General features: G+C 46.6%; 5 pseudogenes; 3 read left to right on the top strand and 2 right to left on the bottom strand.

Moving 5' to 3' along the window:
• The first annotated feature begins 15,930 nt into the window (after window positions 1–15,930).
• Window positions 15,931–18,082, top strand: LOC149333899 (uncharacterized; annotated as a pseudogene).
• Window positions 18,083–38,985: 20,903 nt separating this feature from the next.
• LOC149333898 (uncharacterized) lies at window positions 38,986–43,877 on the top strand (annotated as a pseudogene).
• Window positions 43,878–43,925: 48 nt separating this feature from the next.
• LOC149333897 (uncharacterized) lies at window positions 43,926–44,815 on the bottom strand (annotated as a pseudogene).
• Window positions 44,816–52,443: 7,628 nt separating this feature from the next.
• LOC149333896 (uncharacterized) lies at window positions 52,444–53,852 on the top strand (annotated as a pseudogene).
• A 48-nt stretch (window positions 53,853–53,900) lies between these two features.
• On the bottom strand, window positions 53,901–54,791 carry LOC149333895 (uncharacterized; annotated as a pseudogene).
• Between the last annotated feature and the right edge of the window lie 17,298 nt (window positions 54,792–72,089).

Here is a 72,089-nt window from a genome sequence, read left to right as displayed (position 1 = left end):
TCAATTCTTCGGAAACAGGCTTCTCACACAGCGCTCGTTGCAGCACTGTAAAACAGAACGCAAACGCCACACACCTGTACTTTGTCGCTTCATTCAAACAATGCAATACTTGCAAAAGCATAATTGTGGAGCAGACAGCACTTATCAACATTGCAACGGGCGGAATAGGCCATTTATTTTAAGCTTCAGAAAGTTGCGACTTTAGGGCGCGGTTGAGTGTGTTACGACATGTGGGAAGAGTTAAAGTTTTCTCACCCGTTTTATTCCTACTACCATGTTTGCGGTTGATATTTTTTGTTTTCTGTACACAGTTCGCTTCATTCGCTTCACATGCAGAGAAAGTTTTTTTCTGCAAGTAATCAGAGAGGTTTAATACGAGAGGAAATGACGTACCTTAGCGGATTCAACACGTGTATAGCTGGCAGTCGGTACGTAATGGAAAATGGCTCGCTTGGTAGCCGGTTCCGGCTTAATGCTGCAGAGATATCTTCATCTGTGCAGGTCGAAGGCGCAAAGTGCGTTTCTTGGCGTGCTTTTTCGTAACACTCGAATACATCTTTGGCAAGCAGTAGTTGCCGTCCGCATTTAGGATGTACCTTTTCGTACAGGTGCAAAAATGAGTCAGGCAAGTATTTGTCCTGATCGCGATCGAAAAATTCCAACCATTCTGCGCCTATGCAGGGGCAGAGGGAAGCATCCTCTATCTGCTGGAGGAGCTCGGAGAACGATTTTCTGGTGATTTGAATGGCTGTAATACTGCTTTGGATGTAATTACCGAGAGCGAGCATGCCTACTGCCCAGAAAGCAGTGGCGAGATTGCGAAAAGCGAGACAGTTTGCCGCAGAACTCGGCGGACTCCTGCCAATAACGGCACACAAAAGTAGCATGAGCAGGTTTGATGGAGAAACGGCATTTTGTGTGCCACAATGAAGGCGCGACTGAATAATTGTGAATGCAAATACAGAACATAATGAAGTTAATAGCGCGGATGCTGGACCTATAAAAGAAAACGGAGAGTCGATCATGGAAACACTAGTGGCTACTTTTCGATGGTTGAAAAAACACACCGGCTCTGGAGAGTACTGGGCATATGGGAACACGCCTGCCATTTCTAACAATTTGGTTCCAGGAGTGAGAACGATCATATGTACATCCCTGTTGCTCAAATCGTCCCAAGATCCCGCCTTCTGAATATGTATGGTGTTGTTCAGGGTTCTGTAAGCATCAACTAATGCCAACGCTTCAGGCTTTCCTGTCAGGTCTTTGAGGAAGTAATCACGGAGAACTGCAGCAGCGGATAAGTTGTGGCCCTTGGGAAAGTGTGCAAGTGAACTGTCCTGCTTGGAAAAAAATTCATGGGACGAAACACTCACACGAGCCTCGCAACGCCGAAAGAAGTTATCGGGTACTGTGATGGCTGTGGAATTAACCAAAACCGATGGACACATTGGTAGAGAATAGGAATTTGAAAGGCATTTGAGTGACTCGCACCAAATTACCGAATGGCAGTGCGCCTTAAGGTTCATAATGCCGGCTATAATAAATTTCAATTTTTCTGGAAAATCGGGCACAAATGGAACAAATACAATCCTCTCCAGGCGCTCGAACAGTTCACTGCCGTGTCGATGAATGTACTGTGTACTGCTGAGTGTTTTCACATAACTGTAGAACTCACTGTACAGCTGGCTTCGGTCAGTGCTCACAAATTTTAGGGGAACTGGCATTATCTTTGCCAGCGGGTAGAGGCGTTCTATGTCTGAAGGGTCATAGAGAACAACAGATCGAGCATGGGAAGCTTTAGAAGCGGCCATGATGCTTACTACTGACGTGTCCACTTGAGGTGACGTCGAAGCATTCGGTGGGAAGCAGCAAACGAGACTCACTAAAAGAGGAATTGCCAAGGCATAGTGGTCTGCAAACATCATGTAAAATGTCCAGCTATTCGCAGGAATGCACTGTCGTAAAACACGATAAAATTGCAGTGTACCCAACTTCCACACTTCCAGGACGATAATTTAGAGTGGAATTTTGTTTGCCCCTGAGAAAAAAATCTGTTGTGACTGAACATTAACACTGCGGCTTCCTTTTACAATATTCCGACCAACTTGTGCTATGAAATATGCAGCGCGATGGAATATGTTTTTCCGGCTTCAAAGCACGGACATTTGTGTATAGTTAAAGTGCCCGTAAGTCGACCATCACTAGGCAACAGCGCGTCTACAAGCTTCACGCAGCCGCTTCTGCTGATACCTCAACAGAAGAGATCATCTATGCAAATATTCGGGATATCACACTTTGCGTGTTTATAGTCGCCCTGTCGTGTCAGCAATTCGATCCAAAGTAAAACGCCGGTCACGCCAACTGCAAATTTCGCTGTCCCTCTCCTCTCCTGTCTGCCGCCACAGCTTTCGAACGATTCACCTCTGCGAGATTCCTTAATGGTGTTGTACACTGCAAAAAATTTGTGCCTAAAATAAGAGAAAAAGCGGCCCTCTTACACAAAGAAATTATCTGTGATTATCTGTGTTCCGTTCTAGGGCGTTTCTGTCATTTCACAGAAACCTGTTTTCTCATTGTAGAGAAAGCTTCTGTGTTTTTCTGTTTTCTGTTTTTGTGAGTGATTTCCCCAAAAAATGTGTTCTCACCGCACAGAAAGTTTCCGTGAATGTTGTTTCTGTTCTCAAAACATTTCTGTGATTTAAAACAAATATCTTTCCACTGCTAGAAAGCTTGCCCAGAATGCAGAAAATATAAAATTTTCTGTATCGTTGCAATTATTTTTTTGCTGTGTCTTAGTCATATTCAGTAAAAAAGCAGGAAATATCAGTTGCTGTTTTTCTACACCTTCTGTATTGTCCCCAAGACTGTTTTACTGATCACATATTTTCTGCAGAAAAAAATAAATTGAATATTCTAAGTTTACTTAGTTCTCGTAGCGAGCCCACAATTGATCTTGGACCTTGCTAGTTCAATATTAAGGCCGAAAACCTATAGCCGACGAATAAACGTCACACAATAGACATGTCACGAGGCTGCGTACCAAGTTTGCATCGTGAATGACCGAAAAGCTCAAAACCAGATCCTTCTATAGGTCATTACGTTCTTTTAGAAGTCAAATGTTGTTTATACCGTCTGACCAGGGATGACCGGTTACCTACTGTTTGGCGCTCATTTGCCAAAGGTGGCCTTGTGGCATAGCAATGTATTAAAATTATTATTAAAAGTTTTTTTCTGGTGAACACATCTTACAGTGCCATAGTTAACTTGTTTCAAGAAAAAAAAACATGTTATTTCTTTAGGTAACTAAAACACACATCTATAATACTTTTTCTAATAATGGGCAATAAGGGCTAATTGGAATTGCTTGTCCGAGGTGTCATAGCATTCATTAACTGCTCTTGATGTTCCGCTTCATTGACGAACGGTATGACACGACTGTAAACAATGATTCGTAAATAGAACCATGGAGAATGATTAACACTCATCAAACAAAACTACAAATATTAAAACCTTTATTTCCATTTGTGATTTATTAATATGCCGCTAAACGTCTTATTCAGCAAGCGATTTAATAAAATGCTATTAAAAGTCATACTCGGCAATTTCCCTAATAGGTGCGGCGACCTTTTGGCGGGAGAGAGTGCTGTTTTTTCTCTTTGTTCGTTTTCGTGCCCCTTGCTGGATTTATTCCAGCAATGACCCTGGAAAACAAATCGGTTTTGGCTCAATTTACAAGACCACAGTTATAAAACTTCAATTTCGAGACAAGCTGTCTGCTACACGCCGCGGCCTTCACTGCCACGCCTCTATGAAACACTATATCCACAGCTGGAAGAGGTGGAAAGACAAGGTTGCTAAAGAGGCAAAATGGGCAGGGGTCAGTAACGAGTTTCCATAGCGCACAAAATTCAAGGGACACAACAACACGAGTGCTAAACTTCCACTGAACGATCTTTATTTGGCGCTGACAGCCTTATAAAGATCCCGTATGGTACAGTTATAGGTGACTAACAATGATTATCTGTGTCAAGGTCATGATAAGTCAAGAAATGAGGACAAAAAGCACAATAAAACCACCAATCAGCACGTTTCACACTATCGCCCGCTGTTTTGAATCTAAGAAAGATATGTCTTTTCTTGATAATGACACTGAAGGATCACTGACACAATTTTCCAATCCCTCTTTTTCCATCACGGCAGCTTCAATTATGGTTCAATTATCTCCCTAGTTTTCTGATCGCTATTTTTTCCTAACACTGAACACTCCCCGAACTTACGCGCGCACTTGTAACTACGGATGTGGCGAGCCAAATTACCCGGCCCCTAATTTCGAACATTTCTGTAGTGCTCGCTGAGTCGCTTATTCATGCACCGGCGTGTCTATCCAACGTATAACTTGCTACATGAAAGCGGCAACCTGCATACAGCGTTATCGATGCAAGTTACAAAGGGGCTCTACTGCCGTACAAAGCAGGGCCTTCTATCCTGCTCGTCCGGAGATGTGTCCTTACACGTGCGGGACAATTTTTGCTCGGCTTAAATGCAAATTTTAACTCCAGTTTTCTCTGTCATCTTTTTGAGGCTGTGGGAAATCCTGTGATTATAAGGAATTGCTTCTATATTGTTGGAACCTGCTTCTAGGCGGGCGGCTAGAGTTTCGATGGAGGCTAAATTCTAGGGACCGTATACTCTGCGATCTGAGTTCACGGTAAAGAACCCCAGGTGGTCGAATTTTCCGGAGCTCTTCTCAACGGCAACGCTCATAACCTGAGTCGCTTTGGGACGTTAAACTGGCGCAGTGTAGTTCTTGCTACAAAAGCTGCTTTCCAACAGTTAGCAGGCTTCTGTCAAAAGCGCCTCAGATAATAAAGCCAAGCTGAACGTAGATTTGAGAATGCAGGTGCCGCTCTTCAAACAGAAATGGTCAGTTTTGTTTGATATCCTTTGCGCTTTTTGATTTGTTGCTCAGCAGTCACTGTGAAACGTAGGTTTCTGACATCAGCCCTGTCAGCACCGAATGGCGCTTGGAGGCCTTTGAAAATTAGTGATCGTGCAGCCTATGGAGGGAGATTATAGCCGATGTAATATTTTGATGGTCTGCAGGGTGCATGCGAAAGCAGCTGGTGGTTGTGCCACCTTTATGTTTTGCTCTTGGTTACCTGCAATAATTAGTTCTTTTTATGTGCAACAAGTTCTGGGAACACCTTTATTTCATCGCGTCAACAATTAGGGCAAATGATCCAGGCCGAAACAAACTTTTTTATCGTCGATCGTCCTTGCATCTAAGCTCGACCGACGGGCAGGACGGCACCCTGCACCAAGTGACACTTCATTTAAGCGCGATCATGTGACCACTCCGTTCACTAGCCATTTCGTCGCGTTACGGCTTCCAAGGGGAAGGAGCAATCTTCAGACGTTCAAGCGTGACTTAGAAACCAATTTAAACAGCTCAAGGAGGAGTAGATAGCACTAAGCGTCCGCATAAGCACGGCTCTTATCAGAATGAAACTTTTGTGGTTGTGAACAGATGGCCATTGCGGGTTGCACTTTCCAGGTGGAAGAGGAGGAGAAAATTTCATAAAGTATAGCGTACTTATTTGTATTCCTGAGTGGAGCCCTCAGTCCAGACCTGTATGTGCCGCCGCGATTCTGCAGACCGTCACAGCAACTGTCGCTGGCGTTGCGAGTTCGTACTGGTCAGAGCGGTCTCGGGAAGTAGGGCCTCATTCCATTTCTCCGTTGCCCACCGCTATCCTTATGGCACGCTCTAACAGTCGGCTATGGTCAGTCGGCTCGGTGCTGGATAGGGCATCGTCCCAAGAGGAAAAGGTGGGAAGGGTTACGGATGGGACGCCGCGGGGTGGCACTGTGCAGGCACAAACGGAATGGCAGAGTGTAGGTCGTTGTTCGCAGCTGGGCCAGCGGAGAGAGGGTGGAGAACAAAATGTGTTAGTGACACAGGTTAGGATACGTGTGAGTGTGAACTCGATGCCGGGCCAAACCTTCGGCCTTGGCCTGTGTTGGGTGCGCTGTTGGCGTCGTTCTTTTTACGGCACATTTCGCCCTTCCGCTCTCAGTCCTGTCCACCCATCATTCATCTTCGCATCGATTTCCCTGTGCGGCATTGCCTGTGGGAATCCTACTAATAACAAGGGGAATAAGTAGGGCTATAGATGCCCATTGTTATTGCAAATATGTACATTTTTTATGTTCACGAAAAAAAATGCATAGTTGACCGAATTTTGGTTTTGTAAACAACCGATTTTTCGACTCGACTAGATAAGTATTTTTTTGGCCACAGCGAATATTCTTTTATTGCTGCTAAAATATGGCTTTAACTATCCAGCCACTAGATGCTAATTCGTTCAGATGGTGCCGAAAGAGCCTCTGAATTTGGGTTTTCATAGGAATAAACGTCTTTTGCAACAACATCTTCTTGAGCTCCGCAGTTCCCTTGCTGTAATGAATAGACGTGGCGATACATGGGCTGCATTTGTCTGCATTATCTGTTTAGTATAAACTTCGTTTTAAGTGTAACTTGAGGTCATTCTTCATCGAACATGGTTTTCTATGGCCTGAAGAATGCTTAAAATTATACTGTGTAGGCGTAATTGAATTGATTCATTGTCCGAGTTTGTTTTTAATGTAAGCATGGAGTGATTACGGCAGTGGCTGCATAACGAACTCTCGCACAGGTGATTACATCCGGGTATTAGGCTTAAAATAGTGCCCAGAGCACAAGGTGATCTGGAAACATGGGCGATAAAGTGCGGAGCAGCTTTGCTAATGTACAAATGTCAAAGGCACTACGGTATCTCGGTCGGCATTCGATATCCTAGAATTTTGAATATGCTTAATCTAGAACAATATACGTATTTTTTCGGTAGAGTGAATTGTCATGCTTATCGGATGATTTTTGTTAGAGTGGAATATCATTCCTCGTTATAAAAATATCTTTTTCATAGAGTCTAAACACTGTGACTTCACTTTTACCTTATCCAGCCGTATAAGGAATCGAGCTATTTACCCGTGATGGATCAGTTGGGAAAGTCGTTTTGTCGGATGGTTCGAGTACCTGGAATCTAACGGCACTAGTCAATGAGTGCAAAGCCAACATAAATCAGCGCGCCTTCTAAAACAGCCGCATAAGCGGCTAAGGAAATTGAATTTTTCTGACCACATACAGCAGACGCTATATTGAGCGGCAACCACCCATGTGACTGGCTTTTACGGTTTTTATTTCTTTCTTATCGCTCAGAGGCTTCACCTGTTGGTGAAGAAAACAACCTCTCTCACAGACTGCTAGCAATGCAGTTAGCTCGTTTCACTGTGCGGCCAAATCTTGTAAGAACCTATGCAGCGAGGTTAACGCGGATTTGATTTTCTGCTTGAAGCAGAGGTCTTCTCGTATAGTTGAACACCTAGCAGTTGAACGTCGCTAGGCGACGAGCGCTGCGCAAGACATGCTAACAGGCTTACTTTAAAAACACGGCTTAAGTTTTTTCAAAAAAAACAAGGTTCTCCTAGCCGCACGCAACCGTCGCAATATTGAACGTCAGTCTACCGGCATGCCGACAACTGGCAGTGTTCTAGGATGATTGCGATCAGCTAGAAGCTTCACGTGCGCAAAAAAATCAATCCTTTCTCGCAGTCGGCTAGCACTGTAGCTTTCCCTGCATTCTGTGCGACCATTTTGTGCAAGGAACTTTGGAGCCAAGTAGGGTCGGACTTGATATTTTGCTTGAAGTAAATGTCTTTGGGAACAGTTCGAGCGCATCGATGCAGAACATCGCTTAACAACTAGACCCACGCGAATTTCACTTATGCACGTCTTCAAACATAGTAACAGACTCTTTAGGAAAAGAAAAGATTGTAGGGATTGCATATCTTTTATTGTCCACGAGTTCTCCAATACCACTACTAAAAACTTTGGACACCGGACATGCGAACTGCAAATTTAACGCTTCAGTTTGGCGCCCTCAACGTCAGTCATGTTTCTATCGATTCCGGTCTGAGATCTTGGTTGTGGAAGTCAGACTCATCACACAGTGGCACACAGTACAGCGCGAGAAAAGCCTAACGATAACAAAGACTGTTGAAAAATTTCTGTTGAAGCAATGTAGTTTTGCACTACTGTGAACTTCCAGGCATATCAGATGGCTGTTGTGGAAGTGCAGCGTCTAAGCCTTGTAAGAAACCTAGCTTTTTCCCTAACTCTTACGCTCCATATTCCCATCCACCGTGCACAGGCATATAAAGAAATGAGGTATACAGTTATATAGGACCGGCTGTATTTCGTCCTTCGAACAGTGATATTCTTGGATGGGTCGAGTACATATCATCAAAAGTCATTAGGCCAATGAGCTTGGGACAATCTTAGAGCTTGCCTCGTCTTCTAAAAGCACAACATAACGGTTTATAAAAATAAGATTGGGTTGGCAGCACACAATAACTACTTCAAGCATGAAACGCAAGAGATGGGGGTTTCCTACTCTGCATTTACTTTTCATTACTTGAATGTCCGTAATTCTGTCAGTTTTCCTGTTTGCCCATCTTTGTTGGAATCAACCGGAGCGCAAAGCAAAACCTGAGGTGCTGCTCTCCGCTGCTGGTTATGCCTTCAAAATAACTTTTCTAAGTTTTTAACTCTGCTTGACTGATTTTATACATCACAGAAGCCAACAGCCATCGAACCACAGTAGCATAAGGGATGTCTTTCTTTAATAAACAGTTTTTCATACATGGGATATTAATGAATAATAAAAGGAGAAGAAAAACCAACCACATGCCACCGGTGGGATCCGAATCCACGACCTTCGTATTTCGCGTCAGGTGCTCTAACAACTGAGCTATGGCGACGGCTGTCCAGTCTGCTGCTTTTGGGCTTTTGGGTCTATTTATGTGTGGTGTAAGCGAACCTTGAGAGTAGGGAGCCTACATGTCGCGCCCCCTCCCGGCTTAGGGTGGTGACTTCCTTTGACACAGCACATGCCGCCTCCCGCTAAGACCCATGTTGCCAGCGCGCGTGTTGTCATGGTTACGGGAAAACGCCGCGCCATCTTGTTCCCCGCCGTACATAGGCGCGCATTAGCTGCTGCAGCAGTAGCGTCTTCATCGCCGTTCATCGTTGAGTGGGACAGTCATAAGTTGTCGGTTGTTGCACGAAGTGCGCCAGAAAGCTTACGCAGCAGCAATGCCCGGGTGTTGCGTTCCGCAGTGCTCGAACCACTGCAGGAACGGCACACGGATGTTTCGTTCCCCTGCTGACCCCAACCGAAGAAAACGTTGGCTGGCACAAGTAAAGCGAGACTGCTGGGAACCCACTGCTGCTTCTCGCATATGTTCTGTGAGTACCGTACCTTTTTCTCTTTTGTTACCTGCTCGCTTGCCATGTTTGGTGTACTGCGCTTCACGTTTACGATGCGGCCGCCTCGAACGGCGTGCGCGGCGTGGGTTTGATAACAGGCTACGCATTGCGGGCCCAAACCAACTCAACCCAACTATTCTGCCGCCTTAGGGTCATGGTATAATGCAAGATGTGTATACTATAGGCGGGCTCAATTGAGTAGGCGGATTGGGAGCGAGTACTGCAGTTGAGGCAATAATTCGTGGCTGTATTGCTGTTTCTGAAATCAGGCAGTTGTGAGCTCGGCAGCTTAAGAAATCTCGACATCGTGATGTTGAGGGTGGGTGCAATCTTCTCGTTAGTTTCTAGATGAGCTGGCGGCGTTTCTCGAGCACCAAGGGCGAGAAGCAACGGTTCGCATTCGCCCTCGCTGACCGTAATTCTCACGCGAGTGCACTCACGATATATTGGCGCCCGCTTCCTTGTTTGCGCTGTAATACATGCGCCAAGACTCATGTCAGAGAACATGACTGAGGTAGTGAAAATAAATTGCTGCATCTCTCTGACATTGTACGCGTTCGCTGTTTCGTGAGCGCTGTGATCGAAGGAACTTATTTTCAGTCAGGTCTGGTTATCTAGGCACCGTTCTGCTGTACGACGCGATTCGGTAGAAAAATATTGGAAAACCAAGATCAGACTAAAAGAACACATTTTGTATATGCCCGGTTTACAGGCATGCATATGAAGCCTTTAGGAAGCGCTTACCCAGTTTTTTTAGCTTGACACTATAGCCTGGTAAAAGACTGCATGTGAAAACATTACAGCAGGTAGAAACAGCCCTTAGCGAAAAAGAGGATGTGCTAAAAATGCATTTCAACCGTACTGTATTAATTTCATATTTATTTCGCATTTTTTTGTCCCTAGGCTTAAACTGCAATACGAATGCTTTCTAAGTAAACTAGGAATAATATTTTAAACGTTCTTAAAAATACGTGAAAAGTACATTTTTGCCCGCTTAGCATATTTATAATGCATTAAAATATAATAAAAATATACATTAGAAATATACTAAAAATATACATTTAATACATTAAAAATGTGTTTACTCGGGCTTAAAAAAGTCTACTCGGCGGCTCCATGGAATGACACGGGTTTATTCTTCAACTGGAGAACAAATCGTACACGGGTATTTATCATTAATCAACAGGAGTCTGATATTATAAGGTCATGTGATTGAATGGGAACGGCAGATACCTACACACAGCATACCAAGACGACAGTGACACAGCACACAACAAATCCTACAAAAAGCGCTATGCTTGGCTTGCGGTATATATACCCAGCGAAAGCGACGCACAATTTTGCACGGTGAGGCCTTTTTTTGCGCAAATACTGTGGGCTGCCAAATTATCGCAGAAGTACCCTACTAGTCGCGTTCGAATCTGGGGTTAATTGAGAACCGAATTGCTAGTTGAAACTTGCGTCAGGCCCAGGTCAGGAGTCGAACTGTCAACCAACAGATACATGGGCGTGTAAGGGAGCCGGTCTGCCCTGCCAGACGGGGTCCTTTCCGCTGGCTTATTCGGACCCAGAAGTACCCAAGGCGGTTTTGCTGGTATAATGCTATAACGTTCTCACACGGAAATGTTCGAATGACATTGAGTCGAATAACATTCGAGAATAGGAATGACATTCGGACTCGACGGACTGCCGCGGTGCTGCACGACACTTTCGAAACGCATTCGAAAGCCTCAGCTCGTTTTAAGTGTACAGCGACGACGACGACGGCGGTCACACTCGTCCGACAACGACAGTATATATCACGCTGAACAACAGCATGTAATTATAGTGAAATATCTAGTTTACTATAATATGATTCTACAGGGACACGTTTTTCAGGCCAACGACACCGACGAATCCGGTCGGCGGACTGTCAAGGTCAGCCTTGTCGGCGGCTGAGCGAGAGCACGGTGATGAGGCGGCGGTGTGTATATGCTCGCCCTTCTAAATGAGCGAAACGAACGGCTATATTTCACGTGTGCACACCTGAACACTCACCAGCGATAAGCGCTTGCCAAATCAATTTCAATCGACGACGGCTCTGTTCCCTTCCGCGACGGCTAGGCCCAGCGACTTCGCAGGGTTGGATCTGTGATTTCGGCGGTTGTGAAGAGCGAATCACAAGCTTTAGGGTATGCAAATGGTCACCAGGTGTAGTTTTGGCAACAGTGACCTGAAATCAACTATTGCTTACATCGCAGGGCATGCGTACGATGGACGGGAATCGCCGGTGTGACCCAGACTGCCGAGCCGTGCTTTACGGCCAGCAGCAGTCGTCGCCGTCGCTAGCTTGTGGATAACAAGTTAGGCCGTTTCAGATAAAGCGAATAGTTGCCAGACATACTTCTGGATAAAGTAGTTTAAAAAAAAGTACTGGTCACGTCGGATAAAGCCGGGAGAAGAAGTGACAAGCGCCAGTCCTGCGCGATGCCAACAACCCGGCTTTCTCAGGCGTGCTATCGCATCATCGCTTCCAACACATTGTCGCACTGCGTAAACAAGCACGAGTACAACCAGTAAAAAAGAAAACAGATTGTTTAATAGACCGAAAGCGCAGATTGCGTTTTATGTTATGTAAACAAGCGATGTAAACAACAGTATGTGTGCAGTCGTCCTCATCGGCGCACTCCCGGGGAAATTTCATGCTGACGCGGTTAATATTCATTGGCGTAATATTATCTTCAAGCACGCCCTTAGACAGAACACGTGTAGCATCGTTAGATGACATTCAGCTGGAAGGCATTCGAAGCGCCCGTGTAGCAGGGGTATAAGTGGTGATCACCTTCCTGCTAGAAGTTTCCATAAACGAAAGGATGACAAGAAAGGGAAAGTTTTCACTCTTCGCTGAAACGTCATTTCGAGCCCTAGATTGTTCCACGGTAGCTTGAAGTGTAATGCAAATATGTTTACGCGGGCAACCCATTTGTTAGAATTTAAATATACTTCAGACGGATTAATAGCGTATTTACGAAAGTACAATGGCCAGCACCAAAATGCGATGTCCCGAAACTCGATTTTGAGCATTAGATTGTTCAACGACAGCTTGTAGTGCGCTGCAAACATGCTAATGCGGACTGCCAATTTCAGTGTTCTTTGGACGAATTAATTGCGTATTTACGGAAGTACACTTCAAATACATTGACGACACGCAAATGTCATTTCCCGAAACGCCATTTCGAGCACTCGACTGTTCAACGGCAGCTAGAAGTTTGCAAAGACGTTTAAAAGGACTGCCCGTTTGTTAGAATTGAAGTATATTTCGGATGAATTAATTTCATATTTACGAAAGTTCATTTTTAATACATTGACAAGATGCTAAAACTGCATACATATACGTTTACAAGGGCTGCCCGTTTTCTAGAATTGAAGTATACTTTCGGTGAATTAATTTCATATTTCCGAAAATACACTTTTAATACACTGGCAAGATGGTAAAACTGCACACATATTTTTTCACGTATTTGAAAAGTGCTCGAAGTAATATTTTAAGTGAGGTATCTTTGGCACATTTTAAAAATATATTTCGAGTACCAATCATGAAATTTCAGAAACGTATTTCCGACATATTTTTAGTGCATTCATGAATACAAAATATGTTTAAAATACATTTTAAATAGTCCACCGTATATTCCAAACGTATTAGTTTTTGCTCAGGGAGCTCTGTAGTTGCAACGCTAGTCACGTTCCGGTTTGCATTTGTCACGGTTATGTGCAGGTATGAATATACTTCTTGATGCTTATGAAGTACTTGATGCCATTCATTTCAGGCACATTTTGAAGAAACAAGTTTCGAGCAAAACAGACAGGATGGCTTGAAGAAGCTAAGGCCAGATGCGGTTCCCACACTTTTTACTTATCGAGGTAAGCTTCTAATTTTGATCCATCTCTTAATACAGCTCTGCCTCATTCATATGAAATGTTTACCAAGAAATTTGTCTTCACGTATACGGTAGTGCTGTGGTTGCTTTGTGCAAGCTCTAAAATGTGCGCTCATCTGCTTTTAGAAGGCTGCAAAGAAAGGTTCATCACCATCAGCATTTCAAGGTCCATAGCAGGACGAAGCCTATCCTACTGACTTCCCTTTAACCGGTTCCTGTTCCATCTGTGGCCACATTATCCACACAAACTTCTTGGTCTATTGATATGGCTTTTATATCCAAGCATTCCTACAGCGCCTGTTTGCATCAGCATCTAGATCCCTGGCTAGAAATTTGTTGGGATCCATGCAATTCATTTCTTGTAAAACTAAATCACGGGCATAAAAAAAATAAGTATATTGCACGTTATTGTAGAATCATGCATTCGAACAGCACCTTCAAAGAGAAAATCATCTTAAGCCGTGTTTTAACGGCTTCTGCATTACGTCTGGCTCATTTTTCACTGTAGATTGAAAAAAAAAATGAATGAATGACAATTGAAATCTTCCGTGTAAGGCATAAAGGTATAAAGTATGGCACTAAACAAAACTTTTGCCACCTAACTCTCTGCCTACCCCTACTATATTTGCTTTTCTTGAACACCCACTGCTTCTCTAAGGGACTACTGTTTATCTCCTCTACACATTACATGCACTCATATATATGATACTAAGATCCAAAACGTAAAACACAGATATAGCCTTGTATTCAAAAAGCACAAGGCCACCTATAGTGTATTTATACTTTGTATAGTATCGTTTTTTTCTTTATAATTCACCCGACGCCTGTGAGAAAGGGCTCGTCTAGAATCAAACAAATATCCTGTAGCAGACTGCATTGTGTGCTGTCTCATGTTTTCTATCTCACCTGGCATAAAAGCTAAAATTGCAAAATTCAGGACGATTAGTAATTCTAGTTGCATCAATGGTACCTCAGCTGCTAACACAACCTGCTGTAGAGCACAATTTTGCACGACTGAATCATTGCCAGTCGTAGCATGCTTTCTGACGCTGTTAAATATGCACTGGCGGTAAGAAATCTAAAGCCCCCCAGTACAGCTTTGGGATCTTAAAACCCAATCTATATTACTACTCCTGAAGTTTATTTGGAAGTTTTATGCAGGTAGTAGGTTGCTCTTCTGTAAATGCAGAATTTCTGCAGTTCTTGAGTGTAGTGCTACCCTATTGACTGAATTTTTTATTTCAGCCATCCCGAAACACCGGAAGCCTCCGAAGAAGCGGTCTTGCTTTCGTCCGGCCACGCCAACGCAAAGCCCAGTACTTGACCCCACTGGAAGTGAACCATGTGGTAGTTCTGCTCTCGAGCCTGTCTTCGCATCAACAGCCGAACAAACACAAGACTCGGCTGTGTGTGACAGCATGAGTTCCCAGGACACTGTCAGTCCACTACAATGTGCTCAGATACCAGGGTATGATCTACCTTTAGCAGCCACCTTGCTGCCGCCCAACGCTGTCGACACTGTTATCTATGCAGACAGCGTTGCCCATTCCTTTCTGAGAACAGATAAAGCCAGTGGGGAAGATTCCACTGATGCAAGCCGACTTCCTCTGCCCGCAGCTTCACCCATGGAGGCCTAATCCTCAAGCGCTGAAAGGTCACAGCATAGTAATGAGCGATCAAGTAAAGAAATACCTCAAGCTGCATACACTCTTGGTTCAAGTACGGCTTCAACTGACTTGTCTCTTCAAAGACAGAATGCTGAGCTGAGAAAGAGGAATAAGGACTTGGCCCAAAAGTACAGAAACCTACAGAGGCTTCACGAGCAAACAAAGAGAAAACTGCGCAGTCTTGTAAAATAGTCACAGTCGCCACAACAAAAAATGATAACCTTGGAACAATTACCGTTCCTCAAACATTACCAGAGAAGGGCTTTGACGGTGAAAACTACGAAGGGCCTTAAGTGGTCTGAGAAGACTATTAGAGAGGCCCTTCAAATAAAGCACGCATGTGGAACAGCAGTCTATGAATTATTAAGATCATTTTCATATCCACTGCCATGCAATAGGACACTAATACGAAGGCTTCAAAATATTAAATTTTTGCCTGGAGTTCTTCATGAAGTTTTTAATGTCCTGAAATCCAAAGTAGCCACAATGCAAGACATAGAAAAAGACTGTGTGCTCTTCATGAATGAGATGGAAATCTCCCAATGATTTGACCACGATCGCTCGCTTGATTGCTTTTTTGAGAGCACTACATTGCCGGAGTCCGCTACAGATGTTGCCAACCATGCTCTTGTGTTCATGGTTGGTGGCGTGAACACGAGATGGAAACAGGTTATCGCCTATCACTTCACAGTAAGGTCGATAGATGGCACTATTTTGAAGGACATTGTGTTCCACTTGACTGAGCTTTGTTTTCAAATCTCGCTTAGAGTGCTTGTTGTCACAAGTGAGATGGGAGCTGCCAACCGTGCAGTTTGGCGCCTGCTTGGCTTGTCCAACCACAGAAATTCACAGACTGTCTGCTGTATTCCGCACCCGCACCTCCGTGGCAGGCAACTATTCTTTATGGCTGACCCCGCCCATGTCTTGAAGAACATCCGTGCCCAACTACTCCGAGTGGGAGAATTCACTCTGGGTGAAGAAACAAAGCCTCCCTTCTGGCACTGTCAAGGTGGAGCATGTTGAAGCAGTGTTGAAGTACGACTGTCAAAGTGAGCTGAAGATTGCGAATAGGCTGTCGGAAATCCACATCAGCAGTGGACATTTCACTACCATGAAAATGAACATTGCTGTGCAATTGTTCCGTGAGGCTCCTGCTGCTATCCGATATTTAATCCAACAAAACATTTTGCCACCCGAAGCAGATGCTACAGCGTGGTTCTTTAACATCGTGAGCAGGTGGTACACCCTTATGTCGGCCAGACATCCGGTTGTTGCTCTGAGCAATATAGATACTTCAAAGCATACAGAGGCCACTGCGCTTTTGGAACTGACGTGCAGCACTTTCCGTCAAATGAAAATGGGAGCAACGGCACATTGGAAGCCTTCACAAGCTGGCCTTCTGGCATCGACCACTGTTGCCCTCAGCCTGTCGCAAGACCTCTTGGACAACCAAAGCAACAAGTATGTGCTTCTTGGTCGGCTCGTACAAGATTGTCTCGAAAACATATTCTCTGTGTTGAGACTCAAGAAGCCGGTCCCTAGTGCATACGACGTTAAGTGTGCACTGAAGCTGATTTGTGTTGGACAGTTCATGCACACACCTACAAATTCTAGCTACGAGGTTGATGACAGCTTGCATCTAGCTGACCTCCTTGACCCAACTATGCAGAGAGATGAAGGACAAAACCAAGAGCCTGAAGAGCTAGAAAACCTGTTTGTGTGTGCTCTCACAGAAGCAGAATGTGACATTCTTGCTTATCTAGGAGGATTCCTAGTCAAGTCTGTCATGAAGTCCATTCGTAACTGTAGGGACTGCAAAAATGCCCTTGTTGGAGATGCTACAAATCAGTATAGCAATCTTATTAAGCTTAAAGAGTACGTGAAAAATTCTGAGAACCTCATTTATCCAACGCAAGCAGTGATTAATGTCCTTATAGAATGTGAAGAGCAGTTTAAGACTTTTGCAGATATGAAGGAAATCATGGTGCTCAAAACCCCATTTGCTAGCATTCTGAATGCTCTGTGCAAGGCTGTAAAGTTGAACTTAGGTTGCTGTGAAACACATCATGCTCAGGCAGGGAAGGTCCTCCTGACATAATATGCGAGGACAAGACTGAGGATCCATCTGCGACAGCAGCATGCACAGAGGGTGGATGGAATGTCTAGCAAAACATGTGCCGCAACAAACCTGGTCTGAACTCTGAGCAGGATGGTAACATCATATGCTTAGATGCTTGCAGTCAGCTAGTTAATGATTTGGCCTTGCTTTCGTTGTTTTTCTATAGTTTGACACAACTCAAGAAAATAGGGGAGATGTCCTCAAAGAATTCTATCCAGCCAATGGCGCCAACCGATTCTCATGACACCATGGTTAAAGCTGGGAAGTTGCATCGCTGGGAGTGGCAGATGAATGGCAGTTAACCGTGGCTTAATCGGATTGACCGCGTTGTCATGAAAATCGGTCACCGCTATTGGCTGGAGGGCAACGCTCGGGAGGCATCTGCCACTACTTCCTTGGGTTGTACCCGAATATAGCACTCTGACACTTTCACTGTGTATGTTGTGTGTACTTTGCTCGCCTGTAAATTGTTCACGTCTTTCAGTATATTTTTATGTCACTTCTCTGTAGCACGCTGTTGCTTGCAAATTGTGTGCACTAAGCAATGAAGCTGCTTTGCATCAGACAGCATTTGGAAATAACAAACTGATTTACAGTGCGTGCCACTAGTGTGTTCATCAAAGGTGAAGTTTTCAGGAGCAAGTGTTGGAACTAGATGCAAATGTGTAAACCACTGTTTGAAGTCTTTTGTGAAGTGCGTAACCGTCTTATTTGTGTGGCTAGAGCATCACTACCATGCCTTGCATTATTTAGGGGCTGTAAAGCATACGCTCCCGCAGAGTTGCCGTGGTGTTTTTCATTATCATTTTGGTTGTTTGCGTTACTAGTCCTGCTAATTTAGCCCATTTATTGTGTCCTCTGTACTGCACTCATGCAATTTGTTCATGGCTATCAGTATATTTTGTTTTATGTAGAAGTGTTCATTGAGCAACGAAGCTGCTTTACTTCGGTCAATGTTTAAAAATAATAAGCCTGTTTGCAATTACACCATTAGTGTGCGCACCAGATATGTTTTACAGGAGTGACTGATATGTGTACAAAAGTTTCACTGGTTTCATAGATGCTAATGATGGAAGAATGTTATTTCAGATGCAATTTAGCTGGCTGCAGATGCTTATATATTCGTTCAGTTTGCTTGAGAAAGAAAATGAGCGCCTCCCCTTTAATTGACAGTTTCCAGAAGTGTGTCGGCAATAAAAGAAGCTTCCTGAATGTTTACACGAAGGCGTCTGAAAATGTCATTTGGTTTCATTATTTTAGGTTTTCTCACTTGTCCCATTGTTTGTATTGCTCCTCTTTCTCTGATTCCATTCCAGCAAGTCTCATGTTACACTCTGAACATTTGAGCCTCCTACTGAACAGCCTGTGTAAGTTAGTTTCTCAGCACACGTGGAAAAACGGTAGGCAATATGAAATGAAGCACTGCTTTAATGTTAGCTCAATGGCAACCTGTACAAAACTAAGACGCTTACAACACTCGATCTTAATTTGTTAACATACGCCTCAAGATTCCCTAAAGTTTTTAAGTATGTTTATACCTTTTGCTGAAGCTACGGTGTGCTCGTATGGGGTTGCATAGCTCATTGCGTGGAGCATGCGTAATTGCTCACAGAAGAGCAAAATGCACAAACTAATGGTACATTGCACACGCAAATGCCATTGTGATGTCGGTAATAGAACTACTGGGGAACTTAGGTCTCTTCACGTGCTGTGAATGCATAAGCATTAGGTGCTACTGTTTTGCTTCTCTTGCGTGGTTTTATTTTGAACCTACATAGACCAGCGTTAGCTCGGTTTTACGTGGTTCTTGCAAGGTTTACCGTTCCATTTTCGATTCTACTCATCGAGACCTTTCAACGACATATGACGATGCTATAGCATTAGGTTCAATTTTAAATCGAATAACTAATTAATGGTAATTAAGACCTGCGATTAGTCCAGTGGAATTATGCTCGACATAAGTATCCAACGATATATAGCTTGATGATGGAGCATAACGTTTGATTTTTAATCACGGTTATCTAATTAATGGTCATTAAGACAAGATTAGTTCAGTGCAATTGTACTCAACGTAAGCTATCCAACGATTTACGACTTAGTGATGTAGCCTAAAATCCAAATACATGACATTTAACTAATTATCGGTAATTTAGACCTACAATTAGTCCGGTGCATTAAGATTAATTCAGTGCAATTGTACTCAACATAAGCTATCCAACGATATACGACAGTGATGGAGCGTAAAATCTATTAGATGACAATTAACTAATTACCGGTAATTAATTGAGAGCTACAATTAGTCCGGTGCATTAAGATTAACTCAGTGCAGTTGTACTCAACATAAGCTATCCAGCGATATACGACTTAGTGATGTAGCGTAAATTTCAATTACACTACAATTAACTAATTACTGGTAATTAATTGAGACCTACAATTAGTCCGGTGCAATTATACTCGACATAAGCTATCCAACGATAGAACACTTGCGGCGATTATGGCCGACATAAGCTACACAGCCACTACGGCCACATTCTGTAGGCCGCGCATGAACCAAGTAATTGATAAGCATTAAAAAGTGGGCCTGCGGAATCTTTTGATTACCGTCATAACATTAAATTCTGAACGCCCAACACCTAAGCTCGGTTAGTGCTCATCGTGACGAGGAACCCTTTTTACGTAATTGATAAGCGCTGCCTTTTGGCGTGATGACGCGCGCAGAGGAGAGACCCGTTCAGAGTGTAATGCACCGTCGCTGAGAACTGCTCTATGTCGTCGGAACGGCGTCATCTGTTGGTACTAACTTCGGAAGAAACGCCGATAAACTAGACTATAAACTAATGTTGTATATCGCCCCAGCGGCCCCGCCACTGAAAGCCGGGGAGGCCCTCTTCAAGGGGAACAACATGGCTGCCCGTCATGTTTAGTGGCCGTTTTCGGCAACACTGGGAGAGATGTCACCACCCTAAGCCAAGCGACATGTAGGCTCCCTACTTGAGAGCGTTCGCCAGCGCCACCCTCGTCCATAGCGGTGGACCCAGCGCATCCTTTATAAGCGCGTGTGTGCCACGTTGGAACGTGGTCGAACGGCGAGGGCAGAACCTGTGTGATAACCCTGTTATGCAGCCTATGGCATCAAGGCTGCCATATTCGAGGCCCTCGATAAACTATCAAGAATACAAGTGAGGAAGTGAAGGGAAAGAGGTACTAGTTATGGTATACGTGACGGAAACCGATAGCTAGCAAAACCAAGAAGCTTTGGGGAGGTCTTTTTAATTCGTATTTTTTTCGTTCGTGGGAGAATAATAAGAGCAAAATAAAAAAGAACTAAATATTTACGGTGGAACCCGAACACATGACTTCCGAATTTTTCGTCCTATGCTCGTTTCGTACCTTAAGTTTGTCCCCTATGCTCATTGATTTCGGTGGCTGTTGCTTTCCGTCACGTAAGCCACGACGAGTACCTCTTTTCCCTTCACTTGCATGCTTAATAGTTTAACGAAGCCCTCGAATCATGTAGTCTTGATGCCATAGTTAGCAAAGAGGGTTCTCGCACAGCTGCCGCCCTCACCGTGCGACCACGTTCCTGCGTTGCAGTCGCGGTAATGCAGGACGTACTAGGTCTGCCGCAATAGACAAGGGTGGCGCTGGTGAACACACTAAAGGTTCGGTTACGCTACGCATAGAATACCTCGAAAGAAGAAGATTGGGCCGCTCTCAACGGACCACACTTTGCAGAGCACCGGACGCAAATATATATAGGAGGTCATGGGTGCTACCGGATACATGTGGATGTTTTTCTTCTGCTTTTATTAATCCCCGATGGATAAAGAAATACAAATGAAAAAAAGACAACCCCTATACTGTTTGGTTTCGGTGGCTTGGCTTCCATAATATATGCCATAACGAACACCTCTTTTCCCTCCCTGAATGTATTTATTTTTGGAAATGATTAGTTTTTCCTTAAAATAAGGACAACTTCCGCATTTTTAGAGGGATGGCTGCTATAGGGAAACGCTGCCCAAGATATTTCCACCTACAAGAACAGAAAGCTGGGCAAGTCGGTTTATGTTATCCATTTTGAACAGTGCTTAAAAGGCGAAGACTGAACAAGAGCGGCAATACGAGGGTTGACTTTCAAATGGTGATTTATTAGGCACACGCCAAATTATCCCTTTTCAGGCCAAAAAAAAAAAACGAGAAAAACCCAAACAAAAACAACCCCGAAACAACACTGCCTCGTCAATAATTCTAATCTTGCTTTTCAGAAAATGCCTTCTGAAGAAATGCAGTTTCGCGGATAACGAGGGAAAAAAGGTTTACTAACGCATGCACCTTCGTTATCTTTTGTCAGCCGCGAAACTGACTTCCTAGAGAGGGCATTTTCTGAAAAGGAATATATGAATCAGTGACGAGGCGTTGCTGCTATCTAGATTTTTTTGGGGTGGGAGTTGAAAGGTGTAAGTGTTCGTGTGCAAAATAAATCACCAGTTGAAAATCAGCGCTCGTGATCGGCTTGTTCGGTCTTCTTGTTTGCGTTTTTTACCGTGGATAAGTATCCATCGTGGGAGGGAACAGCGCGAACAAAACGACAGACGAAGCAAGAGGACACAAAGACGAGCACCCAGCTATCCATCCTTCTTCAATGTATAAGTATCCACAGTTTTCGTCTTTAGCGTTCTTACACGTGTGTCTAAAAAACGCGGTTTTAGACTATAAGTTTTAGCCGCCTAATTAAGTGGCATCCATTGATGGCCACCGGTACTTCCTTTCGGGAGGAGGCTGGAAATACAAAGTTTAATTCCTACTAGGAAAAAAAAAATGTACCAATGCCATGTAAACCAGAGAAGGGCTCGAATTTACTGTGCAGTTGTTTCACCTTGGTATTTTACTATTTTGCACGGCTTTCTATTCCAAGGAAAGTGTAGTTGACCGTACTGCCTGAGTTTATTGAGATGAATCATAATATACTCCTCTCCGCGAAGAACAGGCTGCGTTTAGTAGAGAAAAGGAGAAGTAGCGTTAAGTGGACTGGATGGCAAGGTTAACATTTTTAAATTCCAATCCAAACTGGACGCGACTCTCGGAAAATGAGAAAAGCGTAAAAATAGAGGAGCTGAACAGTGAGAACGACATACCTGTATTTTCTATTTTTCAATCAAGGCTCCAGTGGAGACTAATACCCTTTCCTTGCTCGTCCTGAGTATTAGCAACTATGGTAATATATCGGCTCACACAGTTGTGGCTGTCCACCTGTTCGCTGGGGTTGGTAGAAGAAAGGGAAGGCCAATAAAAGTGGCCTTCTGGCATCTGTTTTATTCTCTTCTGCTTGCGCATGGCAGATATGGTGACCCAGTTGGAGCAACGCGATAGACCCGCGCACTTTCTTCTAGCTCTCACGGTCCCGGCAGCTCCCTGTGGACGCGACGGCGCAAATTTCCTTAGCACGTTCCGTTGCGATGCCCATGCTGTCACCTAAACGAACGGGTTCTTATCCCACTCGATCTCGTGCCTTTGTACATGGTGTGGACAGACGGACGAACAAAAATCTGCTGACAAAGAGAGTGTGATTGTGGCTGTTCACCGTATTCCAACAATAAAAGCTCAAGAAACGGCGATTTTGGTCACGGCATTGAGGGGACGTTAAACGGCGTGCAGTAATACAGATAATAGTGGTGCATCAATTGCGTCCGCATTCTCGCCATACTTTAGATAATTGCGTGCTTACGAATATGTAGGGCGAAAGAAGGTAGCATCCGGGGCAATGCAAATCAAAGAGACACTGGTGTACTGAGAAAAAGTGCAAGCTTTTGTGGAAAAGTACTACACGATAAAATTTATAGAGGTAGGGTTACCGGCTTAGCCCAGCGGTCAGCAGAATTTGTACTAGCTATTACTTAGCCATATTGGCCTGCATTCTACCGCTGAACCACTCTGAGGTTTTATATTCCTCCGCTGGCGTCGCACGCTCCCAAATCCAATAGGTTATTCGTCGCCTTCCACTCCCTCCTTTTCCCTCTATCGATTTCCTTCGGTGTCCTGCCTCTTAAAAGGTGGGAGGGGTATTTCCCTTCATCACTTCCCCATTTTGGTTGGGAAAAATTGAACTGACACGAGGTATATTTAATTGCACTGGCTATTTTAAATGCAAATGAAATTGATTAGGGTCTATTACAATTACCAAGTAATTGAGGTGGACCTCTGACGCTATATACTCGATGGCAGAATACAGGGCTAGACTGCTAAAACAAAGCTCTAATGCCTTATTGCTGTAAAAACTGGCAGGGCGGCAACAGTTGTCTAACGCGAGACTGAGCAAGAGGATTGGAGGTATTTTTATTTCGAGATATATGCGGTAAATATTTTGAGAGCGACATAAATATACCACTAAAGACGATTGCTTTTATTCATCCGCTTATACTCCATCGCAGAGTATTATTCGTCTTCACTACACCGCAATCAGCTACCACTAACATCAATAGGTGACATTGATGCCATAGAACAGGCCGCTCACCGAATGATTTTTGTTTGATGAAATGCCTTGCGCTTTTGTTTTGTACTTTTGTATTTTGCTTATTGTGCCCTCCTTCCAGGGTCCTTCACCGATCCTGCAGTATGCTCCAATAAAAATAAAATAAATAGGTACAAGGCGCGCTGCCGTAGGGCCTTTTCAAAGCAGCCCCCGCAGATAGAGCTGCACGTTAAGGGTGGATCGCCGGCGAATCACCCCTGGTTAAAGCAGGCTGCTCCTCGGAATTCAATCGGAGAAAATGGGCCTTGAAGAGGTGCGCTCACGTAATCGGGATTCTGCTCGAGGAGCAGAGGAGAGGTACATTTCACGCCATCCGTGCGGATAACCTTGATATATTCGCTGGCTGCGCAAACTATTTACGCCGTGGGTAGCTGCTTGCTGTAGAATGTGACGGCCGGAAGAAGCCAGAAACCGGTCACTACAGAAGCCAAGAATGCGCGGGAAATCAGGCCGGGTGCTTACGCTTTGGCCACCAATCACTACACCCCTGGTAATCTTAACCGACGCGGCGTAAAGATAAAAAACTTTGCAGTTTAAGCTGCAATCGATTTCGCGCTTGCCACGCAAAATATTCCAGTGGAATTGGACCTATGACCATCTCTCTATAATTTTCATTTATCTGTACAAGAATAAGATATCAATAATGTTTCCTACATTCAAACTTTTCAATTGGAAAAGATTCGTGGAGCACTGCTATTCATTCCTAAATGTATTTTCGCCCGTACATGTAAATAGGGTAAATAGCCCGCTTACGTAAAGCAGAAATTTTCTTTAGATTTTTAATTCCCAGGTAGCATTTCTTTTGTGTACGGGAGATTTTACACTCTGCTATTTGATTCTCCCGTGCTGTGCTCAATTATTTCAGTCGTTACTCTGAAAGTTTTTCTTTTGGCTTGAAACTCTGAAGCGTCCCTTTGGCCCATCTCGTTCCACACGTTGCCAACAGACTGAGGCCTCTATCCCGAACTTCGTCGAAAAATCCCTGAACCTTGGGGAGAGTGCAAAGCTTACGTTAGAAACAGAGGTCTCATGAAAAATTAACCACCAAAATTCAAATTTTTGCACCGAAAACTTGATTTACAACTATCGTGGCAGGTTTTGTAAAGAAGAATTTCCAAGGTTTTAGCTCCATTTCCTCGTCGCCTTGAAGCGTGCGCTGAAGACAACTGAAGTGCAGCCCCTGTAATCGGCAGTGACTCTATGAACGTTATAAATGCCCAGCAATATCGCATTCAGGAACAAGGCAAGAACGTTCGAGTTGACGCCAGATTTCTCAGCGGTGCTCCTGCTACCGAAGGAATGTGATTTAGCCTTAAAAAATTGGTTATTTTAGTTTTGGGCTGGAATAGAACCCAGATGGCCACGCTACCAATAGATAACCAAGGTGCTTATTTTATTCATAGTTTTTCTAACACACAAAATTATCTTCTATTAATATAACCCTACAGCGCTCACCTACGCCGCACCGTAGAGGCGCTGAGATCAGCGCTCAAAGCCGGCGCCAGGGCGCCTACTGTGATAAGGAAAAAGATAAAAATTATGGAGTGGCTTAGCTCGTTTTAAGTCTGGATATACAAGCGAAAAGCTGCAGTTATGCTTGGTTTGACGTCATGGCTGTCGCAGTTCGCGCACAATGCACTCGGAGCACTACGATAACGGTGTAGGCGTTCGGCCGTCCACACACTGCCTGCGCGGAGGCCGAGGAGGGGACGGTAATCGGCGCGGTTAAAATTCAGGGGGCACTTTGGCTCTATAAAGTTCTGCAAGGCGAAAGCTTTTCCTGCCGCACTTATTGCTTTTTTATTTCTCATATTTTTTATTTTTTTTTCTTTCGTATATTTAATGTTTTTTATTTTTTTTTTCATATCTTTATTTTCAATGTTTTATTTTTGTATTTGTTCGTTTCGTTATTTTTATTCTATTTTTATCTCTTGACTCTACTGACTGCTTTTTAGTACCTATTGCTACGAATTGAGAGCTAATCTGGTGCTGCATAATTGTAAAAAATAATCATAGGTGCATGTTACCAAACCCCCTCGACGGACACATTATTTTGCGATAACCTACACGATTCCTTAAATCAGATTATCACCCGTTTCCCTGGAGCTGAAATCTTGCTTTTAGGCGACTTCAATTTTCCGAATATTGTCTGGTCACATAGCAATCGCTTTTCTACCCATTCGTCCACTGAATCCAACTTGTTTTTTTCCATTTATTCTGACTTCAGCCTATCACAGATTGCTAGTCTTCCCACACGTGTAACGCAAAACACATCATCACTACTTGACCTTATTCTTACGTCATCAGCGGATAACTTATCCGCTATTCCACACCGGCCCGGGCTGACCGATCATGATATCTTACACTTGACGCTAACTGTGACTGAAACAAAAATTAGCCGACAGAAAAGAAAATTTCGAGATTATAAGAAAGCTGATTACACCACCATAACAGCGAAATCCGCTCATTTTTAGATGTTTTTTGCCGCTGTGTCAGGATCGGCCCATAGAAACTAACTGGTGCATGTTCAAAGAAAAAAATTCAGTATTAATCAGCCGACATGTCCCCCTTAGAACCGCCTACACCAGCAGTAAAGACACTTAGAATAACGCATACTTAGACAGGTTATCCAACAAAAAAAAAGCGTTTATTCCGTTTAGCTAAACAGTCTTCAAAACCGAGAGCTTGGCTAGCGTACAAAAAAGCGGCAAAGTCTTATAATGCTTCCTTAAGGTCAGCTAAATTTTCATTTTTGAACACTACTCTTCCACAATTATAAAAGACTAATCCAAAACGTTTATGGAATGTTATACGAGGAAGTGCTAATATAGATGGCTTATCACTACTCACAAGTTCCGGGGAATCAGTACAGCGTTACCTTTGTTCCAAAGTACTTAACAACACATTCGTTCAGTCATTTCATCCCCTGTGGTTACCAATCAGAAGGCAGCTATAAATGCTATCAATTATCACCTCATGGAACCAATAATATTTGAAGCAACTGGCATCAAAACCATATTGAACAAATTAAAACCCAAATTATCTTGTGGAGTCTACGAGATCAATGTTAAATTTTGTAACATACCGTGGAATACTGTTCAATCATACTACAGTGCATTTTTTTCTGAGTCGTATAACTCTGGCAGTATACCTCATGACTGTAAAACTGGAAAAGTAATCCCCATCCACAAGTCAGGTCCAATACATAATCTGCTCAACTACAGGCCCATTTCCCTTGCATCCGTACCGTGTAAAATTCTGGAACATATTATAATGCCACGTTTCCACAAGCAGCCACTAGGCGGCTGCTCTTCGCAAGTCGCGTGCACCGCCGAGGGAAAGAAGAAGATCGGTTCCGGCTTCCTCTGGGTGCTCTTGGTTTGTTCTCCGGTGCCGCCCAGCAGACTTCACCGAACGGCCGCCAACGGTCACCTTCTCCCGTCCGCTACTCGTCACCTAGCCGTCGTACTTTCAGCGATACGATGAGGGGGCGGTCGCGAAGCCCACGCCGGGGAAACTGAAGGCGGCGACCTCAGGGGGGCAGGTTGCTGAAAAACGAAACCGACGTCCCGAAGACCCCCCCGTGACGACGCAGCGTGATTCCGCGAGCTTCCCTCATACCGATGACACAGCTAGCGCCGACCTTCCCGTGCTTGTTGACGGGCACCCAGTGACTGCTTTAGTAGATACAGGAGCAGACTTCTCAATAATCAGCAAGAATTTCGCGGATCGGCTCGCAAAAGTTCGGACTGAATGGCCTGGACCCCAAATTCGTACTGCTGGTGGCCACCTTATGACACCTTTAGGGCGTTGCACTGCACGAGTCACCATTGCCGACTCCGTGTTTGTTGCGGTTTTCGTTATTCTGCCAAACTGTTGCAAGGACCTCATCCTCGGCCTTGACTTCTTACGACAGCATGGTGCCGTCATTAACGTTCCTCGCCGTTTGGTCACGTTTTCACCGCCTGCACCGACTTCCGCAGACGCCGAACGACGCCACGCACCTTTGCGCATCCTTGACGCGGATGTAACCGTGCCGCCACGCTCATGTACTCTCGTTACCGTCAGGTGCGACGACCAGTCCAGTGCTGCAGGGGTGGCCGAACAGAACACTGAGCTGCTGCTCCATCACGGCGTCTGTGTTGCCCGCGGTATCGTCCATCCGACCAACGGCCTCGCGGATGTACTCCTTACCAACTTCGGCAATGAGCGACAACGCATCGCTAAAGGGACCACGGTCGCCTACTTGGAAGATATCGCCGAAACTTCTGATTGCATCGCACTCCAGACCGGGACATCTGCCAGCCGACCGGCCCAATTCGTCCTCGATGTGAACCCCGCTCTATCACCTACCGAGAAGGATCGACTTGTCGGGCTGCTCTCTCAGTTTCAAGACTGTTTCTCGTCTGCCTCCGCGGTCAAGCAGACGCCCCTCACCAAGCACCGCATAATAACCGACGAACGTATCCGACCAGTCCGACAGAACCCATACCGAGTGTCACCGCGGGAACGCGAAGTCATCGCTCAGCAGGTAGACGAAATGCTGAATGACGGTGTCATACAACCATCGAGGAGTCCCTGGGCTTCACCTGTCGTCTTGGTTAAGAAGAAAGACGGCAGTCTGAGATTCTGTGTTGACTACCGCAAACTCAACCAGGTCACAAAAAAAGACGTCTACCCGCTACCACGCATTGATGACTCCTTGGACCGGCTGCGCCATGCGCGCTACTTCTCCTCGCTCGATCTCAAAAGCGGTTATTGGCAGATCGAAGTAGACGAACGGGACCGTGAGAAGACTGCGTTTGTCACGCCGGATGGACTATACGAGTTCAAGGTCCTACCGTTTGGATTGTGCTCCGCTCCAGCGACATTCCAGCGAATGATGGACGCAGTCTTATCCGGCCTTAAATGGCAAACTTGTTTAGTATATCTGGACGACGTTATTGTGTTTTCCCCAACGTTCGAGGAACACCTCCAACGCCTTTCCACCGTGCTACGGGCTATAAGATCTGCCGGCCTCACGTTAAAACCTGAAAAGTGCCACTTCGGTTACGAAGAGCTCCTGTTCCTGGGCCACGTCGTCAGCCGTCGAGGTGTTCAGCCCGATCCCGCCAAAACTGCAGCCGTCGCCAACTTCCCTACTCCATCCGACAAGAAGACAGTCCGGCGTTTTTTGGGACTCTGCGCCTATTACCGCCGATTCATTGCAAACTTTTCACGAATTGCTGCCCCGCTGACGCGTCTCACCCGAGATGATGTCACCTTCGCCTGGACAGACGAACAGCAAAAGGCATTCGATGAATTACGGCACCGCTTGCAAACAACGCCTGTGCTTGCCCACTTCGATGCCCATGCCGAGACCCTGGTTCACACGGATGCAAGCAACGTAGGCCTCGGCGCTGTGCTCGTACAGTGGCAGGATGGCGCTGAGCGAGTCATCGCGTACGCTAGCCGGACTTTGTCTCGTGCTGAAACCAATTATTCCACCACCGAGAAAGAGTGCCTCGCTGTTGTCTGGGCAGTGATGAAATTTCGCCCGTATCTTTATGGCCGCCGCTTCCAGGTCGTGAGCGACCATCATTCTCTTTGCTGGTTGACGAACTTGCGCGATCCCTCCGGACGCCTTGCACGTTGGAGTTTACGTCTACAAGAGTTCGACATGACCATCGTGTATAAATCTGGACGCCAGCACAACGACGCCGACTGCTTGTCCCGTTCGCCTATCCGACGAACGAAGACGAAGAGCCCGACTTCCCTCTTATCGCAACTGTCGACGCAGTCACTGTTTCGCAGCGCCAACGTGAGGACCCGGGACTCGCTCCACTAATCGACTTCCTGAAAGCGCGTACTACGGAAGTACCCCGTCCCTTCGCCAGAACGCACTCCTCGTTTTGTCTCCTAAACGACGTGCTCTACAAGATCAACTTTTCTCCCACGGGAAGGGATTATCTCCTCGTCGTGCCAGACACTCTCCGCGACGAAGTCTTGCAGGCATGTCATGATGAGCCCACCGCCGGTCATCTCGGCTACGCTCGAACTTTGGCTCGCATTCAAAAGAGTTTTTACTGGCCCAAACTTGCGGCGGCAGTGCGCCACTATGTACGAACGTGCCACGATTGCCAGCGACGGAAAATACCGTCTGTAAGGCCAGCTGGTTTACTGCAGCCTGTCCAAGTGCCTAGACTTCCATTCGAGCAGGTTGGCATGGACTTGTTGGGCCCTTTTCCAACTTCCTCCTCGGGCAACCGGTGGATAATAGTCGCTACCGATTACCTCACGCGCTATGCTGAAACAAAGGCCCTCGAACGAGGCACGGCAGCCGAAGCAGCGAAATTTTTCATCGAGCGCATCGTCCTCAGGCACGGCGCCCCGTCAGTTGTCATAACGGACCGAGGCACAGCTTTCACGGCCAAGCTGCTGGAATCCGTCATGCAGCTGAGTGGCACTACCCACCGTAAATCCACCGCCTACCATCCACAGACGAATGGCCTTACCGAACGTCTCAACAAAACTCTCGCCGACATGCTGTCTATGTACGTGGACGTTGAACATCGGTCTTGGGATGACATCCTACCGTACGTCACATTCGCGTACAATACGGCACAACAAGAGACAACGCGCATGACGCCCTTCTCTCTGTTGTATGGCCGCGAGGTGTCCACCATGCTAGAGGCCATGTTGCCCCATGACGGTCGTGACTCCGAAGCTGGTACCGAGGACTTTACTCAGCGCGCCGAAGAAGCACGGCAGCTTGCGCGACTGCGCATCCGGAACCAGCAAGGCCGAGACGCTCGGCGTTACAATCACCGCCACCGAGTGGTGACCTTCGAACCGGACGACATGGTGTGGGTGTGGACTCCGATTCGACGCCGAGGGCTTTCCGAGAAACTGCTAAAGCAGTACTTCGGTCCGTACAGAGTGGTCCGTCAGCTCAGTGACGTCACATACGAACTTCTTCCAGACGGCTCTTCTACTTCTCATCGCCGCCAGCAGAAGCCCGAAGTCGTCCACGTCGTGCGAATGAAGCCGTACTTTTCGCGCGAGCACCGCTAGCAGCCTACCGCCACGCCATAACCGCATGCTTCTTGTGACCGTTCATTTTCTGAACTGCTTTTCTTACCTTCTTTTCTTGCGCATGCATCGGGTCGATGTTTTTTTTTAGGGAGGGGGGTAATGCCACGTTTCCACAAGCAGCCACTAGGCGGCTGCTCTTCGCAAGTCGCGTGCACCGCTGAGGGAAAGAAGAAGATCGGTTCCGGCTTCCTCTGGGTGCTCTTGGTTTGTTCTCCGGTGCCGTCCACGTCAACCATTAAAGCCTTTCGGTTACGAGCCCCAACGGCTACGTAACAATATACACGCATCTAATTAACTTTCTTGAAGATAACTTTTTTTCCAGTGTGCAGCATAGATTCTGTAAAAATTTCTCTTGTGAAACTCAGCTCGTCTTTTTCACTAATGATCTGCATGCCTATCTAGACTGTGGTTCTTCAATTGATTGCATATTCCTCGATTTCTCCAAAGCTTTTGACAAAGTTAACCATACACTACTTCTTCATAAACTAAGCTTCCTAAACACAGCCGCTGCCATAATTGACTGGATTAATGCTTTCCTCACATCTCGCGTTCTGTTTGTAACAACTAATCAAGTGAACTCACCGTCGGCCCCAGTTTAATCCGGCGTTTCGCAAGGGTCGGCTCTAGGTCCTCTCTTATTCCTGATTTACATAAATGACTTAACTTCTCACTTTTCTTCCAAAATTTCTCTTTTTACTGAAGACTGTATTTTATACCGTAAATTGACTGATGCTTCAGATGCTTTATTAATTCAGAATGTCCTCAATGCTATTGTGGAAATTGCATGCCAATTACGTCACTTCTAAAGATAGTAGCACCCTTGGATATATACGCCGTATTTTCCGCCTTGCACCATCATCATTAAAATTATTATTGTACACAACTTGCATTCGTCCGCAACTTGAATACGCGTCGTCTGTCTGGGATCCCGGTCACGTAATACTCATACATTCTCTTGAGGCAATACAAAATCGCTCAGCCCGGTTTATTTTTGAACAACTACCAAAGGACCGCTAGTGTTACTAATATGCAAAACCTACTTACAACTACAACGTTTATCGACCCGAAGAAAGCTATCTCGCCTGTCTCTCTTTCATAAAATATACTACCATAACACAACCTTGCGCTATCTTTGGGTTCAATCACCGTGACACATTTCAACTACCCGTGACCACAGCAAAAAGGTACACATTCCACACTCAAATACGCTTGCATGTTCATACTCGTTTCTTCTTCGGACAAGCAATGACTGGAATAACCTACCAGCATCAGGAACAAGCATATCTGAAATTTAGAACTTTATATCCGCATTACAAAGTTTCCATTCATAGCTGGAGCTCTTGGCTATCATCTTGGCTTTCATAGATGGCGTTCATATTCCCATTACGGCTGTTTGGTTAATAGGAACTGTATTCCTTGTTTTTTATTTGTTTTCTTTCTCATATTCTTCTGTATTTATTAACTCCGTTCCCTATTTCAAAATTTACTCTTTGTACCTTTGTTCTTTTTAATTCTTTTTGTGTGCTTACTTTTGTTTCTGTACTGGTTTTACAGAGATTGTGTATATTTTTACTAATAGCTTTTTGCCTACAATGTGTATGCCTCTGCATCCGCCCCACCTCTATAATGTACATTTGTACCCTGACGGTATAATAAATAAATAAATAAATAAATAAATAAATAAATAAATAAATAAATAAATAAATAAATAAATAAATAAATAAATAAATAAATAAATAAATAAATAAATAAATAAATAAATAAATAAATAAATAAATAAATAAATAAATAAATAAATAAATAAATAAATAAATAAATAAATAAATAAATAAATAAAACAGCCTTGCACCCGTGCGCCTTTGAAGGGTGCATGGGTGTATTAAATATGCTAACGTGCTCAGCGCACCCTTTTTTAAATAAGAAAAAATAAGGATGTGAAAAGAGTACAGTCATGAGTCCTGCACGTTTAAAGGTGCAAATTTTTTTACGGTGTATCATCCGAAATGAAGAGATTCGGTAACGTACGGTACCCTTGCCCAACAAAGGCACTTTACTGTGCTTCATAGACTCTTCAATACAAATCAACACAGCAATGCTAAACATAGCAAAAAGCAATTAACTCGCAAAGATATCTACTTCACCTTCCATGCGCATTACATCACGATATGTTCTATGCAGCGATCACTGGAGTAGAAGGAAGGACTTCTACAAGAAGTTATAGACCTGGTCGAAGAACTCGCCTAATTCAACGGTATTCAGTGCTCCCCGGAGGAACCGGAACTTACCAGGCGATACAGAAAAAAATAATTGTTCGGAACTTATCATGGAGTACAGAAAAATAATGTCCCCACGGAAAATAAAGCTCGGCCAGGGAGACAAGAAAATCCATGAAAAAGACTCTAGCAATTCAGGATGTGATTAAAAACCATTTGAGAGCGAATTATACTATGACGACTCAAAAAGGCAGGCAACTAAATTTCAAGAATGATTAGAAGGGTGGCATGGCAATGGAAAAGATGAGGGGCGAAGAGACCATTTGTCTAGTCCTAGTCGTAAGCAGGGTTACCTACGGTCGATTGAAAGGTCATGGACACGACCTTAAGACGAGAATACAAACGGCCTGAAGCCTCCAACCAACCACATAAACTGGATGGCTCTGGCGGCTCGGGGTACACAGCATCTTCGATGAGCTCAGGAAGGCGTTTTTAGCAAGTCAGAAATAACGCCTAACAACAACGCATGCAGGCACGGAAATCATCTCAAGATTGGCGCTATAGCAGCCACTAAAGAGAAGTGCAGCAAATCCCAGAACCCGAAAAAAGCAAGAGAAGGTCACGAGCGGTAGAAGGGTAGAAGGAAAGCCTTAGTCCAAGCCCTGGCAAGCATCCTGTGTTAGCGGATGGTCTGCCCATAGATTTCGCAGTTATGACTCAAAACCAACGAGGGATGTAATCGCATGAGTGACGGACTCCAAAGTCTCAGGGAATACTTTAGGACTACGGAAGAAACAGCACTGTACTATGTAGACTCTCCCACATACAGAAAAAATGAACATCTGAACATGTAGGCTTAGAAACGAACGATGTTGTGAATGATACAGCGATCACAAGCCGGGTGACTCCCATGCCTGCCCGACCCCACATAGGACCATAAGGTGAGAGGCTAGAAGGCCTTAGGCTAGAACTATGACATTTATGGCTACCACACAAACTATCCTCCTCGAACGTCATTGACTGGAGGAGAATAGAAATTAACACATTGTCTTATCTTTGCAACTTAAACAACATTGGTGTAAAAATTACACATGTTACTATAACTGATGCGGAGCAAGCCCACGCTGTATCATACCTATTGGGAAGTCCAGGACGAGCGACACCAAGTGTTAGCAGTACTGGCGAGTACTAGGAGGCGCCGGCGGCAACCTGAAGCAGCAAGGCTGGATCATTCAAGCAGTACGCAAGCCAGCTGCCGCCAGCGGAACCCTTCGCTCTGGACACCTACCACCCTGCCTCTGCAAGCTCCTCTTTTGGCTAAATGAAAGTTTCATCTCTCTCTGGTGTTCCACGGAGCCTCCAACTCTGTTCGTCTTTCTCTACACTCTTCTTCACTTTGTAGTCGAAACAAAGTCTGCACCGAAATTATTAGGCTTTTTCGGCTCCCACCCTCAAATTCAGCACATAGCTACAAATAATCAGGTCGCGTGGTTCATAATACCCAGATTACGTAGCAGGTGGTTGTTTCTTTACGTAGCGCAAAAGTGAACATTTACCTGCCATTGCAATGTCATTCGCACATTGAGAACGTGAGGATGATATCTCCAGCCTGTAGACAAGAGTTGACCGGTTCCTCACAATGGGAAAAAAAGTCTTTGGCACTAAATCGGGAAGCACTGAAGTTTGACCCATAGAGCGGCGCAGTCGTGCACTGAAGGAAAACGATAACTTGCGCAAGAGCATAGTCTAAATACTTGATTGCTAATTTGAGTACTTCATGAGTGGCATGCACGCCGCTTAGATGCGTTAATTTTTTAGCCCTTTGAAGGTTATATCGTAACTGCGCACGTCGGTCGTTAAATTCATTATTGTTTCTCCTCATACTTATTGCGTAGCGTGGTCAAAGCCACGGCTACGCTATACGAAAAAAGTGAGAAGCTTTTGCAATAAATCTATGCTACGCCTTATGCCAATATATTTCGATGTACCGCCAGTTGGAAGCTGAAAAGTGTGCATTAGCTCCGCATTACGTAAGGGTTCATCAAATTTTAGGTGTGTTGCTTGCGTCCTTTCACAATTTGTCAAGCAGGGTTCTGCATAGCTTTGGTGTCTGTAAAATTCTGGTAGATCAGGGCCATCGGCTTCACTGTGTACAGGCCTTATAACCGAATCAAATAGTCCACTACATTAATGTTGATAACTCTTGGTTATGCTCGTAATTTCTAAAAAGAAGATCAAACTGTTCACGAGAGACGGTTAAATTGAAAAACACAATGCCTCCGCCGATTTGCAGCATACCTTTCATGTTTCAGTGGTCTTCTGCAGCGTAGCGAGAAACGATATTTTTTTTTTTTTTTTACCCTGAGCCTTTTTTTAGGAATTCAAATACGATATGTCTTCAATAGCGCCTTTGTGTTGATGAAATTTATCCTCGAGTTAAGCCATGCAGTCAAGAGATTGCTTTGTAATGAATCTTCGTGAAAACGACAATGGCTTCAACAGGGCTCGAGACAGTAACCTTGTCTTAAGGAATGTGCCTTGGTGCCAGCAGCTGAAAAAATAGTGAACACGGGCTCCTCGCGTGCATAGAGTCGAAAAGAGCAATCGTTCAGTGTGCACATTCCTACCACTGGTATGCGATAACACAGCGATCTAACAATAACGTCACCGTTTAACTGGTTTAAACATTGTTGATATGGAGTAATTAGTTAATTAATTATAGTTGAAAAGGTCAATTAGATGTCGAAATAGTGTTGCACGTCGCGATAGTGGGTGGACGTCAGAGCAGCTGCGGACGTCAAAATTTCGGGAAAAATACTCAACCATGCGGAATGCAGGTTTGAAGTAGATTTAAAAGGGAATAATTAAAGTTAGTTCATCAGACAGCAAGCTTTTGTGGATGTGGAGTAATTAGAGATAGGTAATTAGAGCCAAGTGATACAATGACTGTAAATGCGGTGGCAGCGAACAAACGTGGTTGTCATGGCAACACGTGACGACGTGCCATCCCATTGAAATGGGGTGACCGTGACGCCAGAGGAGATTGCGGTGGCGTGCTGGGTGGTGCGATGGAAGAACCTTCTATGAAGTTCGTGCGCGTCGTCTCCGCTTCGGGCGATGCCGACGAGTGCGCGCGTTCCTTGCGTAAGAGTCGAACTGCGCTGTATCTCGTTGTGTGAGAGGTGACAAGTATGGAAGAGCCGTCAGTGCTTTCGCATTCAACCAATGCTGGTAGCCGCACTCAACCGTATTATTTCATTACCATGCCCAGCCGCAAGCTTTTCCTCTGTGCGGCCCCTAATCCTATCGAAAACAACAAGCGTCCTCTTTAGCGCAACAAAGTGCGGGCCGCCCCGGTGGCTGAGTGGTTATGGTGCTCGGCTGCTCACCCGAAAGGCGCAGGTTTGATCGCGGCCGCGGGGGTCGAATTCTTATCGAGGCAAAATTCCAGAGACCCGTGTACTGTGTGATGTCAGTGCACGTAAAAGTACCCTAGGTGGTCGAAATTTCACGAGCCCTCCACTACGGCGTCCCTCATACGCTGAGTCGGTTTCTGAGGAAACCCCCATAAGCCATAAATCAAGCCTCGAAATGCACCGGCGTTGTATGCAGAGCTCACTTTCATGCACTGCGTTTGATGCGTTTAGCGCACGTTGAACATCCTCAGATGGTCGAAATTATCCGGAGGCCTCCACTAGGGCACGTCTTTCTTTTTCCGCCCCCTGTTTCATTCCTTCCCTTAAGGTGTTGTTGGAGTGTCCACCGAGGTGTGAGACAGCTACTTCGTCATTTCTTTTTGTCAAAACCAATATCCACTTTCATGCCACGCGGCGGTCGCGTTTCGATGCAGGAAAAAAGCCGGAGTACCCGGGTTCGAATCCGACCAGTGCGGTGGCGTTTCGATGGAGGCGGAACGCAAAAGGCATCCATGTGCTGTGTGCCCTCATAGCACACTGTTTTCGATGCTGCAGCTGAAACAAGGATGAAAAGGACATTGCATAGGCATGCCGACTGGATCGAGCTCAGTCACAACCGCTGCCATGGTCAGGGAGGTAGTGGTTGTTACAGCACGCTCCTTGGCTCATGTTTCGCGAGTAGGGAGAGGTGGTGGTGCAAGATTAGAGGTAGGATCGTCCGGTGCTGCTGGGGCCGAGGTAGGGGTTTGGCCCTTATTGTGAGCACGCAGCTGGTGCCTGACCAAAGCAACGCCCGCGAGCGAATTCGCTCACCAATTTGACGAATCCTTTAGGGAGCAACAGACTCCTCCTGCGACAGCTTGTGCTACCACGGGCCCTAAAAAGAAGCCCCAGCTCCATACCGTCTGTAACTCCTGCATGGCAAACGACACCTTTAGTGATGGCGAGACCATGCACTAGCTTCACCACCTGGCAGAGGAACTGTCGAGGCTTTGGTTCCAAGCGGGCACTTGTTCATCAGTTCCTAGCTCGGGCAGACCGCCCTGATGTGCTCGCCGTGCAACAGCCCTCCAATCCCCTTACCCTACCCAGCTACGTGCCCATCCTCTCCATTTCTAACACACCCCCTGGGGTAGCATTACTTGTTCGCCGTGCGCTCACTACCATCCATACCCCTTAGACGTCATCTCCTCATTGAACTCGTGCCTCAGCGCACTCGGGATAGCAGTCTCTTCACTATGAACGCATGCATCCACCCAAAGTGCCTGCCGCACGACTTCGGCCGACTATTCACGCTCGCCAAGCGCGTCGCACACAAATGGCCTCTCATAATTTTAGGGGACTTCAACGCCCCACACACGGCCTGGGGCTGCACAGCCGATACCCCCAAGGGGCGCAGGGTATGGCTCGCAGCTCAAAAGGCTGGCTTCTCCCTTCTCACAGACCCCAACATCCTTACTCGCATCGGGAACAGCGTCTCCGCTGACACTACTCCCGACCTCACCATCATCCACCGCCTTCCTCGCGCTGCGTGGTGTAACACTCAGGAGAATCTGGGAAGGGATCACTATATTGTCGAGATGCTCCTAGAAGCAGGCTAAACATGCATACCCCATGGTGGTGTTACCATCACGAAGTGGGACTCGTTCCGCACCTCCCGAGCAGCTCGTACTCTAGACACCATATCGGACATTGCGACTTGGGTCGACGAAATCAAGCGTGACATCCGCGTCGTGACTCATCGCGTTCCTGAGGACTGCCCTGCAGACGCGATGAAGTTCCATTTCCTGCACCTTTAGTAGGGAAATGCGGGTCTCGAGCGGAGGTGGCGGCGTCAGCGCTGAAATAGAACACTCAGACGCCGGTTCGCCCGGTTCAACTAGAAGATTGATACTCATGCTGCGACCCTCTCTTGCCAAAATTTGGAATCCCACTGTAAATGACGGATGGCAACATGAGCCTGCCCCAGACTTGGAACCTATTCCGTCATCTCATTGATTCGACTCAGTCCAAGACAACTAGAAACACAACCTCATAAAGCTTATACACACATCCGAGAGCCCCTACTGAAACTCCTCGAGAAGCTTCGTGATCTTTACTTCCCCGCATATCTCTCCGCAGACCACCCTGACTACACAGGGTCCCCCAACGACCTCCTTGACCGATCGATCACAGAGGCGGAAGTCAGGGCAGAACTTCGGTGCCTCAACACGTCCTCAGCTCCTGGTCCAGACTGAGTGCATAACAAGGCACTTCGCAACCTCAATTCCTCCTCCGTGAAAGCCCTAACCGACTACTTCAACGAATGCTGGTTGCGCGGCGCCCTCCCAACTCAGTGGAGAGACGCCTCAGTAGTTTTATTCCCATATCTGGCAAACCACTTCACCCCGCTAAACTTCGTCCCATCACCCTTACGCCGTGGGTGGGCAAGCACATAGAGCACGTTCTGCACACCCGGCTCAGCCGGTATCTATAATACAACTGCCTCATGCCTTCGTGCATGTTTCGTTAGCGCCCAGGGTTATGCACCCAGGACGTCTTTCTACAACTCAAACACCACATCCTTGACTCGCCCGCGAGGGACACCAAAGCTACCCTCGCTGTCAACCTGCCAAAAGCTTTCAACGACGTTATCCAAACACCCGTGCTAGAAGGCCTTCACGCCCTAGGCCTAGGCCCGCGGATGTACAATTACGTCCGCGACTTCCTCTTCGAACGCACAGCCACACTCACCTTGGGCGATCACCAGCTCCTTGGTGTCTCACTGGGAGCACGAGGAAGGCGTCAGGGTGCTGTGCTGTCGCCTTTCCTCTTCAACATAACCATCCTCCAACTCCCCTACCAACTCGCGCAAGTTCCCGACATACATTTCAGCTTCTATGCTGCCGACATCACTGTCTGGGCCAATCGAGACAGTGATGGCGACATGGAACACAATCTACAGCCGACCCTTAACATCAACGACTCGTACGTTCGCGCGCGCGGCCTAGCCTGCCCCCATCGAAATCAGTACTCTTCCTTTACCACCCGAGGCCACAATATCCCGTCAACCCTGCCATCTAACTTGCGCTAAGGAACCACCGCATTCTCAAAGATTCGCATCCTGCGGTTCGTCCTCCACTCCCGCGGCGCGCATGGCGACACTATCCAAGCTCTCCAGACCGAAACCCAGCAAGTCATCCATATAATCCAGTGCGTACCGGCGCTGAGGTCGGCGAGACCGGAACACTCTCCGCCTCACCCAAGCCTACATCACGAGCCGCACGGCGTACTCATTCCCCTACCTCCGCCTTAAGCAGAAGGAGCGGGACCGCATCGACGCACTACTCAGGAGCTGCACGAAGGTCGCCCTCCGCCTACCCCCCAGCAACCTCGGTATCCATAGCACGTTTGAAGAGCTGGCGGAAGCCACCCTAACAGTACAGCTGATTCGACTGTCCGGTACCGCGGCAGGACGCACTCTACTCGGTCAGCCAGGCATCGCCCCGATCGCCCATTCTACAGAGGAGGTCCCCTACCTCTAGATCTATGCTCCCATCTTATCATCCACCCCAAACCTAAGAACATGCACCCCGAGCACGTCGGAGAACGCAGGGCAGGCCGCGTCAAAGGCCTACACAAGCTGTACGGCGGCAGTTCCCAGGTAGCCTACGTGGACGCGGCAGTATACTCGTCGGGCTCTCGCATGGTTCTCGCCGTCGCTGACAATCATGCCAGATGACTCGCATAACCATCACCACCTCCTTCATCGCAGACTCGTCAGAAATTGCAGAGGAAGCAGCCGTTGCGCTCGCTCTCATCTCCACCTCTCCTCAAAATTCTCTCAGACTGAAAACCGCCCTATCCAATTTAGTCAAAGGCCTGATATCACACATCGAGGCTCGGCATCTACGCTAATGGCGCACCACCTGCCCGTAGCCCTTATGTGGACTCCTGCACACGCAGGCCTCCCGTGTAACGAGGAGGTTCACTCCCACGCCCGAGGTCTTACTTTCCGGGCTGGAGTGGGACACCCCCCCCCCTCCACCATCCCAGGAGGGTCTGCTTACTTTCAGAGATAACCTTACCCACTACCCAGATATCCGGCGCGTTTACGCACCGCCGGCTCGCTCCCTAACCCTAACCCAGGCCTCCCACTGGCGCCGACTCCAGAGCCGTACTGCTCCCCGCCCTATACTTCTCCATGCACGCTACCCCGATCAGTTCCTCTCCTGTAGGCTCTGCGGGAAACCGGCAGACTGTTCACATGCTCCTCACATGCCCTACCTTTCCACGCCCTCCATCCACAACCACGTCGCCGCTGCTGCTGACCACCGCCGGGTAATTACCGACGCCCTCCGAGGGCTGTCCTTTGCCCTATCAGCGCAGTCCCGTAAGGCTTGCCTCGTGCCATGTAAGGGAGGCAGGGTTTGCCCCTCCGCGTTGCTTGGCACTAAATGTTTCCACCACCACCACCGCAACCGCTCCCACGTGCAGATAGAGGAGAGCTAAAAGATATGAGAGGAAAGAATTGAAGAACAGACGCGCGTCTTAACAACCGCGTCCGCCGAAGCGAAGACGCTGGATGTAACAGATACCCCCTAATCCGCCCCCACGTTAAAGATCCCCAGGCGGTCGAAATAGACCCCTTGCAAAAATACGTCACCTGCCGGTGAATTGTGGTTCCAGTATCGGTTCGAAACCCCGCCGGGAAGACGTTCGCCATCCTATGGGAAGCCGCCTGGCCGCCTCTCCGCCGCAGCCTGGTTATCGTTGTTCCTTTGGTGTGGGCACGCAGCACTTGCTGAGCTGCGATTTTGCTGCTGCCGTGCTCACTGCTGAGCCACTGTTGGCACAGAGGGATTGTTTGAACGGAACCGAGCGATTTCGTGTATCCAGTTCATCTGTGGGAAAGCGACTTGACTATGTTGCCGCCGCTTCGGAGTGTACACATTGATACATATGTGCCCCAGTCGACAGCAACCACGTAACGTCAGCGGAAAGCATACAAGCTCGTCACCGAGAGCTACGTCGTCACGTCATCTGTGTCTGCGAATTATTCCCGCGTAATGTAAGAAACCGAACTTCGCTTAGGCGTTTAAATGTTGTTAAACCGAACTAATTAGGCGCAGGCGGAGTGGCACCCGATGTGCTTTGCTCACTTTTTTACGCATCGGGGTTGACGTGTAGGTCTGCCCGATTAAGCCGATTTGCTTATTTTTATTTGTGCGCGCTGCTTCAAAAGATGGAATTAAAGACACGTGCAAGAAAAAACGCAAGTTACAATCGGGTGCTGACCTCTCTCGCGCGCTGGTATTCGTGCTGTCCTATTTTGTGCATGTGCTCCTAAGCTTTATGCTGCGACGTTTCGCGTAAACTCGCTGTGGTCGCGCCGCGCACAGTGGCTTTCCAGTATTCCTTTAACTACGAAGACTCTAGACTTCTATCATTGCAAAGCGCTGCAACACCCCGATTGTCATTCATTATGAAGTAAGACGGTGGTAGTAAGCCAGGATTGCATATATTGCAGTACACGGGCAAAGCAACCCGAAAAGACGACGGCGAAGGGACAGTGCTACGAAGTGCAGTGTCGCTTCTTTCCTTTCATCCTGCTACGCTGTCCTCTGTCCTTAAACACTCTTGGGGACGAGACTGCAGTAGTCATGCCACAAATGCTGATGCCAGTACTTTTGTGTTTATGTCCGTGACAACATAGTATTCGTGAAGGCCAGCTTCCACACAAGTCAGAAGAAGACGAAGCCGCCTTATGCATGAAAAACTGTAGCGCTCCAGATAAGGAAATAACGAAGACTTCAGCACACGCGCTAGCTTTCAACTGAATTGAACTGAAATGAATGATTCAGTTGAAAGTTAGCGCATGTGTTGTCGTCTTCGTTGTGTCCTTGTCTCGAGCGCTACAGGTTTTCATCATGAGCAACCAACTCGCCCAAACATCCACCTCGACCACCTTATGCAGTTTCAGTGGCCTTGTCTTTGGAACATGATGTGCTTCGCGTACAATGTGAATGTGATGCTGGAAAGTATGTGTGCAACCATTTACAAGCAGTGCCAAGGATTGTCGCGCTGCTTCAGGAAAAATGATTCTCTGATGCACTAGCTCATATGTCATACACTGACCTGCCTCATAGATCGCGAATGCCGAGAACAAATCCACTACGAGGAACCAGCGTCCAAGAAATTGACTGTCGAAAAGTTGCAGAAGACGGGCAAGCTGTTCCCAGCAGCTCAAAGGTAGACAGCGGCCATGCTGCAAGTGAGCCACTAGAGCAGCAAGATGACATACAGTTGTTTGCTGATGCCTTGAATACATCGAGTGGAATGCAACATTTTGCTAGTGTGTTTCAAGCTGCCGACTGCAGTGAAGCAGTTGAAACCAGATATGGCAAGGGGATAAAAGGCTATCCGCTGAGCTACCAACAGTGACTTGTACCGCATGGGTTTTCTGTGCTAATGTCGGGCAACCTAAGAAGCAAGCAGCAGCAGCAGTGGGAGACAGCTGAACCCTTTGTGTGCTTCAGTGGCCTGACACCTTGGCAAGTCCTTTACCCAGTGGATGGAGCTACTGCGGCAGTGCTTAAGCTATTGGCATCACTCATATGTTTAGTTCATTTCAGTAAAGACTTACATCTGTAACAAGCCACAAGCTGCTTAAGACACGTGGCCTATAACGTTGTTTGCGGGACGCCGTATATGTGTAGCACAAGTTAAACCATTGTTTTTATGCACCTTCTAGGGGATAGTGACAGCTTTTACGGCCGGCCTCCAGTGTCGACCGTGTACCCTACGACACAAATAAAGAGATTATTATTATTATTATTATTATAGTTGTTACACTTGTTGAAACCCAGCGACTGGAGAGGGCCTCCAGAAAACAAAGGAACAGTATGGCTTGGTTTGACGGCCGCCCGTTGACGGCGCACCACTTTGGCATAGTCATTAGCCGCAAAAAGTGGACGAAGAAAGGACTAACTAACCTAACACCTGTGAAGGACCTTTCCTGTGTGAGAGCTATCAGGTAAGTGTATTTGCTACTGACAGATACATCTCGTAAAAACATCACATTCCTAACATACGCCTTTTTTTCAGATACTGAATCGCAAATGAAAGTGATGCAATCCTGCGATATAAGGACATCATGATTGCTGCAGGCCACCCTGATGACATCATTACCTGTGGAACGTTTGTGAACGCCACAAAACCGTGGCTGGGCGCATCACCAGATGCCATTGCCTTTGATACGTGTGAGCCCTTCCCGTGGGGTACCATGGAAGAGAAGTGCCCCCATTCTCTGAAGGATGCTACAAAAAAAGACGTTCTGTCTAAGGACTTTTCAGTCGAGTTTGACGAGAACTGCCAGCCAACACTCAAGAAGAACCATGAACACTATATTAAACTGCTCGGCCAGGTGGAATGACCCAGACTCGGTGGGCAGACTTTCTAGTGTTCGCGCCGCACTTCCTGATTGTCCAGAGGTTGCGCTTCTGCGAAGAAGAATGGAGCAGTATGGAAGCCGTGCTGAACAGCTTCTATTTCAACAAAATGTTGCCTTTTATGTTGAAGCAGCTCAAGGCCTGAATAAAACGTGAGGCTTGCTTAGCAGACCACAAGAGTTGAAAACTGTTTTTATTCTGACTCTAGAATTAAAGGGCTTTGCATATTACTGAGCACTGCACAGACTGACCATATGTGGTTAATAAGTGGGCCAAGGGAAAGGGGTATGGAGCGGTCAAAGATGTCATAGCACTTAATGCGCTGTATTCGTCACTCTACACGGATAGGACACGATGCGGTATCTTGCGTTTCCTGCAAGTCTTCTTTTTTGAACTGGTCCTTTCTGAGAAATGGTGAAATATTGAGACCAACCTCTTTTTCTTCAAGCAGGTCCCTGATAGTGAAACCCTTGTCAGCCATGACAGTGTCTCCGGAAGAAAATGTCTGGTTTAGAAATCCACTTCGAACCACAACTACTCTGTCGGACAGTGACGCCATGAAAAGTTCCTATGCGAATATAAGCAGACCATCTGGTGATACACCAACAAGTGCATTGAAAGTGTTGGTTGGCTTGTAATTTGAATGTGTACCTTACTGCATTGCCAGAGAGCTAGGTGCCTCGCACCTAATCTCTGTGGCATCAACAATCACTCTTGTGGAGGGGTAGAGCACGCGAAACACAGTTGACATATTGTAGTCGATCACACTACTGGGTGCCCTGAAAGGCAGTTTCCTTAGCTGGAGATAAATAAAGCGAACCCTACTAGAGAATATCTTCTACACCGTACTAGGTGAGATACCGAAAATGTGGCCAATGTGCGGGGAAAGAATTCTGTGCTGAGCTTAACCAGCGTAAGAAATAGCTCTTGCTCTGGTGAAAGCTTTCGAGGTCGACCCCTGGCATTATCACTGGGCAGGCATTGTTTCTTGCTATACACATTACATGAATTTTCGCCTGGCTTTAACAGCAGCAGCAGCTTCTGGAAATCCTGATAGTTGAGAAGTCCTGTGTACAACTGCATGCTGCTATCGCCATTCTTGAATCTGCCAAGTAAGAACACCCTCTGTTGCTGTTTTTCATTTAAGGCTTGTGGTTCTCGTAGCTGCTGATCGGTCAGAGCAAGTTTTTGCTGGAGATTTCCATTATGTGCTGCAAGCTTGGCATTCTTCTTTTTTTTCTCCTTCAAGGTCATATTTTAACTTCTGTAGAGAAATTCCCAGATTTGTTACATAAGTAGACGCCTTTAAGTTCCTCAGCTTTGGACTGAAGCTGTGCCTTGATATAGGTACACATGGAACAAAGTTGAAGGTCTAATTAGTTCTCAGTAGGAGAGTCCGGATGGTCTGCCAGGTCAGCGGGCTGGTAGTCGCAACCTGCAACGTTGGCGCTTGCAGGTTGAGAGTGCTGATCATATTGAGTGCTGCCTTAGTGAGATTTTTCTCTAGAACCGGCTGTGCTTGTGTCGGTTGTTGGAGCCCTGCAGATGCAGTGTGGTAGTCGCTGCTTTTGTAGAAGCCGTTTCTTCACTGCTTTCGAAAATGAGAACTGTGATGGAACAGCATTTTCTCTGAGGTAACGTCTTCCACTTGCTACATTGCTGACGAAGTGATCTGGATTGAAATGTTAGGAGGATATTTTGGTTGATTGCTTAATTGCAAATTTATTACCCGAGTCTCTTTTTATAGCCACAATTCACTTCTTGAGCAGTAGGCCGTATCTGGGAAACTTGCGATAGGACACCTGCAACAGATGTATAAGCCATTGAGAGGATGGTGTGTCTTTTTTTCTCCTACTTTCTAGTCGGTTATCTTTCACGTAAAACTGGTTACTATACTGACTGAGTTGATCAACATCCCAAAAAAAATTTCTATACTCCCTCCCTGTGCTTCCTATTTTTAGTCAGTGCTTGCTTCCTTCAAAAATAGTTTTATGTGCTATATTCCCCGGAGCTATGGTCTTAAAAAGGTTCGCTGTGTTTCGGCAAGCGAAATCGATAGCTCGCGGCAGTATAAGCACACCAAATGAAATCGCTCGCGGGAGCACATGCCTCAACGGTGTCGTAGAAATGCTATGGTCAAAGCACACTGCTGCTGATGGCGAGGTCGCCTGTGTAATATTTTTAGCGACGACCGAAATTACAACCGAGAAAGGTAAAAACAAGCGTGTTGTGTGATGTCAGTGAGAAACGGTATTCTAAGCTCTGGTCAAAATGTATCGCTAACATCGGGAATCTCTTGCTTCCTGAATATAGCTCCAGCATAATCATAGGCAGTACGAAAGCTCACAGCCACGCATAGCGCATGCTCGCGCCGCCAATGAATGCAAAGTGCACAAATTGTGGAAATGTGCACGCAGCTTGGATTCCACCGCCTCCGCCAGCATTGTCGTTCACTCGGTTGCACAAGCACGAGCGAACATGTAAGCGACGCGTTTCGTCGGCGCTATTTAAAAAAAAAATCAACGATCTGTCAAGCTGGAAGGCTGTCAGTGGCCAGCACATCGGTTATTCTAATAATGTTCCTGCGTAGTCATGAAGCCGTGTGCGTCGGCGCCTTCGCGAAGAAGACGCAGTTAGACAGAGCTTTTCGTCTACATGCGATAATACTGCGAGTCTTTTTCGAATCGCATACAGCTCCAGAAACAAAGTTACAGTCGATCAGAAAAAAAAAGAACCAGAGTTGAATTCATGGTCCGTGACGGAGCGCGTACCTGAAAACTTGCATCCACTACGGTATACGGGCCACGTGTCATTGTAGTGTCCGTTCGTTCGCGCAAGGCCGCAGGAAAGGGGTGTTATCATTTGTGTTCGTGACGCGAGAAGCGACCGGACTAATCTCGATTGATCACAGCCATGCCGAGCTGCATCTACGTGTTTCCAGATTACTGTAGATGATCTCGACCTGTTATCTCGAAGTTTCCTTGCTGGCTTTAAATTGAACGATGCCGGGAGCTGCGGGCATTTGTAGTTCGACGACTGATGAGCACGTTTGTTGCTTACGACGCCGCAGAGTTATTCAGTTCTTTTGCGGGCGCAAGTAAGCCCAAATAAAAAGCTTCGTTTCCAAGTATTCTTTGTGTCTTCCTCACCGCTGGACTGCCGTCAATACAACGTGACATCTGGTGGCGGTGCTGGGTAGCCTTCCATGTTCCTGACACCCCTACAAGTCATGACGCCAGCCCTCCGAGTCATTCACCGCAGGGCCTGAGTCCAGTCCACCGCGCAAGCCGACGTCTGCTAGGGGACGCACCTGAGTTCGGGATTCTGCCGGACCCTACTCGGAAGCGAAAGCAAGTAGCAACGTCCACAATGAGCTTGCCTCAGGCGACCACTCCAATAATTTTGCAGCAGCCCTGGGTGCCACCAACCTTTGACGCTTCGCCTGGCGCCGACCCCGAAGAATGGCTGGAGCAGTTCAACCGTGTGGCTGTCTTTAACAACTGGGACTATGCCATGAAATTTAGGTACATCTTCTTCGTCCTGGAGGGGCCAGCAAGAGTCTCGTTCGAGAATGAGGAAGCCAGCCTTGCCAACTGGGGAACCTTCAAGGAGCGGCTTGTCAAGACCTTCACAAACGTCGTGAGAAAGAAGAGAGCCCAGGAGCTGCTACTGTCTCGCATACAACACCCAAACGAGACCATTGCAGTGTACACTGAGGAAATGAAGCGTCTCTTCCGGCGTCCCGACGCGATCATGAAGGAAGAAGAGAAAGTGAAGTTGCTTAGGCGAGGAGGCAAAGAGAACTCTTTGCTGGCCTCGTCCGCAACCCACCAAAAACCGTCGCGGAATTTGTAGCAGAGGCAGCCACGATGGAAAAAACTCTTGATGCCCGAAACCGCCAGTATGGCCACCAGCAGAGCGTTTTCTCAGCTAGCTGCCTGGACACCGCCAACAACGATTACCTGCGGGAGGTTATACGCCAAGTTGTACGAGGAGAGCTCCGTCGATTGCTGCCAAATGGAACGCAGCCGCAGGTTACTTCACTTACTGACGCAATCCGGGACGAAGTTCAACAGGCCTTGGGTGTGACGCCGGCCACCACGCAGCCTATGGAGCCCCCAGCTACGACTTACGCCGCAGCAGTGCGTCGTCCTGTACCTCGACGACGGGAACCAAGCCCCTATCCCCCTCAACCAGCTCCGCTGGACCGCCGCCCTCTCGCCCCAACCCGCCCGTCCTACGAGCGTCACACAGGGCCCAGGAAATGCGATGAGTGGAGAACACCCGACCAGCGCCGACCACTATGCTTCCACTGCGGCGAAGCCGGTCACATCCTCCGCTACTGCCCATACAGGAGAATGGGCATCCGAGGGTTCTCTTACGATGCCCCACGACCCCGGCCCGGCCAGCGACCAGCAGAAATCGAAGAGTTCTTGCGTCGGGAAGAATACTCAACGCCCAGCCGCCTATCACGTTCTCCGTCGCCATCTTCATCGCGCTTCGTATCTCCTAGCCGAGGCTACGCCGTGCGTGGACGCTGTCCCAGCCCCCGAAGGTTAAACTGAATAAAGCAGCCTCTGGAGGTGAGGTCGCTTCTAAGCGCAAGGACAAAGATCCTCCACCGTCGACACCTCCGACGACACCTCCGACGACACCTACGAAGACAACTTCGACGACAACTTCGACGACAACACCGACGACGACGACGACGCGGCCAGACTTGAAGCCTTTACCGCTGCCCATAGCAGTAACGTTGGAGTACGCCCACCGCAGCCTCACTATCCGACGAAGCCGAGATCGGACACCAAAGACAACATGCAATACAAGAACTCGAACAAGTCACTTTGAAGTTACGGTAGATGGTCACGCGGTTACTGCCTTGGTCGACACGGGAGCTGACTACTCCATCATGAGTGGGCCATTAGCTCTCCGACTCAGGAAAGTGACAAAAACTTGGGATGGCCCGCTGATCCGCACCGCAGTTGGTAACCTTATTACGCCGTCAGGACGTTGCACTGCGAGAGTTACAGTAAATGGGCGAACCTATGCTACAACCTTCCTAGTCCTACAGAAATGCTCGCGAGAATGATTTTGGCAATGGACTTCATGAATGAACATCGGGCGATCATCGTCCTTCGATCCAAGTCGGTCAAGCTTTCCACGGAAAAAGCCATATCTGCAGCGACGACAGCGACTCATCGCGTTGCCTTAAACGTCCTCGACGAAGCACTGAGCGTGCCGCCCCGGTCAAGTGTCGTCGCCTGCATAGGTACAGGAGACATCGAAACTGGCGAAGGCGTCGTCGAGGGGAACACCCAGTTACTCCTTGATCGAGGACTGGGCGTCGCAAGGGGAGTCGCCCAAATCCCGAAATGGTCAAGCCCAGGTGCTGCTCACCAACTTCACCGAAGAATACCGGCATCTAAACAAAGGTACGACGATCGCTTTCCTCGACGAGCTGGGAGACATCAGAGACATATTTGCCCTACCCGACCAACCCGTACAACCATCTGATCAAGGCCATCAACAATCGTTTGATATCAACCCAGCATTACCACGGAGCAGACAAGGCCAAACACGCAGTCTTCATCAAAAGTACAGCGATTGCTCGTCATCAGCATCGAATGTGCAACGAACCCGGCTTGCCAAGCACCGCATTGTCACAGACGAACACGCCCGACCCTTGTGACAGAGCCCCTACCGCATATCGCCGCTAGAACGCCAAGCTGTCCGCAAGCAAGTTGAGGAAATGCTTCGTGACAACGTCATCCAGCCATCGAGGAGCCCTTGGGCAGCTCCAGTCGTCCTGGTGAAAAAGAAAGACGGCACCCTTCGCTTTTTCGTCGATTACCGCCGCCTGAACAGCATTACAAAGAAGGATGTCTACCCCCTCCCCCGCATCGACGACACATTGGATCGGCTGTGCAACGCTAAGTACTTCTCATCTATGGACCTGAAGAGCGGGTACTGGCAAATTGAAGTCGACGAAAGAGATCGCGAGAAGACTGCGTTCATCACGCCAGACGGATTCTTCGAGTTCAAGGAGTTGCCATTCGGCCTCTGCTCTGCCCCAGCGACGTTCAAGCGAGAAATGGGTACGGTGCTCGCAGGCTTGAAGTGGCAAATTTGTCTAACTCTACTTGAATGACGTTGTTGTCATCTCCTCAATCTTTGAAGACCATTTCAGAAGGCTTCGGACAGTGCTGGAAACAATCAAGTCTTCAAGACTAACACTGAAACCAGAGAAGTGCCACTTCGCCTACGAGGAGCTGCTGTTCCTTGGTCACGTCGTAAGCAAGGATGAAGTTCGCCCAGATCCTCAGAAGACGGCTGCGATCGCAGAGTTTCCACAGCCTAATGACAAGAAATATATGCGCAGATTCCATGGACTGTGCGCTTATTACCGGCGATTCGTCAAGAACTTTTCGCGCATCGTTGAACCTTTGACCCAACTTACAAAGGCTGACGTGCCTTTTAAATGGGAAACGCCGCAAGTGGAAGCTTTCAAACAGCTGAAGGGCCGCTTACAGTCCCCTCCTGTCCTCGGACACTTTGATCAAAACGGTGAAACCGAAATTCATAGAGATGCAAGCAGTGTGGGCTTAGGAGCGGTACTCGTTCAGAAAAATGGCAAACAGGACAAAGTTATCGCGTACGCAAGTCGTTCACTGTCGAACTGTCGAAAGCCGAAGCCAACTATTCGACGACCGAGAAAGAATGTCTCGCCATTATTTGGGCCACGTCCAAATATCGACAATACCTGTACGGTCGACCATTCAAGGTTGTGAGCGACCACCATGCTCTGTGCTGGCTTGCCAATTTGAAGGATCCCTCCGGCCTCCTTGCTCGTTGGAGCCTGCGCCTTCAAGAATTCGACATAAATGCAGTCTACAAATCTAGCTGCAAGCATTCCGATGCAGACTGCCATCGCGAGCCCCCGTAGACGCAGCACCGGAAGAGGAAGACGACGACCCTTTCTGAGGACCGGTAAGCGCCAGCAGTTTCGCGCAGCAGCAGCGCTCGGATCCTGAGTTGCAAAGCCTAGCTGATTATTTGAAAGGCAAGACCGCATCGCCTCCCCGAGGGTTCAAGCGCCAACTGTCGTCCTTCGTCCTTCACAATAATGGCCTCCTGAAGAAGAACTTTGCGTCCAACAGGACAGTACATCTTCTTGTCGTGCCCAAGAATCTTAGGCAAGAAATTATGCAGGCATGCCGTGATGAGCCGACTGCGGGGCATCTCGGGATTGCTCGCACGTTGCACCGCATCTAGGAGAAGTACTATTGGCCGCGGCTAGCTGCCGACGTTTCATGTGCCGTGAGTGTCAGCGACGCTAAACTCCTCCGATTAGACCAGCCGGACTCCTGAACCCCATACCACCTCCAACTAAGCGCTATCAGCAAATTGGGATGGACCTCCACGAGCGCCTTTCCGACTCCATCATCGGGTAACAAATGCATCATTGTGGCCACCGACTACATGACCAGATACGCCGAAGCAAAAGCGTTGCCTAATGGTACCGCAACAGAAGTCGCTAAATTTTTTGTCGAACAAGTTCTCCTGCAACACGGCGCCCCCGAAGTGCTCATCACAGACAGAGGAACGCCGTGTAAAGCGGAGCTGACACAAGCCGTTCTCAACTACAGTCAGACAAGCCATCGGAGGACAACTGCCTATCATCCGCAAACCAACGGACTCACAGAGCGTCTGAACAAAACTATCGCAGACATGTTCTCCATGTACATCGACGCCGAACACAAGACGTGGGATACCATTCTGCCGTACGTTGTCTTTGCCTATCAGACTGCCGTCGAGGAGACTACCAGCTTTACCCCATTCCAGCTTGTATACGGCAGGAAGCCCACGACAACACTCGACGCAATGCTCCCGCACGTTTCAGACGAAGACAACCACGACGTCGCCGCCTATCTTGATCACGCCGAGGAAGCCCGAAGACTTGCGCGGCTTCGCATTCGAGACCAGCAGCAATCCGACGCCCGACACTACAATCTGCGCCGACGAGACATGCATTACAAGCCAGGTGATTGTGTTTGGATATGGACGCCAGTTCGCCGCCGTGGATTGAATGAAAAGTTGCTGCGACGCTACTTTGGCCCGTACAGGGTTCTCCGTCTCATCGGTGACATCGACTATGAAGTCATCCCCGATGGCACGACAGCATCTCAGCGACGCCGCACACGCCCGGAAGTCGTACATGTCGTACGCCTCAAGCCATATTATGAACGATAAAGGAATCAAAGTGTGCATTCTCCGTGTTTATTTTCATTTTAAAGCATCGAGACGATGCTTCTTTGGGGGGGGGGGGGGGTAATGCCACGTATCATTGTAATGTCCGTTCGTTCGCGCAAGGCCACAGGAAAGGTGTGTTATCATTCGTGTTCGTGACGCGAGAAGCGACCGGACTAATCTCGATTATCACAGGCATGCCGAGCTGCATCTACGTGTTTCCAGATTACTCTATATGATCTCGACCTGTTATCTCGAAGTTTGCTTGCCGGCTTTAAATTGAACGATGCCGCGAGCAGCTGGCATTCGTAGTTCGACGACTGACGAGCACGTTTGTTGCTTACGCCGAGGCCGAGTTATTCAGTTCTTTTGCGGTCGCAAGTCAGCCCAAATAAAGAGCTTCGTTTCCAAGTATTCTTGGTGTCTTCTTGACCGCTGGACTGCCGTCACTACAACGTGACAATATGTCATACACTGACCTGCCTCATAGATCGCGCAGGCCGAGAACAAATCCACTTCGAGGAACCAGCGTCCAAAACATTGACTGGCGAAAAGTTGCAGAAGACGGGCAAGCTGTTCCCAGCAGCTCAAAGGTATACAGCGGCCATGCAGCTACTGAGCCACTAGAGCAGCAAGATGACATAAAATCGTTTGCTGATGCCTTGAACACATCGAGTGGAATGCAAAATTTTGCTAGTGTGTTTCAAGCTGCCGACTACAGTGAAGCAGTTGAAACCAGGTATGGCAAGAGAATAAAAGGCTATCTGCTGAGCTACCAACAGTCACTTGTGCCGCATGGGTTTTCTGTGCTAATGTCAGGCAACCTAAGAAGCAGGCAGCAGCAGCAGTGGAAGACAGCTGAACCCTTTGTGTGCTTCAGTCGTCTGGCACCTTGGCAAGTTCTTTACCCAGTGGATGGAGCTACTGCGGCAGTGCTTAAGGTATTGGCATCACTCATATGTTTAGTTCATTTCAGTTAAGACTTACATCTATAACAAGCAACAAGCTGCTTAAGACACGTGGCCTATAACGTTTGCGGGACGCAGTATATGTGTAACACACGTTAAACCATTGTTTTTATGCACCTTCTAGGGGATAGTTCTTACACTTGTTGAAGCCCAGCGACTGGAACAGTCACTGGGAACTGGGAACAGTCGCAGCGACTGGAAAACAAAGGAACAGTATGGCTTGGTTTGACGACCATCCGTTGACGGCGCCCCACATTGGCGTAGTCATGAGCCGCAAAAAGTGGACGAAGAAAGGACTAGCTAATCTAGCAGCTGTGAAGGACCTTTCCCGTGAGGGAGCTATCAGGTAAGTGTATTTGCTACTCACAGATACATCTCGTAAAAACATCACATTCCTAACATAAGCCTTTCTTTCAGATACCGAATCGCAAATGAAAGTGATGCAATCCTGCGATATAAGGACATCATGATTGTTGCAGGCCATCCTGATGACATCATTACCTGTGGAATATTTGTGAACGCCACAAAACCGTGGCTGGGCGCATCACCAGATGTCATTGCCTTTGATCCGTGTGAGCCCTTCCCGTGGGGTACAATGGAAGACAAGTGCCCCTGTTCTCTGTAGGATGCTACAAAAGAAACCTTCTGTCTAAGGACTTTTCCGTCGAGTTTGGCGAGAACTTCCAGCCAACACTCAAGAGAACCATTAACACTATATGGAACTGCTGGGCCAGGTGGGTGTGACCCAGGCTCGGTGGGCAGACTTTCTAGTGTTCGCGCCGCACTTCCTGATTGTCCAGAGGTTGCGTTTCTGCGAAGAAGAATGGAGCAGTATGGAAGCCGTACTGAACAGCTTCTAGTTCAACAAAATGTTGCCTTTTATGTTGAAGCAGCTCAAGGACTGAATAAAACGTGAGGCTTGCTTAGCAGACCACAAGAGTAGAAAACTGTTTTTATTCGGACTCTAGAATTAAAGGGCTTTACATATTGCTGAGAACTGCACAGACTTACCATATCTGGTTAATAAGTGTGCCAAGGGACAGGGGTATGGAGCGGTCAAAGATGTCATCGCACTTAACGCGCTGTATTCGTCGCTCTATATGGATAGGACACGATGCGGTATCTTGCGTTTCCTGGAAGTCTTCTTTTTTGAACTGGTCCTTTCTAAGAAATGGTGAAATGTTGAGGCGAACCTCTTTTTCTTCAAGCAGGTCCCTGATAGTGAAACCCTTGTCAGCCATGACAGTGTCTCCGGAAGAAAATGTCTGGTTTAGAAATCCACTTCGAGTCACAACTACTCTGTCGGACAGTGACGCCATGAAAAGTTCCGAAGCGAATATAAGCAGACCATCTGGTGATACACCAACAAGTGCATTGAAAGTGTTGGTTGGCTTGTAATTTGAATGTGTACCTTACTGCATTGCCAGAGAGCTAGGTACCCCGCACCTAATCTCTGTGGCATCAATAATCACTCTTGTGGAGGGGTAGACCACAAGAAACACAGTTTGCATATTGCAGTCGATCACACTTCTGGGTGCCCTGAAAGGCTGTTTCCTTAGCTGGAGATAAATAAAGCGCACCCTATTAGAGAATATCCTCTACACCGTACTAGGTGAGGTACCGAAAATGTGGCCAATGTGCGGGGGAAAGAATCCTGTTCTGAGCATAACCAGCGTAAGAAGTAGCTCTTGCTCTGGTGAAAGCTTTCGAGGTCAACCCCTGGCATTATCACTGGGCAGGCATTGTTTCTTGCTATACACATTACATGAATTTTCGCCTGGCTTTAACAGCAGCAGCAGCTTCTGGAAATGCTGATAGTTGAGAAGTCCTGTGTACAACTGCATGCTGCTATCGCCATTCTTGAATCTGTCAAGTAAGAACACCCCCTGTTGCTGTTTTTCATTTAAGGCTTGCACTTCTGGTAGCTGCTGATGGGTCAGAGCAAGTTTTTGCTGGAGATTTCCGTTATGCGCTTGAAGCTTGGAATTCTTTTTTTTCTAATTCAAGGTCATATTTTACTTTCTGTAGAGAACTTCACAGATTTGTTACTTAAGTAGAGGCCTTTAAGTTCCTCAGCTTTGGACTGAAGCTCTGCCTTGATGTGGCTACACACAGAACTAAGTTGAAGCTCAAATTGGTTCTCAGTAGGAGAGTCCGGTTGGTCTGCCAAGTCTGCGGGCTGGTAGTCGCAACCTGCAACGTTGGCGCTTGCAGGTTGAGAGTGCTGCTGATCTTGAGTGCTGCCTTAGTGAGATGTTTCTCGAGACCCGGCTGTGGTTGTGTCGGTTGTTGGAGGCCTGCAGATGCAGTGTGGTAGTCGCTGCTTTGGTAGCCGCCGTTTCTTGCCTGCTTTCGAAAATGAGAACTGCGATGGAACAGCATTTTCTGTGAGGAAACGTCTTCCACTTGCTGCATTGCTGATGAAGTCATCTGGCTTGAAATGTTTGGAGGATATTTTGGTTCATTGCTCAACTGCTAATTTAGGGCCCGGGTCCCTTTTTATAGCCATAATTCACTTCGTGAGCAGTAGGCCGTATCTGGGAAACTTGCGATAGGACATCTACAACAGATGCATACGTCATTGAGAGCATGGTGTGACTTCTTTTTTCCTACTTTCTAGTCGTTATCTTTCACGTAAAACTGGTTATTCAACTGACTGAGTTGATCAACATCCCAAACAAAATTTCTATACTCACTCCGTGGGCTTCCTTTTTTTAGTCAGTGCTTGCTTCCTTCAAAAATGGTTTTATGTGCTATATTCTCCGGTGCTTTGGTTTTAAAAAGGTTCGCTGTGTTTCGGCAAGCGAAATCGATAGCTCGCGGCAGTATAAGCACACCAAATGAAATCGCTCGCGGGAGCACATGCCTCAACGGTGTCGTAGAAATGCTATGGTCAAAGCACACAGCTCCTGATGGCGAGGTCGCCTGTGTAATATTTCCAGCGGCGACCGAAATTACAACCGAGAAAGGTAAAAACAAGCGTGTTGTGTGATGTCAGTGAGAAACGGTATTCTAAACTCTGGTCAAAATGTATCGCTAACATATGGAATCTCTTGCTTCCTTAATGTAGCTCCAGAATAATCATAGGCAGTACGAAAGCTCACAGCCACGCATAGCGCGTGCTCACGCCGCCAACGAATGTAAAGTGCACGAATAGGGAAAATGTGCACGCAGTCTGGATTCCACCGCCTCTGCCAGCATTGTCGTTCACTCGGTTGCACAAGTACGAGCGAACAAGTAAGCGGCGCGTTTCGTCGGCGCTATTTAAATAAAAACCCAACGATCTATCAAGCTGGAAGGCTGTCAGTGGCCAGCACACCGGTTATTCTAATAATGTTCCTGCGTAGTCATGCTGCCGTGTGCGTCGGCGCCTTCGCGAAGAAGACGGAGTTAGACAGAGCTTTTCGTCTACATGCGATAATACTGCGAGTCTTTTTCGAATCGCATACAATTCCAGAAACAAAGTTACAGTCGATCAGACAAAAAAACGGCCACAGTTGAATTCATGGACCGTGACGGAGCGCGTACTAGAATACTTGAATCCACTACGGTATACGGGCCAGAGCAAACCCGGACGTACAGTACATACCTTTCCGCCATTCGCGTCGCGATATCCATGTTGGTGTCGTTGTCGAACACAGCAGGAGTTGACCATACTGAAGTGCTGCAGATGACGCCAGAATCAATAGTGCCAGCAATTTAGGCCGACTAGTACGGCGTACTGCGATTAATCCGTACGGTGACCGAATCGGGCGTCTTTTGCGGCCTTCCCCCAGCATGGCGCCGGCGCGCTATGGCTCCGGTGGCCGCCCGGCGCATTTTTGCGTGGGGTCTATAAATCCGGAGACCTCCACTCCGGCACCCCTTTATCCTTTCACTCCCGCCTTCCTCCCTTCACTTACGGCGTGATTCAGGAGTCCACCGGGATATGTGAGAGAGATACTGCGCCTTTTCTTTCCTCAAAAAACAATTTGTTTCATTTAAACTTAAAATAGTGTGGCTCAACTGGGCTGAGCCAGGTTATACGGAGCGAGAGGAAACCGAACATGTGCCCGATGTCGACGCGGAGACGTTGGCAGCATCGGCTACCGTTTTTGTCTTTAGATAATCTTGCTGCCTCTGCCGCTGCTCCTACAGACGTAGCCCCCCGTTCTTCATCGGCTTCATCAACTAGGCGAACCCCTTTCGCGACTTATCTATAGCCAATGCGGCTTCATGACGCTATTTCCCATAGCGGTGGTGGTGGTAAACATTTATTGACTACACACAAGGAGGTGGTTGGGCTCAGGCCCTATTGGCCCAGGCCTTTACAAATCTAGGTAGACCTGCTGTTCGGGAGCCCCAATGGCATCTAACGACGCTCGGGCCGTGACCTCCAAGGTTCGTTGGCACTTGTAATGGCAGCTGAGGAACGCCGCCTCCAAGGCCTCGGAGGCGTTCCCAGTTATCAGATATAAAGAGTGGGTAACCTCTCTAATGACAACTCTCCGCAGAAACGAACAATGCATTCAGCTCACCGACTTCGCCCCCGGAGCAGGTAACCATCTTCTCTATCTTTTGGAAGCCTTTTGAAAAAGCAGGAACACAAGAAACTCAGACACGACATTCTTCAACTCACCCAGAAGGCTGCAGACTATGCCGCTCAGCCAGCAGACTTTAACTGGGGGGATCGATGTAACACCGCTGCGCGCCAGATGTTTCGTCGCAACACATGGCATCTGTTTCGTGCACTTATTGACCCCAGTAAGCATGTGCACAAACAGCGCGGCATCTCCAACTGGCAATTCATAACTTTTCCGGTACTGCAACAAAACTGGCCCGAACACTGTGTGAGAGTTACTTCTGACAACGGTGGACCCTCGTCCTTCCCAGTGCTCATACGTTGATCAAACAAATCCGGAGCTGGACGCCCCTTTCCAGCTCCATTATATGAAGGGTGCCCTAGCCAAAATGAAACTGGATACTGCACCAGGCCGGGACAAGGTTACCGCCAAACTTCTGGCGAACCTTCCAGATGAAGCCTGTCATACGCTCCTTTAATTTACCAACAATATCCGTGTTGGAGAGATTCCTCTCCACCAGTATAGGAAAACAGCCTTAGTGGCGTTTATTCCTAAGCCAGGTAAGTCAATTGACGTGGAGAGCCCGTGGTCTACCCCCTCACATCTTGTGTCGGCAAGTTGATGGAGAGTATGGTGCGAGACTCCGACTACTTTCCTCCACTTACCTCGAAACACATCACACTTTTTCAGTCACTATGTTTGGTTTCCGATGCGCAGCTCCCTGCTCGCTCCCCGAGCAGGCAGCCCGTCGGTGTGCTGCTGCTGTACCGTCCTTGAGGCACTCGGAGTTTCAGACAAGATGGCGCGTCGTAAGCTACCACCATGCACTGAAGATGATACCCTTGAATGAAAACATCTGCATGCAGCCCCCGAGTGCCACAATACGCAGCTTACAAAAGGTAATAGAAGTCGACAGAAGCCCATGCGCAGCCGAGATTGATGCGGGATAGATGGATGGGAAAACTCTGCAGCAGTTATAGACATGGTCGAGGGATTCGACGAACACAGCGGTCTTCAGAGCACCCCGGAGGAATCGGAACTTATGCGGCCATACAGGAAAAATAAATGTCCCCGTCCAAAATGATGCTCAACCAGGGAAACTAGAAAATTTATAAAAAGAACTCTACAAGTGTTTCTGGGACGTGGTTAAAAACATTTGAAAGCTAATTATACAATCAAGGTTCAAAGAGACAGTGAACTAAATTTCAAGAACGAGAAGAAGTATAACCTGGCAATGAAAAAGGGTGAGGGAGGAAGACACTATTCGCCTACTCCTAGTTTTAAGAAAGGTTACCTTAGGTCCACAGAAAGATCATTGACACCACTTTTAAAAGAGATTATACAAGGGTCCTGACACCTCCAACCAACCACATACACGGAACGGCTTTGGGTGCTCGGGGTGGACAGCACCGATGAGCTAAGAGAGGCGGTTTTGTTGAGTCAAAAATAACTTCGAAAAAGAATGCGTGAAGGTAGAGAAATCCTCTCAAGACTGGGGCTGTGGCAAGCGCTTAATACTAGTGTCAGCAAGTGCCAAATCTCGACACCTGCAAGAAAAGGTCCACCAGTGGTAAACGGTTAGAAGGAAAGCCAGAGTAGAAGCCCAGGCAAGCATCCGGTGTTAGCGGATTGACTGCTCACAGCTTTCATCATTAGGACTCAAGACGAACTAGGGTTTCATCGCACGTAGTGACGAGTCTCCAGGTACTACCTTAGGACTACGGAAGATACTCTACTTGTAGACTCTCCCACTAGCAGAGAATAAAATGGACACCTGAACATGTAGGGCTAGACACGAATGAGGTTGCGAATGATCTAGCGATCCTAAACCGGGCCGACTCCCATACTTACCCGGACCGCATAGAACCGTACGGTGAGAGGCTAGAGAACCTTGGGCTACAAAGAACACAATTCTAACTACCACACAAACTACCATCCTCAGACGCCATAGACTGGTGGACAATGCAAAACGCATTTACTTATCTTCGCAATTTAAAAAAAAACCATTAGTCTCACAAGTTATCCATGTTGCTATCCTTGGTGCTGAGCAAGCCCCACTGCTGTATGATACCAGTAGCGTGGCTTTTTGGGCTTGTTGTTGCTGCGCTACAGTGTCTTTGAAGTATGATACCAGTTGGGAAGTCCGGGACAAGCGAAAACAAGTGTTAGCAAGGGCATACCCGACTTGCGAACACTAGGAGCCGAACCTAACCAGCGACAACCTGGACCACAAAGTTGGATCATTCAAGTAGTACGCAAGCCAAATGCCGCCAGCGGAGCCCTTCGTTCGGCGCACCAACCACCCAGCTTCTTTGAAATCTTCTCCTGCCTAAATAAAACTTTGTCTCCCTTTTTCTGTCGTTGGACGGAGCCGCCAACTCTCTTCGTCTGTCTCCACAATCTTGTTCACTTTGTTGTCGACACAAAGCGCACACCGAAATTTTCAGGCTTTTTGGTTCCCACCTTAATATCCAGCACATTGGTACTAATAGGTCACATCGCGTTTTTCATAATAACCAGACCATGCAGCAGGCCGTTGTTTCTTTACGTAGCGCATAAGTTTACATTCACGTGCCATTGGAACATCATTCGCAGACTGAGCACGTGATGGTAGCTGCAGGATGTTGACAAGAGTAGGACGATTCCTCATAACGGGGGGAAAATTTTCGGACACCGAATCGTTTAACTTTGGCTTGTATAGGGGCGTACCAGTGCGCCGAAGGAAAACGATAACCTGGGCAAGAGCATAGCCTAAATACCTAATTGCAAGTTGGCATATTTCATAAGCGGCGTGCAGGATAAAAAGATATGTTGATTTGATATTTTCAGCATTCTAAGGCTGATGTAAACTGCGCATGACGGGCTTCCTGCTCATACTAATTTTGTTGCGTGACCAAAGCCACGGCGACACCATACGAAATTGGGCGGAGTTAGTGCAATATAACAATGCCACGCCCTTTGCCGAAATGGTTTTATGTACGCCGGTGGGATTGTGAAGAGCGTGTATTAGCTCTGCATTACGTTAAGTTTCATCGAATTTTGAGTGCGTAGCTTGCGTCCGTTAAAAATTTGTTATGAAGGGTTCTGCATAGCTTTGTTTGGCATCTGTAAAATTCATCAAGGGCGTCGCCTTCACTGTTTGCAGGCCTTCTAGCTGAATAAAGCAGTCCACAACAATACCACTTTGAACTCTTCGTCATGCTGGTACTTTTTCAAAAGAAGATCAAACTGTTCACGAGAGACGGTTAAACTGAAACACACAATGCATCCGCCTATTGATGTTACAATCGTCTTCTCCAGCACATAGGGACCATGATTCTTTTCCCAGAGGATATTTAGGAATTCAAGTTCGGTGTGTCTTCAAGGGTCCTTTTTGTTACTTAGATTTATCTTTGAGGTAAGCCATGCAATCAAGAGAACGCTATGTAATGAATCATAGTCAAAACAGCAATAGCTTCAACAATGTTCGAGTGAGTAACCCTGACTTTAGGTATGTGCCTTGGTGCCAGCCGATGAATAGCGAACACGGGCTCATCACGTGTCTAGAGGTGAAAAGAGTAATCGTTCAATGTGCACATTCCTGCCACTGGTATGCAAGACTACAGCGATGTATTTCAGTAATATGCGTTTTGGGGGTGGTTGGCTTATTCTCAGAATTTTTTTGCTCACAAAAAGACGACACAATAAAACAATGGAGATAGGACGGAGCGCAAGTCCGGGAGACAGGCTTGCGCTCCGTCTTGTCTCCCTTGTATTATTATGCAGTCTTTGTGTACGCAAAAAAAATTATGAGTACTGAGATGTAATAAAAAGAAGGCGGTGGTTCAAGTGACGCGTTAAAATAGTGGCAATTCTCATGCCGTCTAAATTACAATCCTAGTCTCCACGGTTGAGGCCCCTCAAGGTACGTTCTATTTTGAATCAAATATTTTAGGCACCTTTATTACTCTTTTGCGCCGACAACCGGTTCTTTAAGTTGCAGTTATTTACTGTTATGCCACCGGTCGGACAACTTGCAAGAAAGTCATAGCCTGATAAAAGCTTTACCGACAAGACAGTTTCATTGCAAGACGCTGCTTCAAAAACTCTGGGTATAACGGTTATTCTAAAGATGGTCTTGACTTTTACTCAACTCTGGCCGGCTTCTTTTCGTGTATGTTAATTGCGCCTACAGACAGATATAGCGCAAGAAAGTTATAGACGGAAATGAGGAGAGGAGGTGTGCAAATAATGTAAACGCCCCAGGTGCGGGAACAAACTATGGCAGATAAAGCACAAAACAAAAAAAAAAACAATTCCATGCGTTAAAACAGCTCTTGAGTGCCTCCGCCACTCAGGAGTCCCGCCTCGAAAAAACGTCGCCAAAGCAGCATATCCTCGCGAAACATGGGAGTCGCGGACGCCGAAAAATATTTGACTACCGCGGAACGAGCTTTACAACTGAAATTCAGGTTTAAATTGTGCCAAAGTGGTTGCATCAGGGGTGTACTCACTAGTGATTCAAAAGTATCGAGGAATAGATTATCGATAATATCGGTAGTTTTTTTTCAAACTATCGGTGGTATAAAAAAAAAACTATCGATAGTACTACTATCCACAGACTATCGATAATTTTATTGATAGTTCTATCGATAGTACTATCGATATTAGAACTAATAGTATTACTATCGCTAGTATTATTATCGATATTAGGCTAACGATAGTAAAACTGTGGATATTATGGATTTTTAGCCAGCGATATAGTGAAAACATTTGCGATATCTAATTGGTTTCAAAGACTTATAATGCTTAAAGTACCTAAGAGACTCAAGCTATGAGGGATGCTTAGTGGAGGTTCCCGGAAAAATTTAGAGCAGGTGCGGTTCTTCAAAGTGCACTGGCATCGCGCTCTATACGTTTTTTTTGCCTTTCACCTCTATCGAAGTAGAGCCGCAGAAGGACTTTAGTCTGGGCTATTTGGTGGGACATACTGGGAAAGAGCCAACAAACAAATAGAGCCGCCGTGGTTCGGTACCGAACGCGCGTCTTTCTAGTCAGCAGCCGAATTCCATAACGCCCATGCAACCACTTCTGCATTTGCGATAACTGTCTACCAGCAATATTCAATTCATGGATTCGTGAAATATCTTCTGCACGAATCAAATATTTAATTACACAGTGTAGTACCCGGAGTATGATCGTCTCTACATTGATGCTCAAATGTAAAGCTTTCCTGAACTTACGCGACTTTTAGCTGTCCGATCTTTGTTTAGTGAACTGTCGCATCCTCATTGTAACGTGGTAGTCTTGAACGTGCGCGATCATATTTAAATTATTTTCGCTGCATGGAAATGAAACGTGCTGCTTATCAAACTTTTCGTCGTTGGTGAGATTGTAAGCATGGCGGTGGTTGATTCTTCGAATCTCAGAAGTATATCCGGTAGAATACAAGTTGAGAAGAACATGTTAATACGCCAAGTGATAAAAGCTAAATATCAGCACAAAATCGCACAAAATCACACAGTAATGAAGGAATTCGAAAGCATGATGGCCAGAACAAGAAGGACGAGCGTTAAGTACTGTACATCTCATTATGTTCAGGCTCTTGATAGCATCGCATATGCACTGCGCATGCCAGGTTCCTTTTTCTTCTATACGCCGACCTGTATACACGTTAATTAATTTTAAAGATATCTGGCGGGGTTGTGAGAGCAAACTAGAGCTAAAACACAATGGCCACCACTTTAAACTGAGGCGGAAAAGTGAGACAGTTCATTCTAAAAGGTAGCTGGGACAGTTCGGAAGAATGTCTGGAACTTCATCCGATGAAAGAACAAACAGCACGACAACTTGTGCTGGGTAACACGACACCATCGCGCACTTCAGACGTCGTCTTGCTGACGTAACCTCGGCAGAAATGCTTTTCGCACACATGCTCTTCAAATAGAAAAATCTCGCCACAAACACTTTATCCAGTAAACTTACATAATATCATCACCTAAATATCACACTCCTTGGAATCCACATTCATGATGCAGTAGGTACGCGTGGTTGAGTTTATAGAATGGATAGTACAATGTATTGCAAGTAGTATCGATGCGGCTATCGATAGTACAGTTGATACTACTATCGAAACTACTAACTATCTATAGTTCGATAGTTACTCAACTATCGATAGTTTTGCATCACTACTTCTCGCTTGTCGACGCTTTTTAGGTGCATTGAATGATGGTTTCCGTAGATTCTTTAAGAGCAGGGTGTCGAACCGGAACCGAACCCGAACCCGAAACCGGGACCGAACCAGAATTTTCACCCGGAACCGGAACCGAACGGAACCCATATTTTTTTCGCCATCTTGGAACTGAACCCGAACTGGAACAATTCAAAGGAACCGTTCCGACCCGGTTCGGGACCTGGTTCAGCCTCACTTTTTTGCATCCCGGCATACCTCATGTTTACGCACAAAATGAGATCATCTAGTGCATAGACCCATCCGTAGCTCTCTGCACTGGGAAGTGCGAAAATGGTACCCAGTATATGCGACAGCAAACTTACAGGAAGTCTGGTGCCTGGGAAGAAGCCTAATTGACGTTTCTGTAATGTACTACCGCCAATTCTAAAGACTTGTACGTCAGGTTTATGTGAAATCTTGAGTTATTACTCCTCCCCTTTTACATATTTGCGTAAATATTTAATTATAATGTTAGGACTGCTCGAACTCAATAAAGTACTATAGACACCAAATTTTTGCTTGCGTGATTTCTTCTTTCAAACGATGCGTTAGACATTGGGGTACATGGAGCTCCCCGTGGTATTCACCAAACACATAATAAATATTTTTTTTTTGAATTTCTTCTTGACCCTGTTTCGGTTTCACCAACATAACGGTGGCTATGACGTGTAGTGGAAATTAGGTCGCGTGAGGTGCAATAAAACGGCAATATAACTGCTGATAGGTCGTTCATTGTAATTATAGGTCTTGGAGCCGCCGGCTGATTAAAGTGCTATAGTGAGTATAAACAACGTATCAGCGTTTGTTATAGTTTTTCTGTGCCTCTCGTGACCTAATGTTGAACTCACGTCACAGCCATCATTCGGTTGATAAATCCGAAACAGCATGCGAGAAAAATTTATTTTCTAAATTATTTATTGGCATTAGGGGAATACCACACAGTGAACCATGTATTCTAAAAACTATGGCGTCATTTGAAAGGAGAAAACACGCAACAAAACTGGGTGTCTATAATCATTTCAGCACTGATTGAGAATAGCCTTCCTTTTATTTGCGTCATTTCCAACAAAAAGATGAAATATTAGCGCGAGGACCGAACAACGTTGTGATGGTGGTTTTTGGGGAAAGGAAATGGTGCAGTAATTGTCTCACTTCTTGATGGACACCTGACCCATGGGTGAGAGTGAAAGAAGAAACAAAAACAGGCGCAGTAGGGGAGGGCTCAGCAATAATTTCTACCAGCTAGGGATCCTAAACGTGCACTGACATCGCACAGCACACGGTACCTATTGCGATTCGCCTCCATCGAAACGTGGCCCCTGGATCCGGGTTCGGATCCGGGTACGCTGAATAAGTAACCGAGTGCCGTAACCACTGAGCCAGCGCCGTTGGTAGTGCAACATTTACTTTTGTAGGCGCTCATTGTCTCCGACAGCAGGTTCTAAATAAAACCCCTCACGATGGGTCTGTAGGGAAATAAAGGAAAAAAATGGCTCAATGGCTGTCGAGCTCGGCTGCTGATTCCAAAAATACAAAAACCAATGAGTTCTGTCGCACATTGCAAATCCCCAGCGGGTGTCGTCAATGCGGAGCCCGCCATAAGACCGTCTATCCTATAGCCCCAATCTCTACTCGACACGTGAAACCCGAGATATTGCTACTAGTGTTAAGAAAAGAAGGATGTATAAATTGGTGCAGTTTCTTTTTTTTTTTTAGAATCCGGATATTCTTGTTTGTGCGCGACGGAAATATGCAATGAAAGGCGGGCCCTCGGCAACGGTGGAGATGTACTAATAAGAAAAAAAAATTAAATACCGATTGCATAAGAGGGCAATGCGGAAATGCATGTTCTCGCTGGCATGCGATAGCGATTACGTCCAGAAAGATGCTGCGATGAAATGTAACTGCGATGAAGTGATTTCGTTATGCCGATTTGCTGAAATCGTTCTGCTTCTAAGAAAAAATATCTGCCAGTCGCCAGCGCGCGGCTCAAAGCCTCATGCCAGCATAACTCCCTTTCTCCGCCCGCATAAGGAAATTCCAGACGGTGCACACGTCAAGAAAGGGGAACCAGTCAGGAGGTTTAACTTGCGCTGCATATTCCTCCTGCATTAAATAGCAGTGTTTTCTGAACAGTGACCTCGTTGAACGCGGCGGTTCTGCGTGTTCATCCATCATGCGGGTTATCGACACGCTAAAAAGTCCTATGAAAACTAAGAGATCGCATGGAATTCCGAAGTTTTTCATTGCAGCCATAAATGTTGTAATCAAATGTATGATGTCAACGGTTTTTTTAAGAGACTGTTTAAGTATGTCCCAAAAGAACAAAGCATCGCGACAAAAATATCATTTTATTGCTGAAATTGATGTTCGTGGCTCACACAGGTAGAAATGCACTGACCACGGCACAAACGTCCATTTGGCGTGAAGGTACTGTCTGTTGCAAAAGTTTACAGCCCACCACACCACTGAAATAAACGGCGCGGTGGGCTGTAAACTTTTGCAATAGACGGTACGTCCTAACATGTAAGACCCATGTCTGAAGCGTGAAAAAAGGTTTTTGTGGCCGATTGAACCTACAGTCGAGCCCACTTCTAACGAACCTGATGGTCATGCGAGTTCAGTTCGTTATATCTGATGTTCTTAGCAAGTGGATTCTTCTTACAACAGCCAAAAACACTAAGGCCGCTAAAAGTGGCGTTTATTTCTTATTAAACTGCGCCCTACTTGTGCAAAGCAGAGATTGTCGCAGCTCTTTCCAGGCTATCTAGGGCGGTAATTAAATCCTAGTCGAGACCTTGCTGCTAACTATCAAATTCAGGGACGGGGTATTACTAATCATGGATGAAGCGTGCATGGAAACTGGTGGCAGGTCAGCCACATAATTGAGATTCCTGGCAGTAGGGAGAGCTCGCGCTTGGTGTTCAACGTCTTCGTCAGAGCAGGAGCTTCTGCGATTTTGTGGTCCGCAGGAACGTAGTTATCCGAGGAAACATCTGGCCGGCTATGGATCCACGAAGCGCGTTGCCACAAATCTGCATGTTCCTGGTCACGCGTGTGTTCGAGCTTCTTCTACCGTACCTGGGAGGATGCAGCGACGAAGTAGCGCAGCGCTTGTGGCGCAGAATGCATCTGTTGCACTGTCCGCTGTATGATAATGCCTGCACATAGTAGCGGCGCTAAAGATGGAGACGACTGGGCAGGCTATGCATGCCACGTGACCGGCATGGCCAGCAAGGATTTCAGAATTGTAAAATTGTTGCTGTTAGTTGATCCGCGACCATGGTCAGTAGCTTCGCTTTTGACGATGCCCCTTTTTCACGCGCACCGCGCTTCTTCCATTCGGGATGCTTTGCCCAGCCGGCGAACGCGTAGGCAATGATTGCCCTCGTAAGCCATCGACGCGGGTTTGGCCGGCGGTTACTTACTATCTCAATAGAGAGTTATAGCATATCATTACCGTGTTTACTTCACCGTTTACAGTGTTACCGGATGCCCGACTTTCCGGTTAGCGCTGCGCACGCCAGTGCCGCCTTTTAATTCCATTTCTGGGTTGACATGTTCTTTCCGGGGCGGTGTCGTGAAGGTTGAGAGGCGCTATTTGAACTGCGTGCTTAGCGGAAGAACTACCTCTACAAATTCGCGGTAGTTCACCGCGCCACCTCGTTCGCTGTAACCCAGTGGTGTGTCCAGAGTTGTTCGCTGTATCTGCGAAGAACTTTGGGTGCCCTTATGCATATTTTTACAGGAGCACCACACCCGCTCGTAATATGCGAGCGTTCGTTATATGTGCGGCCATTAAAGTGGGCTGCACAGTACATCCGCTGATGATACACTAGTATACAGAAAGTCTAGGTAAGGCTGTATACTAAGGGTAGATGAATTAATGACGGATCGCAACATTTGCCATCTGCCTTGTGGAGAGGCCGCACCGGTAACTAACAGCGAAGAGTGAGAAAAGCGAATGAATCAGCACAAAGCTTTCTCGCGAGCATGTCCAGAAAATACAGGCGTGAACTTAGTCGCCTATTAAGCACAGCTGCCAGAAAGGGGTTGATTGTAGCTTTGAAAATAAATGGCTGAAACAAGTTGGTGGAAAAATGGTGCAGGCCAGATTAACCACTCTTTATTACTCCATCGAGGGCGCCAAAAATTCTGTTGGCAAAAAGGTTGCATTTGATAGCGCCCCAGGAATAGTCACAAATATTCTATGTAGTGGAAGTATATCTACTTCCTCGTACAATGCTGCACTTGCAAGAATGTTGCAGCTCAACGCCACTATGAAGATGTTGCCAATCTGTGTCCGTGCAAAAACGAAGCTTTCTAAACCCATCCAAGCGTGTGTTTTTTTATCATACTCTTTTTATCAGAAAAAAAGAGTTTGATCTCACCATATTAAGCCAATGTCGTAATTTCTTATTGCATTATAGTGCGAAGCCACGATTAGCTGTGTTTTTGAAGATACTGAGCTATAGGGGCTCGGGATATATAACGTGAGTCACAAAGGTGATGTCGAATAGGTGATTTAAATAAAATATATTTGCTAAGTTCTGGATCTTAGGGAGAGCCAGTGCACCCATGAGGCTCTCGTTTGGCGGCGGATGGGCGGAGGAGGGACTCTCGCACATTTTTTACCATGCTATAATGAAGGAGGGGGGGACTGGCAAGTCGGTTTCGGGGCCACGGAAAGGTCTCTGCCTGTATGTGCCGCTACATGACAGTTCGTTTCTCAGTAGTGCGCCGGAACGTACAGGGCGCGTGCGGCGGCAATTTTGGGGCCCTGTAAGTACACTGCGAACAATAAGGTCCCAACTGACTCAAGCTTCAGGGGAAACCTATTACTCGCGCGACGGGGTCTCCCAAACTGCTCAAGCAGGAGGGTTTTGTAGATGCAAAATACACCGGCTTTTCGCCTTGCATTTCATAAGGAGCATTATAGCGTATACATAGCCGATTTTCATTAATTCTGAGTTCATTTCATTTTGCGCTTGTTGCCGTAAATTCATCCTTTTGCTGCGGACAATAAAATAAAATGGGTAAATTGAGAACATCTCGCATTAAACAATTTATGCATGCTTAAGTAACGCACTAAACATGGCAAAAGGAAGGCAGGAGTCGACACGAGCGCTGACTAACAACTGCTTTTTTTTTTGGGAAAAGTATATAAAGGCGCAGGACAGAGGGAACAACCCCAAAAAACAAAAAAAAAACAAAGGTTAAAACTTAAAAACCATACTGCGCATGCACATCACATTCGAGTATTGATGTCTTTTTCAACGAAATTCGAAGACTATCTTCTATAGTTGACGGCACTCTCCTATCCCCTGAACCTCACCCAATTGCCATCAAAAGCCTGACTCCTTATCTACAAAATAGACAGATGATGAAGCAATACACTCATCTGCTTCTTCCTGATCATAAAGGCCTCGACCAAATCCCTACAAATGCAAACGGGGTTATTAAACAAGACACTTGTCTTCTTTACTGAGGGAAGCAATTGTGGCACTCGCGGCAATGCAAAGCCAAGTTGTACGACACCGCTACTTTTTCACCCATCTGTGATGTTCGAACAAATGCCCACTGCTTCCCCACTTAGAAAGACAAGTCTCCTGTTTAATCACCCTGATCGAAATTGTAGGGAAATGATAGAGGCCTTTATAATGACGAAGGAAGGAGATGAGCGTATTGCTTCACCATCCATCAATTTCGTAGATAAGGAGTCAGGCTTTCGTGGCATCTGTGTGAGGTCCAGGAGATAGAGGAGTGCCGTCCACTATGGAATATAGTCTTGCAATTTTGTTGAAAAAGATGTCATGACTCGACTATGATGTGCATGCGCAGTATGGTTTTTTAGTTTTAATCTTCGTTTTTCTGTTTTTTGGATGGTTCACTGTGGCCTGCGCCTTCATATACTTTTCCGAGAATGTAATAACCAGTTGTTAGTCAGCGTCTGTGTCGTCTCCAGACTTCCTTTTGTCCTTTTTACTGCGCTGCTTAATTAAGCATGAACCCTTACCAACTAGCCCAGTTTTATGTTCTCGTAAACAAATCTTTGAATATTTTTATTTTGTATACTGATGTGCCAGGAAAAAGAAAACGCATAGCAAGGTTGACTGAAACCCATCTGCGTTCTAATTTTTTTTTTGTCCTGAACCCGTTTGAACCGGTTCGAGACGTCCGAACCGGTTAGAACTGGAACGGAATGGCCCTCTGGAGCCAAACCCGGAACTGAACCCGAAAGGCGTGAACCCGAAAAAATGCCGGTTCGACACCCTGCTTAAGAGACCGAGAAAACACTGCTCTAATGCTTCGCATTCGGAAATCGCACTCTCGGTGATTTGACTGGACCGGCGTTATCATTTCCACCGATATTCTATTTATTGATTGTATACCGTAGCAGTCTTGTTGGGGTGTTGAAGGCGTGATAGAAGAACCAGTTCGTGTTGTTCGTTGAAAAAGATATGTGGTGTGGAGCCCCTTGAATGCATCTGAGGTTGTGGAGGCAGACGACAGTCTTCGTGTCTCGTTTTTGCTGGTGCATCAAATCCAAAGCGCGGCTATCGAGGTCTTTTTCGCCTTTTCGCCTTATAAACACTATTACACGATCAAAGTGAGCCAGCCAAGCTTTCAGATTATTGACATCTTAAGCGGCGAAATTAGCTTGTAATCGGAGTTACCGGATAAACGCCGGCCAATAATAACATCAGGTATAGTCATGGTTGAAGATTCCAATCAGAGGAGATTAGAGCTCAATAAGTTTCACCCTTAGGATGTTATTAATCGCGGTCAGCAGTTTATTAAAAGTTTATTTTTAACCCCGGTGGATTTGCTTGCTTTTCCAGGAGCAGTACTTACAATATATCAAGGCCCAGACGAGGGTAGAAGGTAAGTTTTGAAGATATTGCATTTTAAGATGGACCAACTGCAAAGTCAGGTAAAAAACAAATGGCGAGCCTAGTGCTGCCTTCTGAGCGTTTGAAAGCGGGTAAATATTCAGCCAAACTTTAATCTCCCTCACACCCTGTCCCACTTCCATCTGTCAATCTGTCAGTCCTATGTTCAAACATCCAGCTCAGAATCAACCGTCGACGGCTGGCAAATGTGTGGCCTGGAACTGAAGGTTACTTCAGCGGAGATCTGCCAGTAAATAGCAACTCGGCGGGATAAGAACTAGCCATTGCTCACGTTAAACACCAATGTCGGAATGCTCCCCATTCTCGGAATCTCCTAATTTAAAAGCAGGATAGAACTATGAAAACAAGATAGCTACACAGTAAAAAAATATCTCGAATCAGGTAAAAACTGCCATTAGTTTACGAAGGCGCTTTGAGAGCTCTCAAGTAGCCTGTTGGCCGTCTTGCGCAAACCTCTATAAACGGCGCTTGCAGGCATTGATAACGAAAGAGTATTAAAGAGTAACGAGACCACTGCATGGAGATACTATTTACACAAGGATGCTAAGGAATAGGCCAGTACTGCGCTTCAGCCACTACTAGCAATGGCGGCAGCTAAGGAGAAGCACCATAGTATAAATTATATCAATCAGGATCATACTGCATTGCTCGCCATAAATTGTTGTAACTCGTAAATCCAGTCCTCTTGCCGAATACTTATATATTGAAGCAACGCATGTTCAAGACTGCGTTGTCATATTAGACTCCGGAACAATAGCGGTTACATGGCTGCGAATTTTGCATGTACGAAAAAACGACTGCATTCACAATGCGAACAAAAGGGTCATGACCCATTCCGAGGTTGTTTTATAGCTCGAAATTGTTAATCTTCATGTATTCTTCTAATCTAGCGCAAATATGAAATAGGCAGTGGAAACTGCGCTCTTCGAAGAGGTCCAGGAAATCTGCTGCTATTATCTAATGTCTAAATAATCACCACAAACACAGGTCACTATGCAAACTTTGCGATAAACTTTACATCGCCTCATTGACGTAAAGAGTTGTTGTGAAGGTTTGCTAAACTCAGATATACGAAGTATAGAGTTAGCTTGTACCGCCATTAGAAGACAAAAAACAGAAAAGCTTGTCTGAGGAATCAAGAAAAGGCAGGAAAAATATTGCAAAAGACAAAACCGGATAAATCAACATTTTTATTATCAAGAGAGCGCCTTAAAAATAATGTGATTTTCAAGCCGAAAAATGTTTCAGCATCCCTTGTAGGCCACACGCATCGTAATCTTATTTTGCCTAAACTAAGTTTATGTGCTGAATATGTGATTGGATAACAGTTTCATGCTTGTTAGAAATGCAGTACAACTACACTACTAGGGTAAAACAGTTCAGCGGTCTGTGGAAGGTTAAGAGTGCATCTGCGCACGTCTCGCGCTGATAGGGTACTTCTCACGTAAAAAGAGC

The sequence above is a fragment of the Amblyomma mixtum genome, chromosome 8 (genome assembly GCF_055824585.1).
Source record: "Amblyomma mixtum isolate Tamu chromosome 8, ASM5582458v1, whole genome shotgun sequence".
NCBI classification, from domain to species: domain Eukaryota; kingdom Metazoa; phylum Arthropoda; class Arachnida; order Ixodida; family Ixodidae; genus Amblyomma; species Amblyomma mixtum.
Note: the sequence above shows the minus strand (reverse complement) of the source record. Positions and strands in the feature narration are given on the sequence as shown.